At 46.1% G+C, this 72089-nt stretch overlaps 1 long non-coding RNA gene and 2 pseudogenes across 1 annotated transcript; 2 read left to right on the top strand and 1 right to left on the bottom strand.

Moving 5' to 3' along the window:
• Positions 1 to 16126: 16126 nt before the first annotated feature.
• On the top strand, positions 16127 to 61538 carry LOC135902154 (uncharacterized). Its single transcript, XR_010564426.1, has 4 exons — positions 16127 to 16365; positions 35414 to 35508; positions 50327 to 50405; positions 61344 to 61538. It is a non-coding gene; the product is annotated as an uncharacterized lncRNA (long non-coding RNA).
• On the bottom strand, positions 37038 to 38685 carry LOC139060042 (uncharacterized; annotated as a pseudogene).
• On the top strand, positions 41416 to 41595 carry LOC135902160 (U2 spliceosomal RNA; annotated as a pseudogene).
• Positions 61539 to 72089: the final 10551 nt, after the last annotated feature.

Below are 72089 nucleotides of genomic sequence, written 5' to 3'. Positions count from 1 at the left end.
AAAGAAGCATCCTCGACGTCAGAACGACTGAACAATCAGTTCAGCTACACCCGAATTTAGGGCAACACACACGCTTTTAATTTTTCAACTTTGCCCCGTGCGGTCCGTTTATGGAACGCACTACCAGATACCATTGCATGCCAATCTAAACACACTGCATTTCGTAATCTGCTAAACAATCAATATGTCGTTTCAACCGTCTAAACACGTCAAGTCTTTTGTAATTTTCTTGCATTCTTTCTACAAGTTAAAGAATTTCAGCGCTCCCAATGTTTTTACAATACTTACTGCTGTATAACATGTAAAAACGTTTACAATGTTATGCTATTATGTTGTTGTTTACCATTTATTGTTATTGCTCTACATATTGTAGTTGTTAATGCATTAATTTTCCGTGTTTTGTGTGCACTCCTTTCATTATGCTGATGTTTATTTCTTTCCCGATTCCATACTAATATGTTACCGTATTTCCCCCTTACACTATCCCTTCTAGAAGGCCTGTGAGGTACATGTAAATAAATAAATAAATATTTAGAATGTTTGCAGATGACTGTATAGTATATAGGGTCATCAACAGGGAATCTGACCAACAAGCACTACAACATGACTTGGATTTGATTGCCACATTGTGTGAAAAATGGAAAGTGTCACTGAATGAGAAAAAGAGTGTCCACGTCACCTTTACCGGGAAGCGCTCATACGACAGCAGTCGTAACACTATAAATAATGCTACTCTTGAACAAGTGTCAGAATATAAATACTTAGGTGTATTTTTTTCTGCTGATCTAAGGTGGAACAGACACGTTACTCATGTTAGGAACAAGGCTGTCGGAGTATTAGGCTTCTTGAAACGTAACTTTAGTAGCTTGGCACAGAAACTTACGGAGCAACTGTATTTCACACACCCCCGCCGTGGTTGCTCAGTGGCTATGGTGTTGGGCTGCTGAGCACGGGGTCGCGGGATCGAATCCCGGCCATGGCGGCCGCATTTCGATGGGGGCGAAATGCGAAAACACCCGTGTGCTTGGATTTAGGTGCACGTTAAAGAACCCCAGGTGGTCAAAATTTCCAGAGTCTTCCACTACAGCGTGCCTCATAATCAGAAAGTGGTTTTGGCAAGTAAAACCCCAAATAATATTATTATTATTTCACACATGTGCGCAGTACAGTGGAGTATGCGTGTGTTTGGTGGGATCTATGTACTACAGAACTTGTAGATAAACTAGAAAAAAGTGCATAACAGGGCAGTTCGGTTTGTTCTTGGCAATTATGACAGGATGCTCAGCATGACAGAAAGAAGAAAAATCATTAAATTGGCATCTTCTTGAACACCATAGCCGAAATCTCAGATTAAAATTTCTTCATAACATATACCATTCTAATACGGGGATAGCCAGGTAATTGGATTTTCAGCCGCCCACATATGTTTCTAAAAGGCGAGATCACAAATTAAAAATATGTGAGATTCCTTTTGACCCTCTTTTGCATGCATTATAAAAAGTCATTTTTTCAGCTTTCATTATTGATTGAATGAACAAACATGACTATTATAATAAAAATAAAGCTTTGTGCCAAATATGGCACACCATGAACATGGCTGCGCGCTCTTGCTGCCATGGGCGGAAAACAAAGCTTCACGGACGGTGGTCTTTATAGTGCGATGTGGGAAATGAAATGAAACAGTTCTTTGCTGCGTTCAGGTACAGATGAATGTTTCACTACCACTATCTTACCATTATCTTACGTACTATCTTACCAACGACTTTATTGTGCAAGGTGGCCGCTTACATGTCTGTTTCTTCTCGTCAAATTCTGGCCAGTGGCCGACTTGGTCAGATCGGTCGTCTTTGGGTGGCATTGCGGCCGCTGGTCCCTTTGCTTTTTTGACTTGAACCTGGAATTCGATGTCCTGACTAGAAGTCCTTCCTGGTCGCTAGTTGGGTAGGCACTTGTTATGCGAGGTAAGGCATTCTGCAATTTCTGCTTTGAAATGAGCCAGCGATAGTACTTGTCTCCTCCTAAGCTGCTCCTGCACCCTCCTGTACAATACCCATGCTGTTACTACCAATAAGTCTAGCACAGGTGTAAAAATGCGAAAGTGCCATTTCTTCGACCTCTGATATGTATGCAGTAAAGTCCAAACAGTGAGTGCAGCAGGTCAACACCACCCATGGGCCTGTTATGGACCTTTACTACGCTGGGGCAATCAATTTCGCAAAACACCTTGGCGAAAGTAAACCAGCGCTTAGTCTTTTGGACTGAATCTCTCCCAACAAAGCTCGACAAAAATGTCACGGCGGGGTTATCGTATCAACGCACACACAATAACTCCACGTCATCTATCGCGCTTGTGAGTGCCTCTGAAGCACCACGTCCTTTACATTTCAGTTCCTTTTCGCTTTTCAGGCGGCTGTTTGGTAGACAATTCTCCCTCACCGTACCGATCGCAAAATTTCATCTTGTGATAGAGTGACCTGCAGCTTCGGGCTATTGAACAGATGGCAGCACGTACCATATTTTGTATTTCAAGTTCATACTGTGCCAAATATGGCACACATCGATTTCGTTTTCTCTGCTGTAGTTGCAGGCAAAATTGAGAAAACTAGTAACTGCCTTGAATTGGCGAGACCAAAAAATATGCCAAAATAATTTTTCTATGTTTCTGGGGTCAAAATTTTCAGAGAAAAAAAAAACCAATTGCTCGTGTTTGCCCCATCCGAGTTTCACGTCGCATCCCAAAATCTACTTCACCTCGGTTTTGCGTATCGCTCGAGAGATGGCAGCACTTGCCCATAATAAGTGCACATAACTATGAGATTTACTCTGACGGTATCACATTCTCAACTGGGAATTTCACACACGCGAAAAAAATGGTAACCGGTATGTGCCAAATATGGGACGCCATGCAATAGAGGGTTAAAAGTGGCGCTTTCCGGTACTCTTTCTATGTTCGTACTATAAGAGATTGAAATACTCTACCACCTGACACTGTCTGTATTTGTTCAAATGATGATTTCTTCCATGCTTTATGAATGTAATTTTGAGTCTTCATTTATATTAGTTGTACCCTCCCTGCTGTAATGCCTGAATGGCGAAGCAGGTACCCAATGAATAAAACAAATAAAGAAATGTTTCATTGTCATGATTTTGTTTATATTGTGTTATAGCGTAGTTGCACCTTGTTAAGCATCAATTACGAGCATTATGTGAAATCATGCGTGCAAGAAATGCAATGTTGAAGCAACTCTTGAGTTTAAACAAAGCAGTAGTAAGCATGAGTGTCTGCTATTTAAAGAAATCCTGCTCCGAAAAGTGCTTGGCATGTCTCGTTTGTTGCTATACGTTTCAATATGTGCTACACAGGTTGCTCTGAACGACATTTCAGTTGCTGTGACTCTCATGCTGTGCTTGCGTGTCACACATGAACAGACATCTTCAGCTTTGGAACAATGCATACTGCACAGTAAAATAGACATCGCAAAGCAATATTCAACAATGCAAGATTGGTTGCATTTCACCTTCGAAAGAACCTTCATTTAAAGAAAATTCCCTGGCGAGACAATATTCAAAAGCACAGTGAACAATGCAAACGAGTAACACAATGGCACATGGTTATTTGTCACTGCATGTGTACCTGTCATGCTCAACATAGACAAATCATGTGGTTTTCACTACTGCAGTATGCAGCATACTATGATTAGCCACATGTGAGCACACGCAATGTGTTATGTTGAAGTGCACGGCCTATTTACTTTCATGAAAAGAAAAATAGAACATGTTACACCAGCACATGTCTCCACCTCATTTGCCAGCGAATGCGCAGGCGCACACTTTGCAGGTAGGCAATGCGCAAATTTCTGGGCAGCCAAAACACATCAACTATGGATTCGCGCACTGCACGGCCTCTTTGAAACAAAGCTCGAGAAGGCTGTACAGGGTGCGCCTGCGGTGGCACCTGTACTTGAAGCGGCACTTGTGCCTGGGCTGGCCCCTGTGCGCTGTCGTCATGTGCACCGTCGTCATCTGGGCCGTCTGGCAAAGGCACGCCTGCTGCAAGGCAGAGGTTATGCAGCGCTGCACAAGCTGCAAAAATAGTGGCTGCTTTCTGAGGCGAGAAGTGGAGCACCCGATACCTCTGCAGGCATCGGAAGCGGCTCTTGACGACTTCTATGCACCGCTCAATGGCTTTTCGCATTGATGCGTGTGCCTCAATATAGCGCCCCTCTGCCGTGAGGCGATTTGGGTGACCAGGCACAGGAGTCATGATCCATGGCTCTAGCGGGTACCCAGAGCCCCCTGTAAAGTATTGCATGTCAGTGAACGAACTGGATACATTAAGGCACAATGCAAGAACACAGTCTACGCTACGGCCCTTCTAGAACAGGAGCAGGTCTTGGATTTATTCTTGCAATATCTATCAAACATTGACCGTCCCGGAAAGTTGTAAAGAAAGTTCGACTCATTTTAAAGAAAAGCCCAATTTCACCTGTTGTCTTGGCTGCAAATCTCATTCTCAGGTTAAGTTGGACATGTAATATTTATTTCATACTCGTGGTTTTCTGCTCCATTCATCCCATTTGCCCCTCCCTAAATGTACATCCTCCACTAAAACTTATTAGCTCTTCTCTCTTCAGAAGTGTTATTTTATAAAGCACTTCTACGGTCTACTCTCGAATATGCTGCCAGTATCTGGGATCCTTGCTCTACCTTTCGTACCTCTTCTCATGAAGGTACCCAAAATCGAGCTACCCGTTTGATCCTTTCTAATCACTCCAGCACCACATGTCGCTGCAACAAAAACAATCGCACACATAGCGACACAAAGAAAAATAGCGCAACTTGCACCATTCTACAATATATACTACACCGATCACTAACCTCGATGCCGAAAGTTTCACGCACACGCTTATTTTTTTGTTCCAAGGACAGTGACCAGGGACCAGCTCCCCGAGTCCATTGTCACCAACCCTTTTCCACCATACTTGAAGACTGCCATTTCAACGTGTTCTGTAGAATTCCACCCCTGCCTGTAGCGCTCCACGTGGCATTCAGTGTATTGAAATGAATAAATAAACAGCAAAACATGTCAGCTGCTGTATACATGCTGGTACAAATATCTCCCTTTTAAGAGAGACTTGTTTCTCTCGATAGTCGCTGCAGGTTCATTAGGTACTGCTGCATTCACAACACATTTCTAGCAAATCACGCTTTCTTACAGCTTGCTAGGATGCAAAACTCTTTGACTGTATATGTTTTACATGTGAAAGAAGCACTGCTACTTTAGGTGCACTTACCAAGCAAGACTTCTCCATGAAGTAACAGGCCACGAGTGAGGCGGCGGCGAAATGCTGAATGCCTCCAAACAAAAGAATCGTGGCACGATCCCGGAAACCGTGGGTCAATTGCCAGGATATTTAGCTTCGCGTCGCACACCTCATAAGGGAAAGCAAAGAGAAGGTGTCAATGCCACTGCAACAAATATCTGGCACAACCTTTTGCTTACAACATTACTTGCCAATCAGTTACTGTTCAGTCAGCGAACACAATTGCAGAAAAGGAGATATCAACATACGCAGTAGGCAGTTGAACTAAGGATCAGCATGATAACAATGTCACCTTAACCTACAAATGCAATGTTGCCATGTGTACACATGCTCACGTATGGCGTGCTGTCACAACACAGTGTGCAAAATAATTCCTTTGGATTCTTCCGTCCATATTGTATTATGTTCTGCTAGAGAGTGCCACCTGTGTTTTTTATGCGAAGCATATTAACGTAGGTTTCGGGCCTTCGCACGACGCCCGGCGGTGGCCACCATTGACCCTGAAGTGGGGCCACGTGACATGACGTCACGTGATGACGTCACACAGGCTGCATATGGGGCCTCATATCGCGCCGTCGGTCGCCTCCCGGCGGTGGCCACCATTGACCTTCAAGTGACCTTCAAGTAGGTCACGTGACATGACGTCACGTGATGACGTCACACCGGCTGCAGATGGGGCCTCATATCGCGCCGTCGGTCGCCTCCCGGCGGTGGCCACCATTGACCCTGAAGTGAGATCACATGATGTGACGTCACGTGATGACGTCACACCGGCAGCAGATGGGGCCTCATATCGCGCCGTCGGACGTCGCCCGACGGAGGCCTCCACGCTTCGGTTCGCGCCGTCGCACGCGACGCGGCGGCGGCGCCATCATCGCTGCATCACGTGATATGTGACGTCACACCAGGGATGAAGCGGCGCGCGCCCGCCGTCGCGTCAGTCTCTCTGCCCGCAACCGCGCCAGTGTCTTTGCGCCGGGCGTGTATGCGGTCAAGATGCCTCCAAACGCTAAGGATACGCTAAGGTTAAGCCCAGTGGATGCGAAGCATCCACTGGGCTTAACCTTGATAAGCCTCCAATTTTTTTTTTCAGACAACGTGCCTATTACAAGCGAAAGAACGCGGAAACTGCATGTGCCGTAGTAACAGCTACAGCAAATGGGTGTCCACATATTCTCATTCTCCCTCACACTATTTTCATCGATGGGATGCTCCTTTTCACGTTTACAGTCTGTTGGCCATAATGCTTTAGTTTTACGTCGAATAAGAATCACAAGGGCTCGTCTTCTGTTAGGATCGCTCGCAGACGAAGACTCCCTTCACTGCTACGGCGTCTATTCCGGCTTAAGTCGCGCGTAATGTGTTTACATTGTAGCATCGAAAAGGCTATTCAACTGTGATTTGAGAGCACTGAAAAAGTGCGGCCGTGTTCTATTGCAAAGATCAAAGTCGTCATCACACAGGCAACCCAAACGCTACTTTCTCGAATACGAACGCAAGTATTACCGGAAATGGATGAAATATAACCAAACCAAGTTTTTTACAACGTGCACTCGTGCAAACACATATCGAAAATATTTGTCAATGAACAATACTCACGACCAAGAAGTTGAGGGCGTAATACCCTTTACGGCTCCAGTACGATTCCGTTTCGCCAGGGCCGAGCTTCTTAGGGCGAACGATGGCTATTAGACTCCCGTCCACCCATCCTACAATTCCTGGAATTTTTCCATGGCTAAGAAAGCCTTCCTTGACGGCGGCTTTCTGTTGCGCCGTGGATGGGAATCTCATCATCATCAGCCTGGTTGCGCCCACTGCAGGGCAAAGGCCTCTCCCATGCTTCTCCAACAACCCCGGTCATGTACTAATTGTGGCCATGCCGTGCCTGCAAACTTCTTAATCTCATCCGCCCACCTAACTTTCTGCCGCCCCTGCTACGCTTCCCTTCCCTTGGGATCCAGTCCGTAACCCTTAATGACCACCGGTTATCTTCCCTCCTCATTACATGTCCTGCCCATGCCCATTTCTTTTTCTTGATTTCAACTAAGATGTCATTAACTCGCGTTTGTTCCCTCACCCAATCTGCTCTTTTCTTATCCCTTAACGTTACACCTATCATTCTTCTTTCCATAGCTCGTTGTGTCGTCCTCAATTTGAGTAGAACCCTTTTCGTAAGCCTCCAGGTTTCAGCCCCGTAGGTGAGTAGTGGTAAGACACAGCTATTATATACTTTTCTCTTGAGGGATAATGGCAACCTGCTGTTCATGATTTGGAAATGCCTGCCAAACGCAGGCATTTAACCCATCAGGAATCTAACCCATCCTTTTTCTTTGCCCACAACCGTAATGGCCTTGGCGACAGCTGTAATGATCCGGCTGACCGAAGGCTGCGACAGTGCAATTGCTTCTTCATTCCCGACGCACTGTTGGAAGCTTCCGGTGGCAAAAAACCGCAGCGCGCACAGCACTTTCATCGTAGTATTGACACCAAGAAATCTTTGAGGTCCGAGATGTCCTTCCAGCTCATCGCAAGGACATCGCACTATGTCTTTGGAGAGCCTAAAATGCCTTCAAAACTCTTCCTCGGCCATGCCGAACGCGTCGCGTCGTTGCATCTCGTCGCGTCGTTGATTTTCGGCGCTCGCCAGCAGCACAACCAAAGCAGCCGCCATTGCCGTCTCTGTCTCGTCTCGTCTAGGTGCCGGCTCGTCAGCTGGCGTGAGACTAGCCGGCAGCCACGCTTGCCCCAGCAACCCTCGACATCATCTCGCCACCGCGCGCGACCCTCGAGCGAACCACTTCTCCGTGGTTCCTCTCCTATCAGGGAACAGCCCAAAGGAACCGGTTCCAAAGCGAACCGCAACAGAATACGGCCCCAGCATCCATGAATCTGGCTCAATCTAAGGCATCTTTGTACCATGTCGGTGGACAAAAGTCTCTTTCATTGTCGCTCTATAATTTTGTCGTTGATGGGAAGTCTTCGAATGTTCCTTTAGATCAATTTGCTTCCCTAAGCCTAATTCATGGCCCACTGGCCCCAGTGAGCTTGTTCCAAATGCAGAAAAATGTGGGCTACATCGTAGGCCTGCTATGCATGATCTGCTGCGATGTGCAAGAGAGGCTTGCAAAGCGCATTTCCAGCCGCCTTTGAATTCCGGGTGTAATCGTATGTACAGGCTCGTCCACTCTTAGGGTGAACACGGCTCACCGTGGCCGTGCTGCGCGGAGCGCCAGTGCGTCCGGTGCGGCGGCGCATAGAAGCGAAGCGGCGCAGGCGCACACGAACCCAGGGGAGGTGCCTCGCGTCGTCTGCTACAGCGCCGGAGCGCACCGCCGCTTGCTTTGCTGTACACTTCGCTAGACCCAGGTGACTGAGTGCCCGAGGCGGCATTGCAGGAAGGCGCACTTCACTAACTTTAGCATTTTCCAGCTGGTTCCATCTACAGCTTGTCAACAGCCTGCTTAATCATTATACATAAACAGAAGCAAGCTTCTCATCACATATGTCACTTAGCGTGTTTTTCATATGTGATGAGGGTAAAAATACGGTCTTTTTTTCGCGTTCTTAATTAGGCTGGGGCCTAGAGGCGACGCTTGATAGTCATGTCAGGGACGTCACCCAGCCTGAGGCTGTTCTTAATTTCTCGAATGCTGGAGGTCGGGTTTGCTGAAGCCGCCTCAACAATGGTCACCGTTTGCCGGGCTTTACGGGGAGCATCCGCAATTCTTCCATCCTTCTTGTAATAGCCTGGATGATTCTATTTACACTTTTCAGTGGCCTTTTTGTCATCTCCGATATAACGCGTTGAAAATAGTTTTGTAGGCACACATCTACAATGCGTCGTCGTTCTTTTTCCAGTACCCGCGACATGGCTAGTTTCCAAAGCACACCGGGGAAATGAAATTATCCTGATCGTTTACAGCGTTTTTATCGTCGAAGTGCCATGGCAACCAGCAACCGAACAAAATGCAATTCATCATGCAAGTCGACGGAAATGCGTTTAATGGAAACACCTCTGGTGTCTTTCGATTTGGTGAGTCATCCCAGAATCTGTAACTCCTGAGTGGCCAGTCACCCAGTTGAGTAGTCGTTGGCTGCACCGCATCATCATATTAAGCTAGGATGGGGTAGCATGACCTACGCAAACAAAGGGGGGGGGGGGACTCAGCGGTTGATCGGGCTGACGCCCATGGTCAGTTAAAAGGTAGACGCCTTAACAGAGCAATCTGGCTTGGTCCGGGCTTAGCGTTTACAAACGGCGAGTCCATTTGCCGACCACCGGCATGCTGTGGGCAGATGACACCATGCCGGCCTCATGACCGTCGGTTTAAATGTCGTGGCCGCCTTCGTCCAACACACGGACCGGCCACTTCCCCACGACGGCAACAACATCGCTTGTCCGCGGCAAGGGTTCCTGTGCCGTATTCATATTGGGTTTTACGCACTCAGTCCAGCCCCCCCCCTCCCCGCCTACCCCCTCCCCCCCCAAAGAAAAAGAAATAAATTCCTCCTAATCTCCAAATTTATCCGATGCCCAGCTCTATGGCGTAACTCCATGCGTCGCTTCGGGACGTATACCGCACAATTAACAAATTATTATATGCTAGTGAGAATATGCATATGGCCCATTCTGAGGAAGTACTGAAATAAACTAGAAGCAAATAACGACCTAATTGCCCGGCAAGGCGTAATTTAAACTAGAAAACAGACATGTATATTATAGATTTTCCACTTTAATTACCTATTCGAAACGGACAGAAACAGCATTCGCATGCGGCGTGCATTGATTCAAAGGAGAAAAAAAACAACAAAAAAAGAAACGTTGGCGCCATATGTTTTAGTTCACCTAATCAATGTAATCAAATAATTGACCGACGATTCCTCAAAATGAGAATGCCACATCTCACATCAGGGAGCCGTCAGAGGACCGGCACCGCTTCGGTGATTTTACACAAGCTGTGACAGCAAAAATAAATTTAGTTTTTTTTAAAGGATGCAGAAAGATGAAAAGGGGGAGTAAAATCGCCGCCATATCAGTTACTATGCCGGGGAGAGCACTTTCCTACATCGCGTAAAGCGCTCCATGCTCTCCTACCAGCGACATTAACGTGTCAATAAGAGAGTGCGAAGCAGCGGATATCACTTCTTAGTTGTTGTCGAAGTAATAGTATTGCCCTCTTTAATGGTAAAATCCATGGCAAACATGATGATGCGTGATTGAACAATCGCTCTCTAACTTTCTTCGAAATTTATAGCGGCTTTCGGTCGTTTTCTTAAGTCAATTAAGCTCATTCGTTCTAGCATCAAGACATGCGCGAAACGGCGCGCTACGCTCATCCCATGATGACTCCAACCAGGAGCGCGCCTAATGGGTTTCTCGGTATGCACTACACCAAGTGCTGTGAGAGTAAAATAAGAGGGCCCCAGCTTAATAAAGAGCGCGAAAAAATGATTATTAATTTTTACCCTCATTACATATGAAAAACACGCTAAGTGACATATGTGATGAGAAGCTTGCTTCTGTTTATGTATAATGATTAAGCAGGCTGTTGACAAGCTGTAGACGGAACCAGCTGGAAAATGCTAAAGTTAGTGAAGTGCGCCTTCCTGCAATGCTGCCTCGGGCACTCAGTCACCTGGGTCTAGCGAAGTGTACAGCAAAGCAAGCGGCGGTGCGCTCCAGCGCTGCAGCAGACGACGCGAGGCACCTCCACTGGGTCCGTGTGCGCCGGCACCGCTTCGCTTCGATGCGCCGCCGCGCCGGATGCACTGGCGCCCCGCGGAGCGCGGCCACGGTGAGCCGTGTTCACCCTAAGAGTGGACGAGCCTGTACATCTCGAAGTCTCTTATCACTCGCTCGGCAAGAGAATTCGCTTCCGGATGGTAACGTGCTGGGAAGGGAAGGGCGATATTTCTTTTCGTAGCCCAAAATCGCAGTTTTTCGCTTTTGAAGGCTGGGCCATTATCTGCGACGATTACTCTGACGTTCTTGAAGAGTTCTCGTTCCAGTCATGATACCACGCAGTTCGCGTCCTCTTTTCCAACTGTGGCGAATACAAAACATGTGCATTCGTCAAGGTTTCAAGGAATGTTTCAGTCCTCCGAACTCTCTTCCTCTTCTTTTTCATTTCAGTGAAATCAAGATGCATAACCTTGAAGGGAATATCTCAATGCCCGGGCAACACCGTCCTGTTGCCTCTAGGTTTGTACTTGGCGTTAACAAGTGACAGCGATGACAAGCTTTCACATAATTTGTGATGTCTTTTTTCATGTTTTTCCAATCGAAGCGTTGGGCTATTTTACGGTATGCTTTCCAGAATCCGTCATATCTTCCTGACTTTGGACTAGTGTGTTGAGGCTTCAGGACTGTTGGCACTTTGGTCTTTGTGAGGTAAATTTTGCCATTCTTCACTTCCATTTCCTGCGTGCCTTCGCAAAACTGTAACAGGTTTATATTTCTAGTTGGGGCTTCATGCGCCACGTGGAGTTGAGATAGGGCATCGGCACCTTGATGTTTCTGTCCCGGGCGGTGTATGACGCCCAAGCTGAATTGTACTTCGCTAACCCATCGAGATATTCTACCCTTCGGCAGCGATAGCTTTAACAGGCACGTCAACGCCTGGATCTCTGTGAACAGCGTGAACTAGGAGCCTTCCCTGTAGCTTCTGAAATATCACACGGCTAACACCACCGCCAGGGCGTTCTCCTCCTTTGATGCATAATTTTCTTGCGTCTCCTCAAAAGTAGAAGAGTGGTAACAGAGTACCCTCAGCTCCTTTCCTTGGTACTTTGTAGCAGCACAACTGTAGAATACGGCACCTACTCCATAGCAACATGAGTCGGCATAGAGCTGAAAGGGCAGCTTGAAGTCGGGCAGTGTTAGTTCATGGCCCAATGAAATGATGCAGACAAGCTCAGTGTAGATATTCTCGCACTCTTCTGACCACCTAAATAGCCCCCTCTTTTTGGGTCAATGCGGTGAGGCATTTGGTTTTGCTGGAAAAGTAGCTTATGTATGCGCAGCAAGGGCCCGCCAGTCCCCAAACCACTCGGAGTGAGTGAACATCATACGATTTCACCATTTTCTTGACACGTTGAACACTCTCTTCCTTGGTGCCTTTCATTTCACCATCAAACGCCGTTCCAAGGAAAACTACCTTACTGAAAAAAAAAACACACACTTTTCTTCTTGTTAACTTTAATTCGGGCGTTGCTAGGGGCCTCAAGTACTTTACACAAGTATTCCTCGTGATTTTCCCTTGTACCGGAGAAGACAATGATATCATCCCCATATACATTGCAAACTTTTCCAATGAGTTTGCTCTGCGTTTCATTCATCATTTTTTGGACCAAGGACCCAAAAATCTTACAGCCAAATTGTAACCAATTATACTTGTGGATGTCGAATGGTGTGAAAAATGCTGTAAATTACTTAGTCTCTTTTTTCAGTGGTACTTGCCAGTATCCGTTAATAGGTCTGTACGTGAAAACCATTCGCATCCTCCAGTCTCGTCAATGTCATCTATCCTAGGCATCGGATGTGTAAAAAACTCGGTCGCGTTGTTTATCATTCGGTAATCAGTGCACAGTTGGAATGATCCACCTTCTTTGGTACAATAGTAATAGGGGAAGCAAGACAGGATGTCGATAGCCTAATGATCCCTGCTTCTAAGATGCCTTGAAGTTCTTGTCTTAGCCATACATTCTTTTCATGGCCGAGACTATACGGCTTTTTTCTGACGACTGTGCCGTCGCGCAGAAAGAACGGCACCTCAATCGTGGTTGTGGCTTTGGTATATGGCCCAACGCAGATTAATACGGGGAACTGTAGTGGCATGTCGTCTGCGCATGATGGCTTTTGTTCGTCGCGTTTTTCAATTAAACACATAGCTTGCTCAGGTTTTTCAATAGTCACCTCGTAATTCAATACTATGTTTATCTTGGTAGTCCTTATGTCAGGCCGTGATAAAGAAAGGCGAAGTTCACCGCTGATACGACGAGCGCTTGCTCCTTGAACTTCTTACCTTCAAAACCAAGAGCTGCCGTTGCCCATTTACCGTAATCCCGAGATGAACCATCGCAGCTACACACACGAATACACTTTCCGGATGTGATGCCGGTTGACTCCACCATTTCTTTCAATAATTAGTTACACAGAGGCACGAATGACAACCAATGGCGAAGTGTTTCGGCTGTTTAAAGCATCGGCACTGTCAGAACGCCTGATTAAAAAAGCAACTGCGTTTCTTGAGCATATGTCTATTATTCTGTAGTGCCTGGACATTTGGAGGATTGGCTGCTTGTAAAACACTGAGCCTCGCGTGGATTTGTCACTCAGTCGAGTTGCGACTTTTGTCTGTTTTGATGGCACATTAAAATCTCTCGTCACGACGTATGTCAGTGACTGAAGCAGTTCGTCCATTGTGCTCGGCGACCAAGCTGGAACTTGTTTCTGGCACTCTCTTGTCATACCGCGTATAAAGAGGGCGATACCTGACGATTCAGGAAGTTTCGCCTCGGCTGCACAAATAAAATGCCACTTTTCCAACTCATACTCTCTATTGTTCATTCCTTACTGTTTGTAGAATATGGTGTTATTCCAAAGTTCGACGGGAATATCTTTGAATGCCCTTATGAACATAAGTGCCCGCATGTTCTGTATGCGGTACGCATCACTGAACCATTGGTTCGTGGAGCAAGCCTACTCATAAAGATGAAGCAAGTATGTACACCAGACCAATTGCCATCAAAGTATTCTGGCTTTTGGAAAGGCGGTTCTCTCTTGTTTCCAGATTTTTGCAGCGTAACAAGATCTACCAGCTGCTGATGTTGCTTGATCTGGCATTTCTGAAGGTCAAGCAGTGTCTCGAAAAGATTTGTACCTCTGTCTCGCGGCGTTACTGCTAGCTGTGTATCATGAGTTAAGATGGGTGCTTTGAAAGAAGTTTCAGGGCTCGTCTTGTTCATTGGAGGCAGGAACGGTAACTTTTGGTAACGGTGTCGTCAGCCGTAAACACGGAGGCACATGGAATGTTCCATTGAACATCAGGTGTGGTGACATCCTCCAGTGGCCCGGCCTGTTGTTCGTCACTTGCTGTGTAGCCTTCCATGGTAGTTCGTCGTTCGTTGAACGCGACGTTCATCTTGTTCTCCACAGGTTCCTGTTTTCGACTGCGCCAATGTAAAGATTTCACTGGGGTATTGCCGTTAGAGCCTATTTACTGCTGCATTCCTCCGGCTGACCTTGTCGTCTTATTATCTTCTTCCTTCCTGCGCTGGTGATGTTGATCGCCGCATTTTCTGTCGTATCAGTAAAATATGCGCACTTCGATGCACCTTTATCACAGGGTTATATGCTTTTTAAGTTTGGCTCTGCGCAAACACGAGCACCAGCTCCCTTCGATGACAACCCATGCCTACGCGATTCATTGCTCACTTTTCTAAGAGAATTGCGCAGTGTCTGTTTGATTTGAGTATGGTATAGAATAAAGGTTAGGGCAGAATGTACATAAAGACAAGATATCGTTCATTAAAAGATTCCGATTAAGAAAACATATGCGGCAGAAAGCTGAACAATTTAGAGTCAGCGATTACTATTACGAGTAGGGAAAGTATCGGTCGTCGGCTGTATTTTTTTTTTTGTTAATGTTGGGGTAGAATCTCGTGTTTCTGCCCTTGGTATTTGTAACGGAAAGGAATTCACACTTTTTTGTGATCGTGTTTCTTTTTTCGTATGCGGTTCACGTGAGGTGGCTAAAGCCATCTCAAGTTTTGTATCTGACAAAAGGCAAGACGGGAGGAACCAGTGCGTCATTATTGCTGCCGTATATAGTGACGCACGCATTGGGGAGTTTAGTCAACGGTTTCGGTTTCTTGCGCCGTTTTCGCATAAGTCATCAATCAGGTGCCGAAACAGCTTCATAAACGTAGTTCTATGCCTAAGCCGACAGAGCATTAGATGTCGTAGTAAAAAGGTCATGAGGGTACGTTGCGTGCTGTAAATTGCCCATATCAGATTTGAGATATCAGATCAGATTACAATTTATTCCCCAACTTTTGGAAATCAAACTAGTGCTAGATGCAACAACATACCTGTCACCCTTAACCCGCAGGCCCACCCGACACCACAATGAAAATGCTCTAACGCCATATTTTGCTCGCACGGACCTATTTAAGTTTTGTTATGTCCCGAGAACCATTAGTAAATGGAACTGACTTATCAAAGCAAGTGATCAAACTGTGAAGTAACCTTCCTGACCCGGTATCTTTGTAGCTTTTTTTTGTTGCTCTTTCTTGTGTACTTGTAACGACCAGCCTGATTTGACCATGAGTCCGCAGTATTGTATAAATAAATAAAGCCACCAAAAAATGAAACAATGAAAAAAAAATCTGTTCCCACGGTGAATCGAACCATAGAATGCAGCGTGACAGGCAAAGACATTACCTCAATCTGACCGCTTATACTACTTTGCTATAGCAGCTGTCATATAAACCGCCACCTGAAAACTGTGAAGGAATTTGTCGTATTATTTTGGCCAATTTCAGCCTTTTGGGGGCCTATTCTTGGGTTCTTCATCGACATTCTTCTTAAACTTCTTGTCCAATAACGTATTTAGCACCTAGCACCTCCTTTAAACTCCTCTTCTGCTAGAATAGCTAGCCCTCCTGCACGTTAGCGCAGATTGACGCTGGAACGCCACCTACTCCTCCCATGTGTTTGTAAAGCTTCCTGCTCTTACACGTCATAACGGGAAAGCATGAGTGTATGATAAGCAGTTCTGTACGTATTTTAAAATTTTAAAGGGCCCCTGAACCACCCAGAAAAAAATTTTGGTTGTAGTGTTGCTGATGTGCTCGAGTTTCGAACGAACACGTAGCTGCGATAATTTCTTCGGAATGGTGCCGTAATACTGGAGTTACACGCGCTCAGTGATCGAAGCGCGGCCCTCGCTCGTTTCGCTCATTCCTTCGCTACGCTCCGTCGGCTGGACTCTCCTCCTCGCCGTCTGCTCCTGCATATGTCACGTGACATACGCCCATGGTAAGGTGCTTTTCTAAACGTGGTCTACCTCCTGTTACTGCGATTCCACCTTTCTCGGCCACCTGCTGCTGCTACCGGGTTGCTAGTGGGAAGCGTGCCGCTATGTACCCTGCCTTGCGCGCACCCGTCTAGCACGCCAGGCATTGTGCGGGGCGTCGTCATGATACGGCCGGTATCGTGTCGTTTCTTTTCCCCAGTCGGCACTCTTGCATCCAAGCATCGCACACGGATGCCTTCTAGCCATTGCAAATCACCGTCGGACTCCGTTCGCGCAGCTAATCAGACTGCTAAGCACGAGCGTGATGGAACACCAGTGATTTGGCACTTCCATTGCCAGCCGTAGTTACCGATTCGCAAGTGCGCACAAGCCAGCAATATGACGAAGAAGAACAGGGAAAACGAGCAGCTGCTTGCAAACTATCCGGAAGTGGTAGGTTTTTGTTCGACCAACGGATGGCGTCTGCTCCGGGTGACACCACTAGGTGAACCCTGGTGATGGACGACGAGTACTTGGGAAACCGGAAAGGCCCGAAACCAGCCCGAGATTCTTTTCTATGGCGTGGCGCGCCCGCAGTGAATAGCGTTACTGCGTTCTGCATTGTTGATGGTGAAGGCATTCTGAGTCCGAAGTAGGCATTTACTTGAAATGTTTAAAAAATGTTGGAGCTGGTATAGCGGCTTTTTATCACTCTATTCTGAAGGTAATGGCGAAAGAGCGTTCTCCCTGTTTATGCATGCGACATTTCGCTGTATCGTCAACCTGACACACCGGCTTGGGGACGTATTCTGAAACGTTCGCCGCGGCGAAGTTTCGCACTGGCCACGCCTCCGCCGTTGCGGCGCGCGCTGAATGGCTGCTTTGACAAAACCGGAAATGCACTTGCGCCACCTGAATTTCCGGTTTTGTCAAAGCAGCCATTCAGAGCGCGCCGTTACGGCGGAGGCGTGGCCAGTGCGAAAAGTTCGCCGCGGCGAACGTTTCAGAATACGTCCCCTGTTTGCGCGTACGTCAGAAGTAGCTTTATAACCTTCGTATGTTTATATTTAATTCTTCGGAGGTCAAGTCACTGCAGGAAAATATAGAAAGAGAGGGTATGACAAAGGGTATTCGCATGTTGAACTTTTTGAAAGGTCGAAGGCAAATGGACGAAAACATTAAGGTATTGGCCTCGCGGTTTATCATGAGCTGCAGCTGCACTCGCGGCATTTGCTCCCAAAAGAACGCGGCTTGCAAGTTAAAGCAGGATATGAGTTGACGAGTGCTTATTTTTACTGAGTACAATACATTGCATTGAAATTTAAAAAAAAAAATGGCTGTGGCTTAGGTAAGGTTAAGCCCAGGATGCGAAGCATACTAGCCTTTATTTTAGTTGTTGAACCACTGTTTAGCCTGGTGAACTGCTGTTGCTTGGCTATATTTGGTTCGGCTAGACGAAGAAACAACTCATGCATTACTTCTTCGCCTTCAAGAGTGGAACGCGACAGCGTTCCCGTCGACCCGCCAAGGGGTGTAAGACAATGGGCTACAGGGCAGCGACTACGCGCCCCGCATTGGACGCGGTGAGCGTCGAGCAAAGCAGCGTTCGGCGCGGCAACGAAATGTGCGCCTGTGCAAGAGACGCACGCCTTAGAAACAGCGCGTTTCTAAGGCAACACCGCATTCACTAGAGGCGCTTTTGTACCGCTTTGAAGCGTTGTACTCGTGGCTCAGTGGTAGCGTCTCCGTCCCACACTCCGGAGACCCTGGTTCGATTCCCACCCAGCCCGTCTTGCAAGAGTTGAGCCAAAGCCACTTCTCCTCTGTCGTGACGTCACGGTGTCACGTGATTTCATGGTCACCGCCGCGCCTGAGGAGCTGGGTTGAGCCCTCGTAATATGCTTCGCATAATATATGTATTTAACCTAGTGGGCACAGGAACTACTAAAGTTATGGGTAGTGTCTATTGGAGTTGAGCAGTCAGGTAGTCTTCAGAAAGGTGCTCCGAAGAGGACGGCCACTCTTTATTTCTTAGTGAACAAGTGCCAAAAAAAAAACATTTGGAGATCGTTCTCGAGAAAACTTGCAACGTTGTGGTTTGCGAAGAGAAGCATACGAGTATTGCTTTTCTTTAACAATTGGTCCATTACGTATTTAGAAGTTATCCACATAACTTCACCTACGTATGAACCGCTGATATCTTTCTAGTACTTCACTCTACTTGCCATAGCTAATCAAGACGGCAGCTTTCACCCTTCGCAAAGGAGTACAAGGGTATCTGCACTTTGTTGGGTCAGTTTGCGCTGCATCCGGGCACACAACGATTACGTACCTAGCAGCTCTTCCCGTTTAGCAAAGCAGTAGCACAGTCACCCAGTAGCTCAAATGCGGACAGCACGCACGCAAAACGTGGACGATCACCAAGAGACGTATTCCTCCGCGCCGGTGCCTCGTCGCCAAATATCGGACTACGATAAGTACCGCGCGTGAGGTCGCTCGGCAAGTGAGCAGGGCATTCGTTTTTCGTGCATTCGTGCTTTCTCTCCAGCATTCATTTCGGCGGTGCTGTTTCGTGTGCTACTTCTGTGGCTGTGTGCTTCGTGTTGTGCGATGCGTGGCAGTTTCTGCGGGCAAAAGTTTCTCGCACAAGCGTTTCTGCATGTCATAACAGCAGAATGTTTCCTATGTGGTCCTGCTTTGCATTCGATGGAACCTCTAGCCACGGGTTATCATCAACTTTGGTTATCATCATTTTCCCTCCTACATCGCGTTGGAGAACTTTAGAAATAGCACGCATGCTATGTCCAAAGAAAACACGCCTCACAGATAAAACCACATTGTGCGAATTTCACCAATAGAATGTCTATTCTGAAGTAATACTCGCATGCTATTCTTCATATTGACATATGGCCAAACATGCAGATGCTTAAATGAGCGATTGAAAGATCATTTTTATAATGTTTATACCGTCGTGCAAGTACATCTTGACATTCAGTGCAGAGACTGCCATTGTGATCCTGAATTTTAAAACTGTCTGACAATTTCCAAACACCGATGGCAGTTTATACGTGAAATAAAAGAGGCTGACAAGATACAGCATCTGGGCAACCTTTGCATCAGCATGGCGTCTATTGTCCTGACGAAAAACAAAATCAACTTTGTGGCTGTGATGCGATAAGGGTTCCCGTGAGAGTTAGGGACGAAATGTTTTTTTTATTATTTTTGCTCATGTATGTAGATCTGGCGATTGCGCAAATATCAGTTGAAGTCAGCGCCTCTGTTGTGTTCTTCCTTCAGTCCTCGTCTTTTGCGCTTTGCAAACTTGTCGATAATCCTTCTCGGTCGTCCAATCGTAATCATGCTGTTGTCATTTTTTATTTTAATTTCATTTAGTTACACCGAGTATACATTTCCTATTGTTCAATATGAGACATATTGTAGACAGAAATACACATTCCATAAGTGGTTTCTTTACCAGCAAATACGAGGCAAAATGCAGACACCTGACGCTGCCTCGCCACTGAAGAGAACACATATCACTGCAGACAGTTCACAATTCACAATCATGCGATATAATACATTGCTACCGCAAATTGTAGTGGAAGCATTGTAAAAGAAATTACAACCAATCTACAGGGAATAAACCCAAACAATAACATGGAAAACTACAAAATACTTGAAGGAGAAAAGAAGCATATCAAAAAAAGATTCGAAACGCACCTTCAGGTATTTACTATTTCACTCTCTCAGGGAAGGCATCAAACCGGCCTGTTAACAAGAACTTAAATTTTAATGTTATATCGACTATGGGTGAGTAAGTGTATTTATATGATCAGATATCAGGTAATTACCCGGCTGCCACCTATTAGATCTAACTATACTTCTAACGGATCCGTCAGCTCTTAATGCACACACAGGGTGTCGACGGCGAAATGTTGCAAGTTAGGCGGTTCTATTTAACATTTAACAGTGCCTGTAACATTTGCAAGATTTTCGAAGTTCACAATCTAGCACAATGTGCGCTCTCACGTAGAGAGGGCTCAAATAAATCGTATCTCTTTTTACGCCGGCAGCCTGTCATCCTTGTTTGTGGCGCCCCAAGCTAGAATGTAATAGAGTAATAAAGAGAAGAACATTGCGATGTACGATTGATGTTTGAGCCAGTAGGGCATAATGTATCATATTATTTAGCGTTCTCCGCGCCTGATAATTCTGAACACAAACGTAATATATGAATGTGAATGAATCGTGTTACGCCACCAACGTCATGCCTTCGTGATCATGCAATCGTGTGTCATTTCAGCCTCGTTCTTTGACTCTCGTGATGGCGTTGTCGCCACGCAATTGTCGTCAAACAGGCTTCAGGATGCAGTATTCTTCAGGCAATATTCGTCATGCACGCGTTGTCATAACATTTTAATGCCGTAATTGCCATGCCAATGTCCTTGTTGCATCGTCATCATGCAGTCGCTGTCACTGATTCCTTGTAACTGTCACCTTGGTGCCACCGCGCTCGTGCTACCACCGTCCATTTAACTTAGAGATGCGAGTCTGCTCATGCCGTTCTCGTCAGATATCGTCGTCACAAAGCAGTCGTTTAGTATACCGTCACGCCGTCGTTGTAAAGCCGCTATCGTCGTCAAAATGACTTGCCTGGTTTATTGAGTATTTCCTTCTATGTCATTTTATCCTAAACACGCTGTTGTCATTCAATCGTGGTTATGTAGCTGTTGTAATGCTTTCGCCGCCATTGGGTCATCTTCAGATAGTCGCTATTAGGCATACGTTGTCATACCGTCCTGATGACGTCGCAGTCGTGGTATCGTCATTTCAGCTTCGTCATCCGGCTGTCATCACAACGGTTTTGGGAAGCCATCGTCGTATCTTGCTAATGTCATCGTCGTCAAGGTGTCCTCGTTTTACTCCTGTCACCATTTATACTTGTCATCTTATAGCCCTGAAACATTGTCATCATACAAACGTCACGAGGAAAAGGCTTGGTTCTGAAGCTTTGACAGGCGGGCCACAAAGGGCCAGGTACCCCTTGCTCTGTCGGCTACGTACGAATGTAATTAAATATTAGAACCGGGGGTTGTTCTCAGGAGAGAAGGTTATTTTCCCCGTTAGTCAACAGGCTTTGTGATAATTGAAAATTATCGTGTGTCTGTGCTTAAGCTTCACTAATATTCTGACTTCTGTAGACCATACCGACAACGTTCGTTATTGAATGTCTTGAAGATTCTGTTTGTAGCCGTGGAGGTTTTATTCCTGGACAAAAATTTCAATTGCATTATGTTCATATTAATTTGTACCTTTCAGCTAATATACTTCCTTTTGCGATCCAACACCTGAATGCCACCTCGAACCAAGTAGTAACTGTAAACCCACGTAAGTAGGCAAAGAAAGCTTCGTTTTGAATGTATCTGCCAAGATAGCAACCAACCCAACACCAACCTAGCAGCCAGTCTGCCACACGAAATCACGAAAATTACGATACAATGTTGTGTTCAAGGCCTGAGGAGAGAATAATGGGTGAAATAACCAATTTACCAGGGTACTTGGGCAAAGCGAACCAATGGCGCGGTAACCCGTCAGTGTAGCGTCGAGAAATCGCAGTGGAGTTCTGTTTTCATTGTGCGAAGTATTATGAAGCCGATTCATGCCGGTTGGAGCCCTCAATAAGAGAGCGTTGGCGATTGCTGTGCTTGACAACATAAAGCAGCCTTAAGTGTTCGCCGCCACAGTGAGGATGGGCCCAGGCACTGTTACCAGATATGTATTCTGAATAACCGCTTTTGCCCAACAACTGTACTAATAATAATGTTCTCGTATTTATATCAATTATAACCTTGGCTGCACAACACCATGAAGTACCTGCTATTGACGATCAGGTTCAGTTCATTCGCTCATGATAATTTAGCTTGAATTTAAAATATCAAGTGTCGGAGTTCTGATTCATCACAGTGCCTACGTCAAAGAAACGCCGATATTACTTGAATAAAGTTTGAAAGAACAAAGCGCGATGAGTATGGAAGACTCTCCCGGTCGGCAGCTGCGCAAGCAAGCAGAAATGTCATAGAAAGGTCTATTTAAACATTGAGGGCCAATGAGAGTAAGGGGACGGCTCGCGGTTGATTTGCTAATCTGCCAGTAAGGCGAAAGTGTTCGCTATCGGTAGTCTCGATGTGCTGAATGGAAATCTATATAAACAGACAGTGTTGAATGCATAAATGAGACAGCTATATAGCAGAACGATTTAGGAGCGTTTGCTATCTATTTGTGGTGCGAGTTATCTTGTGTGGGTTACTGTAATTGTGGCCGAGTCAGAACTTCTAAACTGCACTGCTGGTTGAGCAGTTCTTGAGTAAGTTTTTTATCCATCGTGTTTTATTCTTACAAAATGCCATAGTGGTTTTTCACACGTCATGATGACAACATTGGTCACATTTGACGTAATGCTAGCCAAATATTTTCTCGCACCTCAACATTCGCCATGTTGCAACAATGACTGTCAATGTTAATGAGATTAGGATACGGCGAATTTCTCAAGTGACGTTTATGCAGGGTGTCCCAGCTAATTATGTCCAGAGTTTAAAAATATACCTGTGCGCTCGAAGAAGACGTGACGAAATGCACGATGCTGAATATTGTATGTAGTAACACTATTATTTGTATTTTTGCTTAAGTTCATGATAGCCAAGTATATTTAACCACATTCTGAAAAACAAAGTTGGGCAAAAGCTCCAATTTATGAAGTTAGAGAATGGTTTGCAAAACATCCAGTTAGACAGTTTCTAACTGTATGTATTGGGTAGTAGTTTTTTTCCCGCTTACTGCAGCGTAAATGCAAGGTTGCAGGCCCGCTTGCCCACTTGCGCCCGCTTTACAGTGCTCCCGAACGTATCGATCATCAGCGGACACAGAATTTGGCTGGTTCTGGTCCGCCTTTAATAGTGGAACGCGATAGCATTTAAATATCCATGGCTGGTTCTCACACATACTGGAAACTGCAGCCAGTGTTACCGTATTGTTTGTAGGGAAATGCTGGCGGCGAACGCTATGCGTGAAGGCGAGTCTCCTGGTAAAAGCGCGGCCTCTTGCGTGGACCTCGATGGATGGATGGATGGATTAAAACTTCTTTCTGGGCGAGTTGGTGCATACTTGACATAAAAACGTTTACAGCGCAAACACAAGCAACCACAAAGTAAGGGACAGGACACAGGCGCTGACTGTCAACTAACGTTTGTTAACGGAAGACGGGTGCCTTATATAAGGGGAAAGGCATAAGCGAAAGGGGAAGGGAGTGATACAATCGGGGAAAATGATGATGCGCATCGATAAACGAACGTGCCAGCCGTCAACGCATTCAGGCGCGAAGAAACAAGAAAACGATAAAACATCGTTTATCGTTTATCGTTTTATCGTTTTCTTGTTTCTTCGCGCCTGAATGCGTTGACGGCTGGCACGTTCGTTTATCGATGCGCATCATCATTTTCCCCGATTGTATCACTCCCTTCCCCTTTCGCTTATGCCTTTCCCCTTATATAAGGCACCCGTCTTCCGTTAATAAACGTTAGTTGACAGTCAGCGCTTGTGTCCTGTCCCTTACTTTGTGGTTGCTTGTGTTTGCGCTGTAAACGTTTTTAGGATGGATGGATGGATGGATGGATGGATGTAATGATCGTCCCTATTGGAACGGGGCGGTGGGTTGCGCCACCAAGCTCTTGCTACTATACTGCCTATTATCCTACCTAGGGTAAACAATGAAAAAAGAAAAAAAAACACACACTATGAACTACCACGCCCAAATTTTCAGTTCCCCTATTGCGAACTGTGCTTTTGTACGTCTCCATCTTTTGTCGTTTCCCTACTTTACTTCCATCAGTCCTCCAGTCGCCTCTTACTAATGTCTATTGCGGACATGTTTGCTTTACCACTGCTCCCTCTGAACCCAAGGGCTTCAAGGAGGCCAGTGGTGCCTAAATCGACCGCTGGGTAGACGTCTTCACATTTTAATAAAACATTCTCCGTAGCTTCCGTAGCTTTACCACAGCAAGCACATGCTTCTTCTTCCTTCCTATATCTCGCTTTATAGGTGCGTGTTCTAAGGCATCCCGATCGCGCTTCGAAAAGTAATGAGCTTCCCTTTGAGTTATCATAAATGGTTTCTTTCCTGATTTCGTTTTTTCCTCTTAAGTAGTTACTCATGGCAGGTTTCTTTTCCATTTCCGCCACCCATGAGATTGATTCAGCCTCTCTGACTTTCCGCTTGACCTTCTTTGTTGCTGTGTTGTCCACCCTACAGGCCGCATACTTGCTGGTAAGCTTCCTAGTTCTTTTCCTCCACTGTGAATCAATGCTTTTCCTGTACAGATACCTGAACACTCTTCCAGCCCATTTACTTTCTTCCATATACCTCAGCCGTTCTTCATACTCAATTTTACTGCGAGTTTCCCTCACTTCAAAACTAGTCCAGCCCATATCACCCTGCACCGCTTCATTTGTAGTCTTCCCGTGAGCGCCCAATGCGAGGCGACCCACTGACCCTTGGTTCCCGTCGAGTCCTAATTGTACCCCTGATTTATAGCAAACAACCGCATTTCCAAAAGTAAGTCCTGGAACCATTACACCGTTCCACATACCTCGGAGGACCTCGTACCTATTGTATCGCCATAGCGCTCTGTGCTTCATAATGGCTGCATTTCTCTTCCCCTCTACTGTTATGGTTTTTTCCTGTGTTTCTATGTACCCATTGCCTTCGTTTATCCATATACCAAGGTATTTATATTCTGTTACCCGAGGTATTTCTTGGCCATGTACCTCCACTGTCTGTTCACTGTTTTCATTGAATACCATAACACCTCATTTTCCATCACTAAATTTCAAACCTAAATCGTTGCCTTCCTGTCCACAGATATTAGCCCGACGTTGCAAATCACTTTGCTTGTTAGCTAGCAACACAATGTCGTCCGCATAAAATAAACCTGGGAGTTGCTGCTCTATTACTGTACCCGTCTGCTTGTATGAGAGATTAAACCCGATATTACTTCCTTCTAGCGCCCTCTCCATCCTCATCATGTACATCATAAACAAGAGCGGGGATAAGGCGCACTCCTGCCTCAGCCCCTTGTTGATATGAACTTTCTCCTCGCTCCTCATGCCTTCCCATTCAACGCAAACGGTATGTTCTAGGTAAATCTCCCTCAAAAGCTGTGTACAATCGTTACCTAAGCCTTCCCCTTTCAGAATATAACACAAAATGTTGCGGTCCACTTTGTCGTAGGCTCCTGTAATGTCTAAAAAGGCCACATACAATGGTCTGCTTTCTGCTTTTGATATTTCAATACACTGAGTAAGAACAAACAAGTTATCATCCAAACGCCTACCTATTCCGAAGCCATTCTGAAGCTCTCCCAAAATGCCATTATTCTCTGTCCATGCTTGAAGCTTTAATTTGATTGCCTGCATTGCTAGCCTGTATATTACCGATGTAATGGTCAACGGTCTATACGAGTGAATTCTGTCTTCCTCCACCTTACCTTTATAAATTAAATTCATTCTACTTTGTCGCCAACTGTCTGGTATTCGTCTATCTTTTAATGTTTTTTCCACTGCTTTCACCAGAGCTTCCATACTTTTTGGTCCTAGTTCATTTATAAGCCTAACAGGAACCTCGTCTAGCCCTGTGGCTGTGCGCGTAGGAATTTTCCTTCCGCTTTCTTCCAGTTTAAATTTGTCAGCACCAGCTGCTTTTACCCTTGGGTCGCTTTCATACTCTCTTTTTCATCAAGTATAACCTCGTCATTACCTTGAAAAGATTCGGCTGTTGCTTTTCGGATGTAATTTATTGCGGCTTCTCCTTCCAGTCTTTTTTCATCTTCGTCTAGGATGTGTTGTATTGTTGTTGACTTCCGTCCTAATGATTTTATGTGGTTCCAAATTATTCTAGGTGCTGCCTTCTTTTTCTGACGTATTTCTGACAACCAACGTTAACTTTCACCTTTTAATTTTGCTTGCACCAGTATTTGAACCATAGACTTTTTCTCCCGGCATATTTCCCCTTTACTAGTTACTTCATCCCGTGGCAACTGCGCCTTCTTTGCCTGCCTGTGCTCTCGAGATGCTTTCTGTCGTTCGCCGATCGCTTCTCGTATCCGCTTGTTCCACCAGCTTTTCGGTTTCTTTTTTCCTTTCCAACGAACATGTTGTTTCACTCTCCGTATTTCTGTCGTTATTACACTTGGAAGCTCACCATATTCCCACTCTTTACTTGGCCATTTGCCAAGTTCTTAATCAGCTCTAGTGACTGTATTTGCTATTTGTTCAGCTTTCAAATTTGGACTGGCCATTTTGCTCTCCTTGCTCTCTTTCCCAACTACATATCCCATTTTCAATATGATGCGTTTATGGTCACTCCCTATGCTGTTAAACCCTACCTAATCGATATCGATGACCATTTCTCTCAACTTATCATGAATTCCTTCTGTCATCAGACAGTAATCAGTGGTCGATTGCCGGTTTCCCACTTCCCACGTGATCTGTCCTTCACACTTAGGCGCTGTATTCACGATTACGAGGTTATGTTGCTCACGAAGGTCCAGCATTGACTTCCCGTTATTGTCGGCATAGCCACCTAAATCCTGTATGTGGGCATTCATGTCACCTAATAGGACGATTTCAGCACCACTCCCGAAACCCTAAATATCAGCGCTTATGCATTCCACTAACTCTTTATTCTTCTCTGTGCAATTTTTTCCGGTCCACAAATACGTAACGCCCAGCCAAGTTTCTTTCCCACTCATTGTACCTGCTAACCAAAGATGCTCTTGACACTGTGGATTTTTCTGTTTTCCATTTGGCTCCCTGATGGATGAGCGTTCCGACTCCCCCTCCCTTTCTTTCCGACTTCGTTCTGTTGCACCCTTCCCAAACATAATTCTCAATACCTGGTGGCTCTTCTGAGTCTCTAAGGTGCGTTTCTGTAATCGCATACACCCCTATTTGTTCTCTGTGTAACTGCTCCTCAATCTCTGCCCACTTCTCCTTTCTTCTGCCGCCCTGCATGTTTATGTAGCCTATTGCATGGCGAGCTCTTTTCCTTGTTTTCCTCCTTTTTCTATTATCGACGGCGATGCTCTTCTGATGTTCCCCTAGGGGACCTTCTTCATTACCATCTACTCTGACCTCCTGAGCGCCCGCGGGCCCCCTAAAAAAGCAACAGCGCGGCCACCAAGTCGCCAGCCCACTTCTCGTGCTAACCTGTAATTGAAGTGGATCCCGTCTCGTTTAAAACCACCACAACTTCTCACTTCCCTTTTAGCGCACGAAAAGGGACGAAGACAGTGGCAAGATGCGGACACAGCACTTCAACCTTTATTTAGTGGCAGGGTTCCTTCTTCCAGGAACCCTCTGGTTTGGATCACCCTCCGGGCCTGGGTGACGAGTTCGTGCTAGTCGACCAGGTCTGGCCTAGAGATGGAAAACCGTTTTTTTAAAAAAAAAAATGTAAGAGTTTGTTTTATAGTGTTTTGTTACCTGCTAAGCAATTAGGAAAAGTTTTCTAGATGCGTTTGCAAACGATATCTACACATTATACTGAGCGGTAGTCATTTTCAGAGGCCTGGCATTGGGTCACCTGACTACACTGCTGTGGCACGAATATGTGCGTGTACATTGTGCTGCAGCGCGCGTGCGGTGTGGTGCTCCTCTTTCGCATGTAAGCCTGCAAGCGACTGCACGGCAGCGTTCACCGCGGCTAGTACAGCAGCTGAAGAGGATATCAGCATCGCAATTTGGCTCTAAATGGGCCTGCCAACGGCTCTCTTTCTCGATACCTCCAACCATTCAGTGCGCCGTCTGGACAACACACGCGTAAACAGCGTGGAAACAAGGCACAGTTGGCTTCTAAATATAATTTCTTCTTCCCTTTTCTCTTAGGGCCACTCACAAGAGTGACGTACGCTCCACCGGCAGCAATAGAAAAAAAAAACGGCGGAAGAGCTAGTAGCACGCTGTCGGTCGATGGTAATGAGAATAGCAATCTAGCAATATACAGCCACAGACCGAATTCCTTAAGTCGCGTTCATTTAACTGGTGTAGTTTTCACCCTGTCTTATTCTGAGACTCATAGCTTTGGGTATATGCCACAAACCTCAATGTCTTCCCACTTTGCTTTGGCACTACCTTGCAAAGCGAGCCCATGATCATGGAGGCACGACGAAGATTGTACAATGGCGACTCAGTGACAATGAAGTCACAAAGCTCAGTGACAATGAAGTCACAAAGAAATAACATTGACGGAACAGCAAAGGCGTATGGGTTCAAGTTCAAGTTCAGTTCACTTCAAGATCAACAGCGACAGACTGTGATGCTGCAAAAAGCGGACAAAAAGCCTAGAGATAGAGCTTGGCAGCGTTTACTTGCTGTCTACTTGGCCGCAGTGCAAACAAAGATTGCATACAAAAGTGTCAAATGGAAGAATACACGAGATGATAAAGATGAACACTAAGAATAAGACCAATCGCATGACAACAATGAGATGTCAATCCTCAAATTATGACGATCCAGTAACGCCAACAATGTTAAAACCAAGACTGGAGGGTTATTGGATGGCGACGCTGGTGTGACGAAAACGCTATGAAAACCAGATTTACGAGGGGGAATGACCACGATGCAACTACCAAGACAGCATGGCTGTGACGGCACTACAAAGAATGCATCATAACTTATATGCGACGACGATGAAATGATGTCGATTACAAAGGCCGCGTAATAACGATTGAATGACTACCGCATGACAACGATAGAATGACGAATAAGGAATGAAGTCGGTGGTTAGACAGACCTGCCACGACGACTACGCCCTGCCGACAATGGTATGACAATACTGAACTGGCGAAACGACAGTGTGACTACGCTGGCATGGAGATAACGGTACTACGATGTCGTGACCATAGGAGGATGTCGAAATTATAATGACGACCATGGAACAACCGCAACATCTCAACGACGTTATGAAAACAAATGCATGACGAGGATGTAGTAGTGGCGGCGATGACATGACAACGGCATTACGAATATAGGATGACAACGAGTGTATGATGACAATGACATAATGCCTGTATCACGAAAAGTGTCCGAAGACGATGGGGCGTCGCCGACTGCATGACGAGAGTCGAATCGCAAGTTGAAGTGATCATCATAGTACGATCACGATCCTATGAAAACAACCGTATAATAAAGCTCGAATGGCGGTTATTTCACGACCAAGTCTGCTTGACAACGACTGTACTACAAAGGACGCACGATAACGTCTATGCGACAATGACGCAATGAAGACGATCGCGTGACAAGGGGGGGGGGGGGGGATCATCATGATTGAATGAGGACAACATATTTGCAATATAACGAAGAGTAACAATTCATATCGCTGGATCCACCAATGTGTTATGGCGACAACGGCATGAGGACAATAGAGTGACGATACTAAAGTGGTCACAATGAAGAAGCGGTAGCATGATGGCGATGGTATGGCGAAAACATTATGACGACCGTGCATAACCAGTTGCAGGATGATGGAACGACCGCGAAGCTATACCATAGCAACGCTTGCCATATGGCCCAACCTATTAGGCAACTCGGACCATTCGGTCGAGGTAGAAGGCGTCACGACAAAGGCATGAGGGGGATTTCATATTACAAAGCTGGAATGGTGACAATGAAATGACCACGAAGGCATCATTACTAGGACCGCATTCCTGGTGACCCAACTAGATATAGAACTTGAGACACTGTGTTGGCGTAGGAGGATAAATAGATAGATAAACAGATTTCCGGAGTAGCAGCACCTTGTACACAGCGTAATTGTCCATCTACGAATTTGCAGTTGTTGAACAGCCGTGCGGTTGCACTCAAGTCGGGAATCTTGTTGCTGCCTCTGGATAGCGACGAAAACACCACTTCCTACATTACCGCCTACTTGTTAAAGCTACTTCTAGGCTATCGTAAGGTGGCGGTGGTTTGGCTTCTCTTTTTTTAGACGGCTTCCTGGAAAAAGACATTCAACAAGAGCTGACGCTCTCATAGAGCCTGGCGGCTGAATTGTACAACAATATTTTATTGTAAGAAATTGTATTTTTTATACGGAATTGTTTTATTTAGTAGACATGATTGCGAACAATCTTTGCAAGCCTCCATCGAATATGTGCCACGTGCAATTTTATAAAGCAGTCGTAAAACGCCTTGGTAATGAAGAAATGTTTTTTTTCCTCTATTTAAATGCTCGTTCTGGGCTTTTCGTGCTTTGATCCAACGTTGTGGCACCAGGTAAGCAGCAGTAGTCCTCGTACGAATCTCCACCGGACAGCATCTGATGAAAACATTAAAAGCATGTGTCATTTCGGGGCTTAGACCGTTTAGAAATATTGCGTGTAGGAGCGTAGTGTGCCAAAGTCGTGAATAGGCGGCATTGCAAACCAAATCAACTGGCCTTTACATACACAAGGCGTAGAAAACATGCGATTTATCTCAAACAATGCCATAAAAATATGAAATGATTTGATTGGCAAGCACTCCTCATTTCCGGTTAATATTTCCAGCAGTTTAAGAGCACAAACACAGGCGCGACAGCATGTGTATTTTTAGCCGGGGCAATTGTAAGCTACATACACAGAAGTGGCCACAACAGGCTCTCAGTCAGGCGATGCTAGACGCTGGCAGAATTCATTCTTCTCGCACTAAGGACAAATGCGTGGGTGCAATGACTATTTCATTCATTCAAAAGACCGAATTGTCATGTTCTTGGTTTTGGTGCAGCTCGGCGTTATCTTTGGCGCGTTTTAACAGCGCAAGCTATACATTGTAGTGTTATTACTCCTGGCCATCGCTCGTCGTATTTTTCGCGAGTGTGGATACCGAAAGAAGGTACACGTTGTTGCGCTGCCACAGAAAGCGTCACAAATATGCCCCACTGACATTCAGTGAACGCCAAACTGACTTTCTCACCACCAGCAAGCTCCTTTTTCCGAACCGCGTCACAACGCAGGCGAAGCGAGCGTGCCTCAAGAGCATGCCAAACAGTAGGTAACGAAATTACTATAATCCCGGGGGCAACAAAAGGAGTCACGAACTTGTCCCAGCAAGATTCAGTGCACGGGAAACTAAATGCGTCACATGGCCGAGCTGCTTTTCTCTAACTGCGTCGCAATGCCGTAAGCAGCCACTGTGCATCAAGGGTACCCCCAAAAATAATACCTTAAGTAACAGTAAGGTTGCGGGTCAGAGAAAGCGTCAGAATTTGTCCCAGAAATATTCAGTACCCCATAACTAACAGCGTCACCAAGTCGGCTGCGGCGAGCATGCCTAAAAGCTACCGAAAACAGTAAAAATACAGGGGCTCCCAGAAGGCGTCGCAAACATCTCACAGTACCAGTCATTAACTCAAAATAATTACGCCAGGACGGCCGAGCTGCTTTTCATTAACTGCGTCACAAGTCTTGGTTTCACGTCGTAAAAACCTAATTTGATTGAAATGCGTCGCAGACTGTCAAACAAAATATGTCACTTTGTTAATAGTACAGTCCGATAGTCCATTAGTCCAACAGTCCAGTGGCGCCATGTCGAAATACAGAAGCAATGCTAGAATAGGTAGGCAACCCAGCAAACACTCCATCCAAAAGAGACCGTCGGCGAGTAAGCGAATTTCACATGTGCAGCCGGCCTCGCTGCCTTCGGTGGCTTGACTGGCTCGTGAAGCGTGCATATGGCGCATCTGACGTGCGCTAGCTGGTTGCCACGTAACGCAAGCAAAATAAGTCGATAAGTATAAGTTCATATTGTATAGCTTTATTGCGAAAAAAAAAGAAAACATTGTCTCAGTTCATATCACAGTTTTTTCCGACACTCATGGCACCTGACGGATGGGATTGGCACTAGGCGTGGCGCGTTTCCTGTTGCCAGTTTTTGCCGAGTCTCCCCTCCTGTTAAATTTCTTTGTGATGGCGTCTCCAGGCAAGGAAATATGTTTTAAACCTCCTTGTCTCCAACCAATCTGCTTTGCCATTTCATGTTGACATTTACTCTCGATTACGGGAAAGCTATCTTTTTTTTTACGGTGAATCTGTTTATGGCTTGGTTCTGATGGATCCCATTTCCGTGGACATAGACCAACAATTTTTCATATCTGGCCAAATCCCGAACATAGTGCCATGCAGGGCCAGCCCGCGGCGTTAAGCAGGCGTTAAGCCATCCCCATATGTGGGCCGATCCCGAAAATATTGCAATATCAGGGCGATCCGCGGTGGTGGTGAAGCAGGCGTTAGAGCACTCCCCATACGTGGGCCGATCCTGAAGATAATACATACTGGACCAACCCGCACCGGAAGTGCATTTCGCCTTTAGGGCCCCACATTCACAGCTTCGCAGGCTATCCTTCGTTAAAGATTGGAAGGGCACTGTTTTTTATAAATGCAAAGCATTTGTTGTCAAACTGTGCCATTTTGGCAGTATCTGTCGTTTCGGCCACGTACGTCGTTTTGTATGGTCATTTTGTTAACTTGTATGTAACAAGAATTCGCATAATACGACTAGAGTGCGCAACGGACATAAATGACGGGTAATAACGTGAATGTCAGGCCATTAGTGTCATCTAGCTCATAAAACAGCCACCTACGTCTTGCTGCTATCATGTTCGTTTCATAGCTTTGTGACGCCGACGAGCGATGGGGACGGTCTTCATGTAGCACATGCACAGACAACAGCCGATTGTCCAGTCATCACAACGCGATATATAATGTTTGTCTTTCTGACTTTTCTCTTCCTTCAGGACGACTCGCCACTGTGAACGTCTTTGACTCGCTCAGGCCCTCCACCTCGGTGCGCGAACTCACCTCGTCTTTCCTCCCCCTCCCCTCCCTCCCTCTATCTAGTCTTTCTATTCCCTCTTTCCCGTCCCCCGGTGTAAGGTAGCCAACCACACGCATTTCTGGCTACGATCCTTGCCTTCTTTCTTTATTTCTTAGTCCGTCCCCATGGTGGTTTAGTTAACTTGGTAGGCTCTCCGCACACTGCTTAGCATAACGTGAACCCCCGCCAGGCGCGGGATCTGCCGACTTAATTCATTTGGTGTTTGCACAATGTTTGCGGACGTTCGATGCCGGTTTCGGTGCCTACGCGCTTTGAAGCAGCGCACAGAGTTCTTTCCCCGCGTCAGTTTATTTCCGAGTATTGGAAACAAGATCCACCCAAACAGTGAAAACGGAAAAAACAAACAAAAAAAAAACCTCGTGACTGCTGAGAATGCTAATAATGTATTAACGCTCACCACATGGCTGCGTTTTTAGACCTTTCGACGAAAAAACAGACCAGTGACTAGCAGTTGGGTTATGAACAAAAAATTGCGCGTTTTTTATCTTTCCTGTTTTTCCTGTAAACGGAAACTAAGTTTTAGAAGAAGTTTTCTAGCTATAAAATTATAAATATATGTACAGAAAACTCAGTTGGCATACACGATGTGCATTTCCACGCACTCATCAAATTTTATCAATATTTTTCACATGCGTTCTTTATCAATTCAAAATGAAGACGTGGTCTATGACTGTATTTTATAATGTGTAACCCTGTAATACACAATGCATCTTGAATTCTGCGTATTTCGGTACCTGGAAATACTGATTGAAGCAAAAGTCACCAAGCGCATAGGTTCGAGTAACACGTTTAACATGCAGAAACGACTTTCCCAGTGGTAAATAGTTCAGCGAACCAATTACGAATAGATTATTTACTTTACAAACTACTGTATCTATTCCAATGTAATGTCAAGGTGGACTTTTTAGTCGACCAAAGAAAGCAATAATTAAACTGCGAATCTAACGCGATATGAACGGAAAAGTAATGGTACCCTAATGCAAGGAATCAATTCAGGAAATAGTTCTCTTGACTAATTATCAGCGTTCTAGAAGGAGACGGAGCTTCTGTTGGGCGATATTCTCGGGCGACCACGTTAAGAGGAGGCTTCACATCGGCGAATGTTCGCGTTACCCTTCACCGAAAGCACCCCTAACGAACGTTTCTGGCACAGCACCAAGCTCGTTATAAATGTCAAGAGCGCTGTCCGCCGAATACTTGGAGGGGCTCGGTGCCGAAACGTGTCAAGTCTCGCGAATGCGAAACTATCTCCCAGTGATAGGCGCAGATTCAAGTGCCCTGTGCTGTCGAGTTCATTTTAGATAAAGTGCTTCATAAAAGACCGCACAACCATTGCCGTCGGGCACAGCCGCAGGCCACTACGAGGCCCTTCGAAGTCTAGGACCCGTATTTTGAGATTCGTCAGCTGATTGACGTCTAGCCGCGGAGCCGCGGCAAAGTTTCCCAGCCAGTCGGCCATCAAAATTACGCGTAGCTCGATTTCGCCCGTCATAGCGAACGTTCGCAGTCGACATAACGTTGCAACTTCGGTCGACTTGTCTATGAATTGAATATATACTTAAAGGTGCAGGTTCCAAACGTAAATTTAAACACAATGGAATTTCGAATATTTCTTTCAAAATCCTAAATTTTGGCGTTATGTGAATGTATCGCGATGGTGGAGTTGAAGCAACGGAAACCATTAAAAAAAACCCCGCTTTACAATCAAGTAATTATGGCAGATAATAAATCAATATTTTATGGTTGTTTTAACATGCGAATTCATTCCTCCTCACAAAAAAAAACGTTAAAATCCGTGCTATTGTTAGCTTATGGGGAGCTGTGTTTCCGCGCTATACGCCTAATGATTGCGACCTGCAAAGGAAAATTACAGTTCACGATGGTAGTATTGTGAATTTTGTTACATGGGCTTTGATGTTTTTGATTTGGAAAGGCCTGCTGTTCTTTACAATTTATTATAAAAAAGCTTGTTTATTCGACTCAAATTGGCGGGCATTCACGAGCAGCGCTGGTTGCCTACTGTCCAGGAAACCACTACGTGTGCTAATTCTTGCCGATAGATGCCATTCAGATCTCTCTCTCTCGGATCTGCCACAGGTTTCAGTTGACTCATCCTGTCGCCCGATCTTGCTTATATATCTTTTCTAGAAAGCCAAGACCTGTGGAAGTCAAGCATCTGAAATGTGTCGTTTGTATAGCGCCCTGCTACCCATGCTGCTGTATCTTTTCCTCTTCTCCTTGAGGTAAGTACATAAAATATGCGATATGTGTATCTCAGTAGCCAAAGGAAGAACGATGCCATGGCTGGAGAAAGCTGAATTTCAAAAAAGCTTCTTTTTTTTTCGTTTCCTTGCAATTTCTTCTTTAAAGCGAAACTTTCTTGCGAACCATCCATGGTTTTGTCAGGGTCACTCCGTCTGTCTATTGCTGTGTTGCTCGGCCGGTCGGTCATCCACGTTATCGCCGAGAACATTCCTTCTCAGCTTCAGAAAAATACAGGAGCCTGTCCACAGACTGCATTCAAACCTTAACCCCCAGCGCTGCAGTCCGATATTTTAACAATTAGGCCACAATCGCGAATCAGCCCACCCCGATCGAGCACAAACATTTTCCGTGCTATGGAACATATCCAATACGGGGTTCGGCCAAGGAGCACCAGGAGCTTCCTGCACATCTCCCTTCTCTTCAGGCCAACATCTACTGCTTTCTCTTCATTAATACCCACTCCTCGTACTCCCTATCTCATAGCAGGGTAAGCCCTGCCTCTCTATATAACAGCATGACTTGCCCCCCCCCCCCCCCCCATTCCGCATTTCCAGTATATGAACGGACACTGCCATTGAGAGTAGTCTCTCAGCGTAGTTATCGCATTTAGGCTCGTCTCACACCCACGTGCTCGGACTAAAGTACTTTCTTTTACCCCGGAAATTTAGCTCTGCATCCAAGCTCCGTTCATCCCGCTAACCTGTGTTCGCATCGCCTATCGCATCCTGGGTCGGCCTCCCAGATTGTTACACGAAGTTGCGTAGCCGCTTGGTGTTTGTGCGTACCAAAACGACAACGTCCTCGATCAGGTATCTCACGTGATCGTGGGACCTACCCATTAGCACTACCCTCAAAGTACGGGAACAAAGTCTAATGATGATCTCCTCTCGGGATAAAAATTAGGTGACACTGTTCTAGATGTATGATTAGAGATCGTGACGAGGACAATATAATTATTATAACTGGCTGTCGCTGCGGAACACGTAGAGAAGCTGTTCGCAGCGATTTCATCAGTGACGTGATTGACATGGCCGCTGCATAAAAAACAGCCATACTTAACTGCAGCTTATATCTGCGGATAGCGAAGCATTCTTGGTGTGAGTGGCTCAAGGAATGTCACCAACTTTTTCAATTTTTCAATAGAGAGGAGGAATTGTAAACTTTTTGGCACAGAGTCACGCAACTAACCATACTGTGCAACCAACTTGGACCTTTGCCATCCAATAATTGGGAATCAAGTTATAGCAAAAATACAAAGGAAAACAAAAAATCTTCATTTTGCCTGCATTTCTTGACACACAACTTGATTACGTCCAAACTTACCATTCGGTTTCATTCATCCTCGTTCATTGCACATGCTAGTAACGAAGGAACGAGCGTGAAAAATTTATTGAAAAATATTTATTCGTTTCGAAGTTATAACTATTTGCGCGACAAGAAAGTTCAAGAAATCATGTTTTCAGAAAAACAAGAATGAAGTTTTTTAATCCTTGTAGAAACAAGATGATCATGCCCTAGGAAGGTAAAATCCACCACGATCATAGCTAGGGTCCTCCTTAGCTGCCACAGGCTCTCTTTTGACTTATGTTGCTGCCCGTAATTTCTTGCGGAGATGTTTTACCTCCCGTTGATTGACGTTGGGCCTTCTCCACACGGTACTGGTCACTGGTCCAACATGCTACGAAAGTGTGGTGCTCAGGTTGGATGCCTGCTTCCCTCAAAATATCTGCTGTACTTCTGTTGCCATCGTTGAGGTGGCACACAGCATCACATAAGCCAAAAATTAGGATGGGCAGGCTCACGTGGACGTCTATGGGAACCCGTCGCCAAACCATACTGTTGAAACTCTCGTTGGCATTTTGGGGTTTTCCATGCAGGCACTTCTTTAAGAGCTCATCCGTACTAAGGTCAGTATACGCTGGCTTCACTTTGTTGAGTACCTGATCGGAAAGGCCTCCCTTGTGCTTGTAGCATCCATCACCTAGAGCTCTCCGTCGGTTAAACCCGCACCACATCTCAGTGCGAAGAGGGCACAGACCATGCCTTGGTGTTTCATCTGTTGAACTGCAGTGAAACAGGCTCGCCAATGCAGCTTGCTTTATGGCTTTCAGGTATCCCACATTCACTCTGATGGCAATACCATAATAGTTCTGCAGCCAGTCGATGAAGACATACATTAACTTTCCTTTGCCTCTAAGCCCACGAACACTTTTTTTTTCAACTTTCGTAGTCGGCATGAACACGCATCTGTACATGCCCAATGCACTCCAGTTTGCGCACGCTATTTGCGCCATATGTGTCCTTTATAGCCGCGTGGCTCTTGGAGTTGCCTTCTCCATAGAAGTCTACATATGTTGAACCACTACTTCTTTCCGCACGCTCAAACATACGACAGAGCCCAACTGCCTCCATGCCATCAGCACTACCGGTGTACTTCACTTGGCACTGGGTATGATTTGCGTTCCCCTCCAGAAATCCAGTGCTTGAGGGGTTCAACTTACTTTTCGAATTGCATGCCCTACATTTACTTGACATGCCTTCTACGTCAATAACTTTCCCAGTATCAATGGATATCAAGGACACACAGCCGTTCAATGAAGAATGCCCAAGCCTTTGTCATATGCCATGACCTGATACAACACACTAAGTACTTTGCACAACACAATGCACTTCAGCAGCGGAATTCATCATTGACTTAGACGCAACAGTCTCTGCAGCTTTATAGAGTTTTGCAGATATCTTTTGTTAGGCAGAATGCCAAGGCGGTGGTGGCATGTTCATTACTTTCATCACTGTTACAGCTCAAGAATACCCCTTGCCCAGCTGACGCATTACGTAGACAAGACGCAGGCTATTGTCAATAGCACTTCCAGCCTTTTTCGACGATGGAAATGAATGTGCATATGCGCACGCATCGCATAGAACAGCATATGCACACGATATTGCAAGCTACGAACATTCTTCCAGCCTGGGCGACGTCTTCATGCATTCCGGGCAGGCCAGCTTTGAAAAACATATGATAGGATCTCCATATCTATAATCCTATTACCTTGCAGTTGTTGCAGTGGCACTTTACAATTGTTCTCCAAGTTCCCAAGCTTTGCAGCACTTGTCGATTCATTCACGTCCGCATGATCTTCGGTCGGATCATTCATCATGTGGCGATTGCCACAAACTTTCGTTTCAATCGCATTTTAACCGTGAACCTTGGCCATGCCTTTTTATAAAAATGTCCAGCGTATGTTATTACTGTTGTTACCAAAAATAGTACCCATAACAAGGCCGAATCCGGTAGCGTTCAAGCGGTAGCATAAATCACACGCAAAGTGAACAATTGAGACGCTTGTAGCGTCATGCATGCCCCTCGCGGAGATTTAAAGCAATGTTTAGAAAAAGGAAGCCTTAAAAATTGCCTTTGATTAATGTTTTATATATCAGACTAAGACATATCAGAAAATTTTCAATATGCGCCGTTGATTATCGATGGGTTATGAGATTCTGTTACCGGACCACATCAGTTTCGGTTTCGGAACTCTTCGCCACCTGTTGGAAAGTTGGCTATATCTTTTGAACTAAATAAAATACAAACATGATTCTTGCTGCAAAACATTTTTGAATGTTTGGGTATTCTCGAAATTTAAAAAAGAAAGAAATGACATTTTTAACGAAAAAAACGACTTTTCAAAGGTGGTGACATACCTCAGAACTATGCGTGTTTGTATATGAAGTGTGGATTTCGATGAATAAAATTAGTAATAAGGAACGGCATGGTTTACGAGGAAATATTTTTAGTCCAACATAGGTAGGCTGGATAACATATACAACTATTTACGTGCAGTACATCAAAGATATACAATTTATACAGTTGCTAAAATTTTCAGCAGTTATCCATAGTGTTGCGTGGCACTCTCCATGTTTCTCATGGGATGGTTTAGTCTAGAGCAACAGCGGGCACAAAAGCGGCAAGTGGCTGAAAGAGCTGGCATGGCCGCGAGCTGGTCGCCGCATGCGTTTGTGTCGTGATGATATTCTAGCAGCTATCTTCATCTTCATCGGCCGCCTTCTATATATGGCACGCTTCAGCGCGTGTATCTTGTACTTCAGGCCGCGAGCGGTGACGCTATAAAAAAACCATGAGCCACTTCACTCTCCTAAGCTGGATGACCAGCGAAGCTGTTTCATGACAGAGAGGTGACACAGAAACAAATGTACGAAGTCATTTACCGTGATATGTGTGTAGGAAAGCTCCTGGAGCACATCATTCTCAACCGGCTACAACTATTCCTGGAGGATTCGGGAAAACTTCCAACAACGATGATAGGATTCCGTCCACACCTCTCAACTCAAGCCATCCTACTTCAGCTGAAAGAGGAGGTGATTGTGCCAACGACACGCAACTCCCCCACGGCTATCCTCGCCTTAGATCTTAAAGGGGCGCTCGATAACGTCAAGCACACAGCAATCTTACAGAGGCTAAACACGCTGGGCTGCGGGGCCAGGACGTACCCCTATATCAGAGATTTCTTCTCAGATAGAAAAGCCATCCTAAAGGTCGGGGACAAAGCCACAAACCCCTTCCTACTGGGCGGGCGCGGCACACCACCGGGCGCAGTGTTATCCCCTCTCCTTTTCAATATCGCCCTAATAGGCCTACCGCCGCTCCTCAATAACATCCCAGGGATCCGGCATGGCCTATATGCCGCCGACATTACCATCTGGTCATCCACAGGGTCCATCGGGGAAATAGAGAACCGCTTGCAGGAAGCTGCAGACGTGGTGAGCGACTATGCTAAGTCATGCGGGCTCAGCTTCGCCCCCCAAAAGTCAGACATACTCCTGGTCTCACCGCGAAAGAAGCACACATCCGACTCGCCCACTATCAACATACAATTGGAGGGACACACCATCGTTCCGTCTCAGAGCGTAAAGATATTGGGAATGATTTTCCAGGAGGATCGCACCAATACAATAGTAATTCAAAGGCTTAAGAATACAACAGCCCAAGTTACGCACAGGATCCGGCGAATAACAACAAAGACAAGAGGCATGGGGGAGGCGGACACGCTTCGGCTTGTCCAAGCCATCGTCGTGTCTCGAATAACTTACGCTATTCCATACGCACTACTCAACGAGACGGAACTGAAGAAAATCAACACAATTATCAGAAAGGCATATAAGCAGGCGATGGGCCTGCCAACCAGAACGTCCACAGAACGCCTACTACGACTAAGTTTGCACAACACGGCCGAGGAGCTTATCGAGGCACATTTATCCAGTCAGCGAACAAGGCTGGCGGTTACGGAAGCAGGGAGGTCCATTCTCTTACGCCAGGGGCTCTCTGCCCCTCTGAGCCATCCGCCACCTCAGACTGTGAGCTTACCCCATGCCATCAGGAGAAACATCACTGTACGTCCTTTACCTCGCAATATGCACCCAGTGCACCGCGCAGAGCGAAGGGACGCCCGCGCCCTGGCCATACACAAGCGATACGGGACTTCACCCTCTACAGCCTACACGGACGCATAGCCTACACATAGTAGGGGGTTGCAGAGGGGCACCATTAAATCCTCCGAACCCTTACCCCACTAACGAGCTTTGGGAGAGAGCCTTGGCCAGCTCCGACCTCGAGGATAAGCAACGGCTGATTGCGAGGGCCCAGGACGCGGCCCGAGCTCAAGGCATTCTGGAATGATGACGCCTCTCCAAAGCTTCATTCACCGAATAAAAATGTTTATTCTCTCTCTCTTCTCGCAACATTCGGGAGGAGCCGGTGGAAACTAGGCAGGTGTAACATTTCGAGGCACAGCCGCCAAAGGAGAGCTGGAGGAAAGGAAATTAGATGCCCAAGCGCTTGCAACGCTGACAGAGGGTGTGGTGCGAACTTGAACGTGGCCGACGAGGGTCAAAGCTTACTATCAGTTCTTGTCAGCTTAATATCTGATTCAGGTTCTATTGGGATCCAAAATACCGAACCTATTTTTGCAAGTCGACGGAGTGTTTGAAGCCTGCTTTACCTCCGCTGTGGGTCAGCCCGTTATTGCGCTACTGGGATCAGCCTACATGTGTGCGTGTACGTTCCTTCTTCGTCCATGAATGTTTTAGCGCCTTCATTTCAAATCTCACTTTTCCTGCACACGCAAAAGAAAAATCTGTGAATCCGTAGCCATAAACACCTTTGCTGTGAAACAAAGGCAAGAAGAATAAAAAAGACCTTCTGCTCCTGCCATGAGTCGCAACGGTTGTGAGGGCTTTCGCTCGCTGATTCATACCCGTGTCACACGGGCCACTCGGATCTCCTTCAAACTTCCTTCCCTTGAAAGACCGCAAGGGAGTTTCATCTCAAAGGAGTTAGCTCCGTGTCACACGGCCTATAAGCGAACTTTTGAAAGCTGCCGCTGGAGGCCCATTAGGCGCTGCTCACCTCGTACGCAGTCATGAAAGAAACACGTTATATATTGCTCAAAAGTTTTGGTTACTTGTCTTTTCTTACACAATCGCGTTGACCAAACCAGCAAAATATGGCGCAGTCAGTGCGAACGCAGCAGCCATTCCGAGAACGCCCAGTTAGAAGGTCGAATGTAGCTGCTCAACTCAAATATATTTGTCAGTACTCAAATGCTATATTATATGAGATAAGAACAGTTTTAATTGCAGATAAAAGCGAAATTATTAAAAATGAGGCTGATATCCTGACTCGAAATTCAAGCACGCTAGGAACAATAGTACTCCCTTCAGTCTGCAAGGGAGATCTTCCATCCCCTTTCGCTAGGAAGTTCCTTGAGCTTCCTTTGCTAAAGGACTGTCGTGTGACATGGCGCGCATCTCCCTCGGGATAATGACGTCCTTGGTTGAAGGGAGTTAAAAGGACTTTAGCCGCATTCGTGTGGCAGGGGTACCACTCAATGTTGTAATGGACCTTACCTCGGTCCCTATAACGTTGTGACCTGGAGGTGATTGTACGGCGAGCTCGACGTCATGCCCAACGCCATGATGAGACCGACGACGAGAGCAGAGGGCCTCGCCACTCTACATATTCAGATGCCGTCATTTTGGCCATGATATCCTGCAGCCTGGTTTAATAAGTGTAGGCTAACCTCGACCTTCGCCGCATTACCTCGCAGCGCACGAGGTGATTAAAGAGTTCCACGACGTTGTGTCCAAAGCCATCGCCCTCTCCCCCCCTATGACGCCTTGCCGTCGCAAGGACAGAATTTGAGCACCTGCTGTAACTGGCTATCAGTCGTCCTTCGTTTAGCAACTGATTTTCAGCTTGCCACATCGTACAAATGCGTGACCCAGGCGATTTTCGCCTGCGCAGTGACTACCATGCGCTCCATGCGCGCACCGTCCTTGATCGCTTTCCACTCCCTCACATTCATGACCTCGCAGTCAACCAAGTTGAAATGCGCTTAATGTCACCCGTAATGTGATATTTTAATAGACATTATTCACACTATCAATAAGGTGATAGGGATATATGCGGAATATAACCAACCCTTATATATAGCTTTCATTGATTACGAGAAAGCGTTTGACTCAGTCGAAACCTCAGAAGTCTCGGATGCATAACGGAATCAGGGTGTAGATGAGCCGTATATAAATGCACTGAAATATACCTATAGCGCCTCCACAGACGCTGTAGTCCTCCATAAAGAAAGCAACAAAATCCCAATATAGACAGGCGTCATGCAGAGAGATGCGATATCTCCAATGCTATTCATAGCGTGTTAAAGGAGGTATTCAGGGACATGTATTGGGAAGAATTGGGGATAGAAGGTAGGGGAGAATACCTTAGTAACTTGTGATTCGCTGATGATATTGCCTTGCTTAGTAACTCCGGGGGCCAACTGCAATGCATGCTCACTGACCTGGAGGGGCAAAGCCGAAGGGTGGGTCTAAAAATTAATCTGCAGAAAACTAGAGTAATGTTTAACAGTCTCGGAAGAGAACAGCAGTTTACGGTAGGTAGCGAGGCTCTGGAACTGCTAAGGGAATACATCTATTTAGGACAAGTAGTGATCGCAGATCCGGATCATGAGACTGAAATAATGAGAAGAATAAGAATAGGCTGGGGTGCGTTTGGCAGGCATTCTCAGGTCAGGAACAGCAGGTTGCCATTATCCCTCAAGAGAAAACTGTATAATAGCTGTGTATTACCAGTACTCACCTACGCGGAGAAACCTGGGGGCTTACGAAAAGGGAAACGAGCTATGGAAAGAAGAATGATAGGTGTAACGTTAAGAGATAAGAAAAGAGCAGATTGGGTGAGGGAACAAACGCGAGTTAATGACATCTTAGTTGAAATCAAGAAAAAGAAATGGGCATGGGCAGAACACGTAATGAGGACGGAAGATCATGGTCATTAAGGGTTACAGACTGGATTCCAAGGGAAGGGAAGCGTAGCAGGGGACGCAGATAGTTAGATGGGCGGATGAGATTAAGATGTTTGCTAGGACAACATGGTTACAATTAGTACATGACCGGGGTAGTTGGAGAATATGGGAGAGGCATTTACCCTGCAGTGGGCGCAACCAGGCTGATGTTGATGGTGATGATGATGATGAATGTATTAGTCAGCAAGGTGGATTTATTGGAATGCTACCATCAAATCACTGCTGAGCCAGCGTATATCCAAAACCCTGCAACTGCGGTAGCATTCGTGCTTTTTGAGTATGGGCGTATGCCATTCGGGAGGAGAAACGCTTCTGAAGTGTTCCATAGCTTTATTAACGCAGTCAACCGGGGACTCCTCTCTTCCATGCATGCCTCCATGACATCCTGGTGATAGCATTTACTGCCAGCCGAAGCACAAGAACTTGCGCCTTGTATTTTGACGGCTCCATAAACATGGCTTTCTCGGCAAGCCGGCAAATTGGTCCTCTGATAGGGACGTCATTGAGTTCCTCGTATACGGCGTGACTTACTAAGGAATTGGACCATTGGGATATAAATTTGAAGCCTCGCGCGAGTTCCCTTCCCTAACGTCACTGCGAAAGCACCGTGAGTTCTTTGGACTGCTGGACATTACAACCGTTTTGTTCTCAATATCGCCCGACTTATGATACCACTGACCAAGCTTCTAAAGACCACCAAAGCGCCATCAGCTTCACTGTCCTGGACGTCCGGTACCGTCGCAAGAGATTACGGGCTCTCCTGGGCGGTTGCGTCAAGGACGTCGCAGATTTTCTCTTGCATGACATTAGCTTGTTTCATGGCGCCCCACGAGAGCTGCTTACTGATCGTGGCAGTAAGTTTTTGTCGAAAGTTATCGCTGGCATCGTGTATACCTGCTGCGCTCAACACTAGCTGTCTACCTCACTAACCTCAAACAAATGGACTAAAGGAGTCGTTGAACTGTACCCTCACAGACACACTATTCATGTGCGTTTCGAAGGACCACCATGACTGAGACGTTGCTCTTCCTTACGTTTCATTTGCCTATAATCCTTCTCATCACAACACATCCCCATTTCCCAATTTCATCATTTACAATGACCTTGCCCGTTGATACTGCATTTCCTCATGCGACCTCAACAGGCGAGGATGCGCGTTACGCCATCGTCCTGGCGGACCATGCACGCCAGCTTACCCGTGCTCAACTGGGGCGCGATCTTGTACGCGTTCCAAAATAGAACGGAGGCGGTCCGTTCCACCGAGCCGCATACGGTTGGTCAGTTTGAACGGTGAAGAACGCCATGACGTCAATTGTGAAGTGATATCTGCTGTCAATCATTCCGTGTTGTCTGCTATCGGACGAACGCAACGGAACGGACCGCCAATTTCGCGACGGAAAGAACGGACCGCCTCCGTTCGAGTTTGGAACGCGTACAAGATCGCACCCCTGATGGCATCGCAAACCACTCAGCAGTGTCTGTACAACGCCCGCTGCCATGGCGCACAGTTTTAGCCTGGTGCGCTCGTGCTCCTGTGATCAGCGTATTTTTATGTTGGACTTTCAGGGAAGCTTCTTTCCCGGTCCACGGTGCACTATCACGTGATCCGCCTAGCGATGCCAGTAACCTACGATCCGACAGTTGTACTGATGCGAGTACGTAACTTTGTCAGTCCATGTTTTTGATAGGCGCTTCAAATATATCTTGCGACGACAAGCTGTCTATTGACAAGTGTAAACGATTTGCCGTTTCTGAAGGATTAAGTGGTACACTAGTTTCCTTGCTCACATTGAAGTGGAAGCTGCGCAAAGAAAAGGGGGGAGGTACTCTTTCATGAAATGCATTTCTATGTGTAACTTTTGTTCTTGCATGTGTTTCGTTTACAAATAAAGTACGGGTTTCATTGTTATGTTTGCGCTTAACAGCCAACGGCACCAATCAGTCAAAATGGCGTAGGGCCAGTTTCACTGCATGCAGAGAAGCAAGCGTCATTGCGAAACAACGAGAATAGTTTATATGTTCCGCGTTGGCAGCGAACGTTTCTACATAACGTTCGCGTTATCAAGGCGAATATGACACGCCCCTTGCATTCGGCAATCGTGGTACTAAGATGATGAAATTATGAAGCTCCGCAAGCTCGACAAACGGCAGTCGATGGAGTACACGCAAGTACCCACGTACGCCATTATGACTGATAGCTTACCGAACAGCGCGAACACATCGAGTTGTTGAATCAGCAGCTAAACACTATGCGCACATGCAAACCCGTCACCTTTCGCGTGCACTGTAGGAAACTTGGCTTCATCGCAGCCCTTTCCCGAAGGGGATTCGTCTTTAGAAAACCAGATAAAGAATCTGACCAATCCAATAAAAATAACTCGTGAAGCGGCTTTATCTGTGCAAGCCGCGAAAGTATTTTTTCCTGCAGGTACACTGGTCATCAACGACACAACATTGAAATAAAGCGCGGGCACGTATAGAAGTTTTGTGTTTTTTTTAGCAGCATCAAATTTTTTAAAGATTGTCTTTTGCAAATAGCACAATTCTAACCCTTGATCTGAATTACTCGATGAGGCGGCCATTGCTTCAACGAGAAATCAAAATGTTCGATTAAATATTTGGCGTAATTACGCTTATTTACTTTTCACTTAACTTCTTTAGGCCACATATTTCCATGTACGAATTACAGCCGATGAGTTCGTACGGCATATCCACTTGAAACGAATTTAATGGACAGTCAATGTTCCGAGATAGTAATTTTCAAATTAGCCGTCAAAATGCATTGTTGTTCCACGTACATGAATGCACAAAACAGCAGCTTCTTTAAGAAGTTGCTGGAACGCCAACGAATTTTGTTAGAGACATTGAAAATGATTACCTTGGAACTGGTGCTATCAAAAGAATCCGTTGCAAGTGAATACGCCGTGCGAACTCACCGGGTAAAATTCATAGATTGGAATATATGGTGTAAAGTACATATTCAAAGGTTAAGTAGCGTAACTACTGTAATTATTCAATTGAACATTTTGATTTCTTGTAGAAGTAATGACCACCTCATCGAATAAGTTACATCAAGGGTTATAATTGTGCTACCTGCCATAGGTAATCTTTAAAAATTTTGGAGCAGCTAAAAAACGCACCCTGTATAAACGCTGTGTACATTACGCATACATTATCGCCAATATAACCATCGCTGACTTTTGTGCTAGAAATTTGCAAAAAAGGAATTTGCCTACTAAACTAGCCTCAAAAGACTTCTAACTAGAAGCAGGCAGCCAAACTGAAGCGGCAGTACAAGTACGCAGTTACTGTGCCAATAAAGCCCAAGAATGATCTGCTCTGCCATTTACATAGCATTCCATCATCGCTCCTAGCACAGCAAAAAATAAGCATGCCTTGCATACAGTTAAAGTCCATGCCCGAACACCTGACGATAATTTTAATCGCCTAACTCTATGGGCGATGCTGGCGTGCCATGGAGCGAGCAACAAAACGGCGAGGGCGAGCGACGAGGAAAAGGAGAAGACAAGGAGAAGAATAGGAGGAGCGAGAGGAAATGCGCTACCTTTATATTACTCAGGGGGTTTACCGAAATGGCTTCCCTGAGTTCTGCCTTCCCCACTGCTCGGTCATTCAGTGATGTGGTAAACGTCAATAGGCTCAATGCCAACTACATTGCTTCCAACCCCGGCCTTAAGATGCACCGGGACGGCGCTTGTAAGGCCTGCGGTGGTGCTACGGGCAGTAGCTATGATGAAGAGATCAACGGTGAAAAGACAAGACGACGACGATTAGTGGCTAGCGCGGGGCTGTTGGCTTTTGGGGAAGTGCAGTGTATTCACTTGTAACTATGCCTGCATATAGCTCCTCGTTTGTTTCTTCCCACGTAGCAATATGTACAAAGGAGTTTTTGCGATAGGGCGCCATTAAAATTGCGCGCACGAGAATTGAGACGAATTTTGCTACGTTGTGCTGCGCTCTACAGTGCCATGTCCATTGTGTGGTATAGAGTCATGTTTTTTTCTCTCTCTCTCTTTCACTCCCAATTCCCCTTCCACCGTGTAGGGTAGCAAGCTGGACTCAGTCTGGTTAACCTCCCTGCCTTTCCTCCTTCCCTTCTCTCTTCCCTTCTCCTTCTTGTCTGTGGTATTTGTTTCCTTGTGTCCTCGTCTTTTTCGCGCTGTTTCCCCTCAGTTCTAAGTATGAACCAACTAGCCCTCATCAAGATCTTACTAATGATAAATAAAAAGAGTCGAAACATGCGTGCTTGAAACGAAATCACGCACTTCTTCGTGAGCAGGAAAAACTTGTAGTTCTCGATGTAACAATTATCAGTTGCATATTACTGGCATCTCCTTAAAGTACATTAGCTCTGTTTGTAGTATTTTTATTGCAGTAGCATTTCTTGGGTACTTCGCGGACTTTCCGGGGGCTGTCTTTCTATCCATGCATTTTTCTAGCTCACCGTTATCCGGGCTAATTCAATCACGGATAGTCAGTAGTTGAATGAACAGCGCATCGGGCTGCTGTGTTGAGAAAATGGGGTTTGAAAGCAACCGCAGGCACAACTTCGGTCACTGAGTATGTGTCAATCTGCACACAGGTGCCGCTCCTTAACGCATTTTTTAGCCAACATGGGTCTGTCGCTTTAGATGTGGGAGCGGGGTGGTGCCGCTGTTGAATGAAACTCTTTGACGCCGACTTGGACCATTGGGTATGTGCCACGCGGCCTTTGCTGGACTTTGAAGAACATCTTTTATGCCAACTTGGGTTACTGGGCATGTGCCAGTAAGTGTACGCCACTCTTCAATGAAAGTGTTTCACTTCAGCTTCAGTAAGTAGGTGTGCGCGACTGGAAATGTACCGCTCTGCCGTGCCAAAAAGACCCCTTAAATGTATCCACTGCCGAGCGATATCGAACCCACGTCACAAGGGTTCCTCTAGAACTTCAACCAAATGAATTGGTAGGCTGTGCCACAAGTGTACCGTGTATGTGCAGTTTTAATGATCGCCTTTCACGCCATAACTTTAACAAGCTGCACGGAGAACTTACAGAGCATGTGCCGCTCTTCAGTGAACCCCTCGCTAACTTGGGCTTCTGAGTATGCCACACTGAGTGCGCAGGGAGGGAGCAAACAATTTTGAGCGTTCGCAGGCACCAGCGCACTCCACTCCTCGTCTCGGATACCAAGCACGGAGTTCTCGACAATGCCACCAGTAGGCGCAGCGTGTCCAGAAAGAAGCGCGCGAGAGAATCCTCACTGCCATATTGCACCTTTCTCCGCTATATTGTCTCGCTATATTGATTCAATCCTAACGCATGTCAAGACGCGCATGCCCATACGTTATGTCATCTATGTATGTTCACACACGCGTGTTATTTATATCTTGATATATACTGCGTTGATGAAACCACTATGACGAAATCATGTCATTCATACCGATTATGTATGACATATATGCAATTACCAATATGCCATGCCATTTATGTCATGCTATGTGATTCATGTTATGTTTCCATGTATAAAATGACCCCCATGCCATTGATATCATGGTATGTCCTTCATGTTATGTTTGCATGTATAACATGTCTCCCCCCATGCGTACAGTTGAAGAAACGACCACGGTGGCATGACGTCGTAGGAGGATAGATAGATAGATAGATAGATAGATAGATAGATAGATAGATAGATAGATAGATAGATAGATAGATAGATAGATAGATAGATAGATAGATAGATAGATAGATAGATAGATAGATAGATAGATAGACAGACAGACAGACAGACAGACAGACAGACAGACAGACAGACAGACAGACAGACAGACAGACAGACAGACAGACAGACAGACAGACAGACAGACAGACAGACAGATAGATAGATAGATAGATAGATAGATAGATAGATAGATAGATAGATAGATAGATAGATAGATAGATAGATAGATAGATAGATAGATAGATAGATAGATAGATAGATAGATAGATAGATAGATAGATAGATAGATAGATAGATAGATAGATAGATAGATAGATAGATAGATAGACGGACACGCGGATTCAGTACGCGTGAAGCTTGCAAATGTTTCGCCTTAAAGTTTGATATAGAGCTGGAGACCGTAAACTCTGTGGGATATATTGCGAGAAATCTAGCAGTTTGGTATAGGGATTTACATGAGTCGCCTACGGCATGTGACATTTTACACATAGCGGTAGGCGGTGAGCCGTATCCTTATAATGTTCGCAATCCACATGAACTATTTTTAAGAATAAAATCGCATTGGGAGGTGGTATTATGTACAGTTTAGTTTTTAAAACTTGCCTTCAATTTACACTAATACATTTTTCTGTATATGTAGATACATACATGCAACCGTGAAATCTGGTGGTTTCATTTTTCAGTGCGGAATCCGGCTGCGCCGATAAAAAGAACCCACCAAGCGACATCAAGTATTGTCTCAACAAAAATCGACATCGCTTGGTATGGTATATTGCAATTTTACAGTCACTAATAGATCATGCATGTGCACCAGGATTCTTGCTCTCAAAATACCTCTATTTCAGTTTTTTTGTTGCGCATGCTTTGCCACGTAGCATAACGTCATAACGTAGCTAAGTATAAGCGCACAGGCCTGTTTCTCAGAGATACTGTAACAATGTCTCATAAAATGCGCTGTCCATAGTGCATATTTCATAGTCTTCAGCTTCATCACTATTCAAATTTACACTTTTCAGCACACTTTCTCGAATTGTCCATGTCTCAGGGCGCATACATAGCAGATGACGGACATCTGCTGCAGACGCAGGAGCGGAGCACCTAGGGAACTGGACAGCGTATACGTAGTTACTACATGCGTTTCGCAAAATGCATTGAAGTGAGGCCAGGGAAGCACTTCGCACTTCCAACAACTTAACTTGCACTACGCACGTATTTCCCGTTGCACACTGTGAAGATACTATTTACTGCCCTAGCGCACACATACCTTATCGCTATGCTAAAATGTAACCTTCGTAGCCTATGTGACTCCACCACAGAGCTCGGCCTCCATGCAGTCATACATAGAGCTCAAGGTAGGAGATCAACAGCAGGGAAAACGTTAAGCAAGACGTTTCTCTGGTCCTCCGCCCTGCTTGGGGCTTTGTCAGTTTCGGGCCACCTATGTCTAACTTGGAGCACTATGTAACTTTAACTGTAGCTGTACCTGTAACTAGTGGTGAGTAGATATAAATAAATCAAATGAATTTGCCTTCTTAGATCACAGCTTTCTTTAGTTCTCACCCATCCCCACTCCCCGCTTGGCATTCTTTTTCAATTTCGGGCCACTAACACTAACTTTAAACCCTATGTGTCACTAGTTGTCAACTGACCCAAATAAAGTAACTATATATGAACTGTGGTTTCTTTTTACCGCTTTCCCTAAGAGAAGCCGCTCCATGCTTTACAATTAGAAAACATATACATTCCGGATGAATTCTGCGGCAGCTTCAACCAGTCTTTTGCTGCACTAGTACCGTAACGGAGGGTGTTCTCATTCTAAAGGCCGACAATAAGTCCGGGAAGTTTTGAGTAACTAAACGCTACGTTTTATATTTAGTTTGAGGATAAGAAAAGCTGTTGTTGCTGCAGTGACAGACGTCATAGAAGAGAAAGCTTGAAGTCGGAGCGCTAATGTAGGCATCTTTTGTCTTTTCCACTAATTGGATATTGATTCGAGGTACGATAACGCTTCATAGAATGGCAACATTTATTATTATTTTCATCCAGTGTAGAGACTGACTCCAAAATGTAGCCATGCTGCCAAGAACCTCCTTTCAATACAGCACCTGAAACACTCCCTTAACCAAGTCCTTTGGGCACTGAAGCTTTATTTTGTGTTAATTTCAGACGAATACATTTCTTCTGTTTTTGACTGCAAATTTCGCTATACATCTGCCACAAGTATCGAAGAGAGAATGCACGATTCCTGAGGCATACAAAAAGTCTGCATAATGCAAACAATGCCTATCAAACATTAAGCGTCCCTTTAGTCAAAGAATATGGTTATTACCTATAGCAACATGCTGCGAATACATTTAGAGCCTTTTTATTCAAAAGAAACTGATGATATTCAAAAAACTAAAACATATGATAGAAATCTTACATATTCATATTTGACATGACAGCCGTATATTCAGTTTTCATTTCTCATACAGTGGCTTGGGCTACAGTTTGAGTTTATCTTTTCAAATGGACAAAGTAAGAACATATATCGAAGATGTCGTGATGGCGGCCGCGAGCCATGCCGTCATCCCTACATTTACCCGTATTTCGGCAGAAGGGCGAAGGCGACAAGCGCAGTGGCAGCTGCGGCGACCAGCGCAGCAGGTTTCCAAAGGTAGCAGAAAATAGCACCTCTTCCCCTTCACAGTTACATGCTGTATTGCGGCACCACGTACCTGAGCACATGAGGGTTGGACCCATCCGCGTGTAGCCGTGCACGGCTTAGCCATGTCCGGGGAAAAGTAGATCCTGGGGGTTGAGCCAATGCCGGGTGTTTGGACCTTTACGGCCCCTCGGCGGCCGCAACACACCTCTTTGGCCTCGGCTTCACGTAGACGGCACCTCCAGAATGACCCACCTGGCGGAAATCGGCAGGAGCCCTTTCCTGTCTCTCTCTCCTCAAATCTTCGTCTTTATTTCTCACTTTTGACCTTTCCTGTATTCTTCTCCCTTCCATTTACTTCCTTTCTCCACGGCGGCAAGGGTTAACCTTGTGTGGCTATCCTACCTTGGGTACACCATATTTGGTTATAGCGACGGCGCATGGCTGCCGTTGTACAGGCTTATACTGCCACGTCCCCTCGTTGGGCTCCGTGGTGCGCGGTCGGCGCTGTTGCCGAACATACACATTTTCTATGGTAGCACAAACCTCTGTCGTCTATGATCGGCGTCTGAAAAGATGCCGCACCGAAGTACAATTCCATTTCTCCTTTCGGAGCAACGCTCCATCCTTCCTCAAGTACTATGTAGTAAAAAGCGAAAGCAGAATGCCAGTAACAAAACTCTCTCCATTCTTTGAAGCCAAATGCCTGAAAGAAAACATCGGACCGACGTACAAAGCCTCCAAAATGTCTAGCGGGGACGTCCTCCTAGAGCTGAACGATAAAGACGAAGCAGTGAAGCTCACTGACCTTACCAGCATTGGCGACGCGACAGTGACAATGTCAGTCCATAGACCACTTAATACAAGCAGGGGAGCGATATCTGAGGAAGATTTTATTGGTTTGAGCGATAAGGAACTCCTTGAGGGTTTCCGACTACAAAATGTAACAAAGGTACAAAGAATATTAATCCGCAGAAACGACCAAGAGATCACCACGAAACATGTCATACTCACCTTCGAAACAAGCGAAATGCCTACCTCCCTGGATGCAGGGTATGTAAAAGTAAATGTGAGACCATATATCCCGAACCCAAGATGGTGTTTCAAGTGCCAAAGGTTCGGACATGCTTCACATACATGCCGAGGTAACAACCTGTGCTAAATGCAGCTTCAAAGATCATCAAACTAAAAAATGCACTTCTTCCCCATATTGTAAAAACTGCAAATGAGGCCATCGAGCCTACTCGCGGTCTTGCTGAAGCTGGAAAAAAGAAAAAAGATGTAGTAGCCCTCACTGTCAAAGAAAAAATTTCGTTCTTTGAAGCCAGAAATAACGAGGATGTTCTGGATGCCATTGGGGCACACCGTGTCATCCTGCACTTGCGTCGGCGCCAGGGCCGCCGCCATGGCCAGCGCCCGGGCGAGGTGTATCAAATCCGACTTCTTTAAGTCCAGCCCCCCTCGAGGTCGGACGATGATCTTGAATTGCTCCCTCGGTAATCTGGGGAGCCTCGAGGCGTCCACGATCCACACGAAGGAGGGGCCCTTCGACGTGGCAGCATACGTAGCGGCATCGGATGACACCTGCAAGGGAGTGGTGCGGGGGGTGGACCCCGAGATCAGCGACGCCGATCTAAAGGCGCTCATTGTCCACCACCGTAACCCCGAAGCATTAGAAGTACGAAGAATCAAGAAGACCCCCACGATCGTTGTGCTTTTTGAAGGACAACGGGTGCCGAATCACGTGGTCTGCGGGACGGTCATGTTGCCTTGCGCCCTGTATCGCAGGCAAGTAGACGTTTGCTACACACAAAAGGAAATGCCGCGGTTGTGCCTTGGTTTCCCCACCAGAAGATCATCAGTGCGACCCAAAGTGCGCCATCTGTGGAGGCGCGCACCCGACGGCCGACCGCAGGTGCAGCCAGCGCTTCCAGGTGCCGTACATCGTGCGTCGGAGGCGGCAGCGCCGGCGGCGCGCCCGGGAGGCGCAAGTGGCTGCAGGATCACGTGATGCCAGCGTGGCAGGCGCGGTCCCTTCCCGCGGCCTTTCGGCAACGAGAGGGCGCTCCCGATCCAGGGAGCACGCCGACAGCAGAGCGCGCTCCCGATCCAGCGGGCGTCCCGTCAGCAGAGCGCGCTCCCGTTCTAGGGGACGCTCGCGCTCCAGTGTTCGCATCCAGGAGGGGCCTACCTGGGTGGACAAGGTCACGGAGACGACGACTGGAAAGAAGGTAACGCACGGTACACTGCCAGAGCAGATGGAGGATCCGCGTGTTGTGGCTTTAAAGCAGGAAAACGCGCAGCTCAAGGCGGAAATGCGTAAGTTGAGGGCAGATCTCGAATGGATTCGTAAAGCACAGCACGGTCATGGCAGCACGTCGCCCGCACCAGCGCAAAAGCCAGTGCTGGGTCAGGCAAAGCGTAAGGCGCCCCCTCCCGAGTCGACCGAGGCTGCGGTGGAGCTGATGGAGGAGGCGTCCGTATCGGCTTCCATGCCCGCCGCGACCATCGCGAAAGGATGGCTTGCAGAACTCCTCGATCGATTAGCGGAGGCGATTAAGACACAGTCCGGAGCTATCGAGCAGCAATCCGAGACCATTAAGAAACAGTCTGAGGCCATTGCTACCCTCAACCGCAGAATGGGAATAATGGAGGCTAAGCTTGTTGACGTAAGCAGACTGAAGGTGGCCGGTAAAGTTAAGAAAGCACATCAGGATTCCGAGGCGTCGGGCAAGTGCACCGCGCTCAAGGGGATGCTAACTATATAGAGACACAATGGCGGACAACACAGGCAAATTATTTGTGTGGCAATGGAACTGTGCCAGCTTCAAGAGGCGCAAGGCCTCGCTACAACAGTTCGTGAAAGCACAAGCGGACAAACCGCATGTCCTGCTCCTACAGGAGACCCTTTGTGAGGAAGCGACCTTCTCGGGTTACCGCGTTGTCTCGACGAGAGGGGACGGTAGGAGAGGGGTGATCACTATGGTTAAGAAGGCAATTTCCTTTCAGGAGCACGATATCACAATAGGCAGAGCTGATGCTAGCACTAGATTGGAGGCGCAGCTGGTTGAGATAATCCCTAGTGGCAGGATCAAACAGAGCATATTCGTCCTCAATGTGTAAAGCCCTCCGACAGATCAGAGGCAGAGTTTTCGCGGACTCCTAGGCAGGGCAGTCGCCATAGCGGGTGACAGCCCTCTGATAGTGGCAGGGGACTTCAATGCCCCGCACATGGCCTGGGGTTATAATAGACAAACGGCGAAGGGAGTGAACTTAGTGAGCACGGCAGAAGACTGCGCGTTGACCCTAGTGGCGGACCCCCGCTTTCCCACGAGGATAGGCACCTCGGTCTCGAGGGACACGATGCCAGATCTGGCTTTTGTTAGAAACACTGACGCAGCCTGGACTAACTTGCAAGAAAATTTAGGGAGCGACCATCACATTGTGGCGTTATCAATCAGGATCAGAGCGGCCCCGATTAGGATATTTAAGTACGTTGATTGGGATCTCTTCCGAAAGATACGGGACGAAGATGAGTCGGAGTACGGTGCACTGGAGGATCTACTCGCGCAGGTCAAGATAGACGTTGAAAGGGCCACCAAGGAAATATCCACGGACCTTAAGACCCCCAGGATGGACGCGCGCCTGGCGCATCTCCTGGAGGCCAAGAGGTCTGTGCTGGATAGGTGGAAAACGCAAAGGCTAAATCGCAGGCTGAGAAAGAAGATCGCGGAGCTTAATCGCAGCATAGAGGCACACTGTCTGGAGCTCAACAGGCAACAATGGAACGAAGCCTGCTCTGCAGCAGACGGGCGAATGCGCACGGGTGGAAAATGGAACCTTCTTAAGCACCTGCTCGATGATAAACAGACCAAGGGTAATCAGAGACTCTCCGTAGATAGACTTGTGCATAAGCAAAAACAGGAAGGTCATTCCGATACGTCCCTTCTCCGAGACCTGGCAAGAAAGTATCTTCCGGTAGGAAAGGATGAACTACGGGAATGCCCTCAATACGTGGGGGAGAACGCCCCAAAGCTCGATGATCCGTTTTCTGAGGCAGATATCAGGGAGGTGCTCTACAATCTCAATGGTAGGTCGGCCCCTGGGCCGGATGGCTTAACCAACCGGGTTTTGAGGAACCTGGACGACCGGTCCATTAGCACCATTACAAAGGAAATCAACCAGGTATGGGAGGAAGGTAGTGTTCCGGACTCGTGGAAGCAGGCGACGGTGGTACTGATTCCTAGGCCTAGAAAGCCCCCAAGCCTGGACAACCTCCGGCCCATTTCGCTAACGTCATGTTTAGGTAAGGTTGCCGAACATGTTATACATAACAGGATTTCAAAACACATAGAGCGGGAGGGGTTGTTCTCGTACAATATGGTAGGGTTTAGACCATCTCTTTCCACGCAGGACGTCATGCTACTGCTAAAAAGACAGGTTATTGACAACAGGACTAGAGACGTCAGGGGCATTCTTACACTAGACTTGTCCAAAGCCTTCGACACCGTGTCGCACGACTTCATCTTAAATGAGATTTCAGCATTGAACTTGGGAGGTAGATTTTTCGCGTTTGTGGAGTCCTTCCTGAGGGGCAGGACGGCGGTCGTCAAGGTGGGGCAGAACAAATCAGAACCATTCCCGCTAGGAAACAGAGGCACGCCACAAGGGGCGGTGATCTCCCCCCTCCTATTTAACATTGCAATGCACGGACTCTCGAAGCGGCTGGCCGCCGTGCCAAACGTGGGACACGCGCTGTACGCCGATGACATTACGATCTGGTGTCCGGGAGGCTCGGAGGCGGCCGTGGAACAGGCACTCCAGGAGGCCTTGGACGTGACCCAGTCATTCCTGGAGGGCACGGGTCTCCAACTCTCCCCGACCAAGTCAGAGCTTATGTTATACAGAGCGGCAAGGCAGGGGGTTCGGGGGCTCGTGCCGCTCGAGCAAATCCCCATAGATGTATACACGCGGGACGGCCAGAAGATCCCCAGGGTGAATTCGATTAGAGTTCTAGGATTGTTGCTCGATGCCAGGGGCTGTAATGCCAAAACCATAGCGCACCTGACCGCCAAAACCGAGAATATTCTCAGATTAATCATGAGAGTCTCCAATAAGAAGGGGGGCCTAGGCGAGGACAACCTACTTAGGGTGCATCACGCTTTTCTTATGAGCCACATCAACTATGTGGTCTCGGCCCTGCAGTGGACAAAGACTGAAAGGGACAAGCTTGACACGTTGATGCGGAAAAGCGTCATGAAGGTACTGGGTATTCCGATCACGGCGAGCACGGACAGGCTAATGCAGCTCGGCGTTCATAACACGACCCTCGAACTCATAGAGGCGCAACGAGCGGCGCAGATCACGAGGCTTGCGGGCTCCAGCGCCGGTAGGCGCCTCTTGGAGGCTGTGGGCTTGCAGCCACGTTTCAATCACAGCGAGGTGGTTCAGCTGGACGAGAACTCCAGAGGGACCTACGTCGTCAGTCCGTTCCCTAGAAACGTTCACCCGCAACATATTGCGGGCAGGCGAGCAGCTCGTGCCAGGGCGATATTGAAGAAAACGGTCGGCATGGAAGCCTTCGTGGACGCAGCTCAATATGGGCGCTCCGGTAAATTCACGGTCACGGCGGTCAGCGAAAAGGGCGAGCTCCTATCTGCGGCCTCGGTAGGCGCTGTGACGGCTGACGTGGCAGAACAGGTGGCGGTGGCGCTGGCGATGCAGGATTCAAAAAGGCCGTATATCTACACTGACTCACGCGCGGCCGTCAGGGCTTTCGCTTCGGGAATGGTTGCGAGACAGGTGGAGGTGATTCTGAAAAACAAGTCCGGTACTAATTGTGACCCCGTGCATTATATTACATGGTTCCCAGCTCACATGGGCGAAAACGTGCTGCCAGGCCGTCCGAACCCCAATGAAATTGCTCACCGCCGTGCGCGAGAATTAACGTGCCGCGACGGCGATGGGGCTACATTGGATCCGGAGGAGCTCGGCCACAGCGACCCGTTATTAACATTTCACGAGACTGTCTCCCATTATAAAGAGGAACGCAGGCGCTTCCCGCCTCCACATCCAAATCTATGCAGATCACAATCGATCACGCTTAGGATGCTTCAGACGAGGTCATATCCCTCGCGAAGTTTCTTAAGCAGGATTTATCCAGAAATTGACCCACAGTGCCCGGATTGTGGGGAGGTTAGCACGCTACCTCATATGCTCTGGCAGTGTCCTGCGTTACGGGATACGTCCCTCACCAGCGAACAGGACTGGGACGAGGCCATATCTAGTACGCAACTCAAGTTCCAGTGCATGGCCGTCCAGAGGGCCCGTGAAAGAGCGGAGAGGCTTGACCTCCCGATTCCGACATGGGAGCAGCCAGCGGCGAGCCGGGGGCCCCAACGGGTCTCCACCGGCTAGTCCCTCAGGACCTCATTAAAGTTCATTGTCTGTCTGTCTGTCTGTTTGAAGCCAGAAAGCGGCTGTCATACATTCTGCGAAGAAGTCATGCCAATGTGACGCAGGCGGGGGTAGCGTCACGAAGGCCCCCGGAATCATGCGAGCCCACGCGCAGTGGTGCCGCAGTGACCCATTCCGCACCCGTGGTGGAAGCTGCCAGTGCTGCTCCACCCTCTTCCGAGGCCTTGCAGGCACCAGTCCCTCAGGGCCCTAAAATCAAGCGAACCCCAAGGCCCGAGGCACGTGTCTCGGCGCCCAACTCTCGGTCTTCCAGTGCTTCAGAGAGAGTGATGGAGATCGGAACAGAAACCCCGGTGTCATTGACCAAATGACACTGGAGTTGACCAAATGACAAAATTACCAAATGACCGGATTGACCAAATGACACCGGGCGATAACCTGAAGGTTATTGCTCCTTTGTATCACCCTTCTTGAGGTCTACATCACCTAACATCTTTCCTATCTCGTATTCGACTGTTAACGCCATTTTTTACCCTTCAATTCCATAATGGCTTTTATAATTCACTGGAATTGTAGAGGTCTTTTACATAACTTAGGTGACTATAAAGACCTGTTATTTAACTTCTCTCCTGTGGCCTTACGCTTACAGTAAACAAACCTAGGCAAAAATGCAAACATATTTTAAAAGGTTTCCCTGTTTTACGGCGCGACCGTACACAGATGAACCAGATTTCGGGTGGTGTAGCCATTGTTGTGCAGGGCGGGATTGCAGCTAGACAAGTTCTCATTACCAGTCGCATAGAAGCCGTTGCTGTCACCATTATAACTCACAAAACCATCAGCGTTTGCTCGCTCTATATCCCACGCCACACCCATTTTTCCATAAAGACTTAGAAAATATAACACGTCAATTACCGGAGCCATTTGGTTTAGTGGGGGATTTTAATGCTCACGGTACTCTTTGGGCAAGTATCAAAACTGACCAAAGAGGGCAAATTGTTGAAGGTCCTATTCTGTCAAATGATATCTGTCTTTTAAATTCAGGTGCACCGACATACTTTTCACTGACTTCCCGCAGTTTTAGTTGTTTAGATTTAGCTTTTTCTCACAATCTCTTTTTAATGATCCTAAGTGGGAAACCCTCGACAAGTCTAATGGCAGTGATCCCTTGCCCGCAATCATCAAATTTTTATCATCACCTCCAACCTTGGACACTAGGCCACGCCAGTGGAAATTACAGCTCGTTGACTGGCCGCTTTTTATGGAAAACGCGAAACTGGAAGTTGTCTTTGCACAAGAACAAAGCATTGACAAAATTAACAAAAAATCACTGAGGTCCCAATCTCTGCAGCAGAAGCGGCAGTACCCCAGTCATCCGGTATTGTACACAAAAGGCTAAATCCCAACTGGACTAACGAGTGTACCGAAGCTAAAAAGAAACAAAATAAGGCCTGGGCAATCTTACGTAGGCACCCCACTTATAGCAACATTTTAAATTTCAAACAGGCCAAAGCCAATGCATGATCTATTCGAAGACAGGCATAGAAATCGTCATGGCAAAATTATGTATCTTCTATTGATAATACGGTCACGTCAAAACGAATGTGGCTCCAGGTAAGGACATTTAAAGGAGAGTACACATCATACAGTGTACCACTACTCACATTTCCAGACACACAGACAACACAGACGACAGCTTCGGCGAGGACACGTTTCACTTTCGTATTTCTACCGATTCCTATGAAAGAGGGATCAACCTATCTTTTGCAAACTTGCCCAAAAGAAACATTTCTTGTTTCTGCTTCTTGGAATCATTTTCTCTTTGCAATACGTGAATTATCAAGATTTAATTTTTATAAATAATTCGACAATTCTGTGTTCGGTGGCTCGAAAGGCTTGTTATTTTCCTTTGTGGCCACCAACCTCTGAAAATGGTTTACGTCTCGCTCTGAGGGACCGTGGCTTGGTCGAAGGGGTCGCTGTAGAGTGGTGTCTCACACTAGCGGGGCCAGAACTTTGAGATTAAAGTACATGCAAAAGCGGTCAACGATGAAAACTATGCTGCAAATGGCCGGAGAGTATCGTTGAAACAAATTGACACAAACAGTAAATACACGCAAATGCAGTCAACTCACACTGTCAAGGAATTGGAAAAAAAGCATCGTATAGAGAGCAGAGGTCATGATCCAACACATGTCCAGCATAGACATCGCTTACATAAACATCATTGAAAATCTAGCATATATCTTTTCCGTAAGTACATTTTCAATTATCGCTATGTGGATGTTGAGCAATGAAGTCACCAGCAGTGATTAAAACCTAAGGCAGCTTCCTCATCAGTGTGATGTTCTCGGTATTATATTCAAGGAAACGTGTTAGCTATAACACTACTGTCTTCTATTATCAATTAAGCCCCAATACTTGTAGAATATTCATGATTATGTTTCGTCAGCCGAGTGGCCGAAAGTTGTCATGCAAAATGTGGGTGCTATGTTTGTTGCTGATCCATTACGTTTTTTCATGATTCAGTTGTGCAAATGAGTGAACTTTCTGCGCATGACTATTTACCTAGAACAATATCGTACGGAGAAACTGCATTGTCGCTCTGTATGAAACTGTGAGTGTCACTCTTCTTACAGGGCTGCAGGTCGGAAACTAGATGCCCATATCCCTGTGATTTTTGTTACGGATACCAACCAACCTGCACTGGAGCATGCGCCTACAACAAAACAGCCCGTAAGATACAAATAAAGCAAATGGTGCAAACAGCGCCACCATGCTTTCCGCGAAAATCATGTTAATGAATTGTTTCTCCAAATATCTCTTAAAATCTTGATAAATTACATCCTGTTTCAATTTTCAAATATTGTGAATACCGTGTGAATAAAGTGGTATTTTTTATTGCGTGAAGCATGCCGTGGCTGCAATTTGGGCTTCAGAGAAAATGAACAGCGATCTACAAATGAGATCGCATGTTAGAGCTTTATATACGAAAAGATGAAGCGTTTAGTGCTCTTATTCAACAGGCCTTCCTGAAATTTATTTCTCTATTAACACAGCTACTTCGCAATGACCAAGCATCACAAGGCACGCTAGAAGGCGACCTTTGTCGCCTTCTAAGAAAAGATGCATACTGAACATCAGCACATGGGCGAGCGTGACGCACGTTGTTTGTGGTGGTGCTGCTTGTGTACCGTCGTCTAACGTCAGCAACACCTTCGCTAAACATCAATTTTCATTGGCTAGAATGCAGGCGGATCATTTTCAGTTGTGCTACCCTTGACATATATATGGTGCCGAGCAGCTTACAATATTTTTTTTTTAGTGTTTCTCGGAGTAGACCGCTAGGTGCCAAAATACATTGCAACATTAACTTCTTAATGATATAGAAGCACAAACGCCTACATTTCTCAACTGAGTTTGTTTCAATGAAAATGTAACCAAACAGGCAGATATGTATTGCGTTCAGTCAATTCATTTACATGAATATCTAAGCCATAAATGTTCTGTGATGCGCAAAGCTAAGAAAGTTTAGCGGATTCTCGTCTGATTTTTCGGATGCTTATCACCGCCGCTACCTTACATGCGTAAATGAAATTGACCTAACTACGATTGAATTTTATTTACTCAGTGATGTTCTATTTTATATATTACTAACAATATTTCTTTATTTTTTACATTTGAACTTGCTTCAATGTATTGCTACAGTCCTATTTTAGAACCGGGCTCATTCTTTGTTTGCTAATTAGCGCGACAGTTTTGCGAGGCATGACTTTATGATTATTATGACTGCTATGGCACTGCGACTGATTCAAGAGCACAAAATTAGGGCGGAACGTTGATCAAAGGACTTTCTCTAGCATGTCAATTCTATAATAAATGCAAGGAATGTTGTTTTTATAAATAGTCACTGGAAACTGCTAAAGGCATTGTGTGAAAGTGATTGTGGAGTGATGGACTACATAATGTACATCACTAAAGGCGTCTCTTGGGGCATGTAAAGTGTTCCCCACTCTCCACAAAAAAGTAAATACCGCCGAGACGCTATCCAAATTAAACCATTATTCAACAATTATGTCAACGTGGTAGTTGGACGAAAAACAGAAATCAGCAGAAAAAAAGGTTACCGTCACTTTAGCATATGTTAAAGAGGATTCGAGTTCTTACCATAGGATGGTAAGAACTCGTATTAGCCTAGACTTGAGGAGGGAAGGGAAGAAACTGGTACATAAGAAGCCCATCAATGAGTTAGCGCTAAGAGGGAAAATAGAGGACTTCCGGATCAAGCTACAGAACTCGTATTCGGCTTTAACTCAGGAAAAGGACGATAGTGTTGAAACAATGAACGACAATCTTATAGGCATCATTAAGGAGTGTGCAATAGAAGTCGGTGGTAACTCCGTTACACAGGATACAAGTAAGCTATCGCAGGAGACTAAAGATCTGATCAAGAAACGCCAATGTATGAAAGCCTCTAACCCTACAGCTGGAATAGAACAAGCAGAACATTGCAAGTTAATCAACAAGCGTAAGACTGCTGACATAAGGAAGTATAATATGGATAGAATTGAACGTGCTCTCAGGAATGGAGGAAGCCTAAAAGCAGTGAAGAAGAAACTAGGAATTGGCAAGAATCAGATGTATGCGTTAAGAGACAAAGCCGGCAATATCATTACTAGTACGGATGAGATAGTTCAAGTGGCTGAGGAGTTCTATACATATTTATACAGTACCAGTGGCACCCACGACGATAATAGAAGAGACAATAGTCTAGAGGAACTTGAAATCCCACAAATAACGCCAGAAGAACTGAAGAAAGCCTTGCGACCTATGCAAAGGGGGAAGATAGCTAGGGAGGATCAGGCAACAGCAGACTTGTTGAAGGACGGTGGGCAGATTGTTCTTGAAAAACTGGCCACCCTGTATATGTAATGCCTCATTACCTCGAGCGTACCGGAATCTTGGAAGAACGCTAACATATTCCTAATCCCTATGAAAGGGGGTCCCAGAGACTTGAAAAATTATAGACCGGTCAGCTTATTGTCCGACGCCTACAAAGTATTTACTAGGGTAATCGCAAATAGAATCAAGAACACCTTAGACTTCTGTCAACCAAAAGACCAGGAGGATTCCCTAAAGGCTACTCAACAATAGACCACAGTCACACTGTCAATCAGGTGAGAGGAATGTGCGGAATATAACCAACCGTTATATATAACTTTCATTGATTACGAGAAAGCGTATGATTCAGTCGAACCCTCAGCAGTCGTGGAGGCATTACGAAATCAGGGTGTAGACGAGCCGTATGTAAAAGTACTGAAAGATATCTATAGCGGCTCTACAGCCACCGTAGTCCTTCATAAAGAAAGCAACAAAATCTCAATAAAGAAAGGCGTCAGCTAGGGAGATACGATCTCTCCAGGGCTCTTCACATCGTGTATACAGGAGGTATTCGGAGACCTGGATTGGAAAGAATTGGGAATAAGAGTTAATGGAGAATACCTTACTAACTTGCAATTCGCTGGTGATACTGCCTTGCTTAGTAACTCAGGGGACCATTTACAATGCATGCTCACTGACCTGGAGAGGCAAAGCAGAAGGACGCGTCGAAAAATTATTCTGCACAAAACTAATGTTTAAGAGCCTCGGATGGGAACAGCAGTTTGCGATAGGTAGCGAGGCACTGGAAGTGGTAAGAGAATATATCTACTTAGGGCAGGTAGTGACCACGGATCCGGATCATAAGACTGAAACAATCAGAAGAATAAGAATGGGCTTGGTTGCGTTTGGCAGGCATTCTTAAATCATGAGCAACAGGCTGCCATTATCCCTCAAAAGAAAAATGTATAACAGCTGTGTCTTACCAGTACTCACGTACAGCGCAGAAATCTGGAGGCTTACGAAGATGGTTCTATTTAAATTGAGGGCGACGCAACGAGCTTTGGAAAGAAGAATGATGGGTGTAATTTTAAGGGATAAGAAAAGAGCAGATTGGGTGAGGGAATAAACGAGAATAAATGACATCTTATTTGAAGAAAAGAGAAGATTGGGTGAGGGAACAAACGCGAGTTAATGACATCTGAGTTGATATCAAGAAAAAGAAATGGGCATGGGTAGGACATGTATTGAGGAGGGAAGATAACCGATGGTCATTAATGGTTACGGACTGGATTCCAAGGCAAGAAAAGCGTTGCAGGGGGCGGGAGAAAGTTAGGTGGGTGGATGAGATTAAGAAGCTTCCAGGGATGACATGGCCACAACTACATGACCGGGGTATTTGGAAAAGTATGGGAGAGGCCTTTTTTCTGCAGTGGGCGTTACCAGGCTGATGACGATGATGATGAGAGGATGAAGGGGAAACTCTTCTCAGTCACGATACATTCGTTACATTACTTTAGAATACACTATGGATTTACCATTTCATCGAAACGCAAGCGGGAGAGAAATCGGTGCAATTGAAACTCTGGCTAACCATGACAACATCATCAATAAACCAGCTGATAAGGGTAGTACAGTCGTAATTACGGATAAAGCTAGTTACCTACGTGAGACTCACAGAGAACAGAATGATCACTCATTCTACAGGCACCTGAGCTACGACCATGCCGAACAGTCCAAGACCACGATAGAGGAAACTATAGAAGACCTAATTGAATAAAAAAAAATGGGAAAATCAGCACTCAAATTATCACCCCCTAAGCACGGCAGCTAATAGATATTTTTCCACTTCCTGAAATTCCTAAAGAAAACAAGTCAGGCCACCCAGTGGTTTCAGAAATAGGTACCGTTACACAGAACTTTTGCCGCTCTATAGATAACTTGATGAGTTCAATCTTTCCTATGTTTTCTTCATATATCAAGGATACTAACCACTTCTCTGATATCGCTGATTTGCATGTTCGAAGCAATTGTGTTCTTTTCACACTTGGCGTGGCGTCGCGGCACACGAACATTCCCCATACAGATGTGATTCAATCTGTACCCTGTGCGTCTAACGGCTCTGTAGACGACAAGCCCACCAACGATTCAACCCGTGGCATAATTCTACCACTAGAATTTAGGTTAACATCGAAGTTAACAAGGTTGTATTCGACGGCGAACATTACGTTCAAACTAGAACACAATTATAGGTCACATTTGTGCTAATATTTCTCTGCGCATGCTATAAAATAACTTTGCGGCTACTAGTCAGCTGAAACCATTCTATTACGCAGGCTTTTTTGATCACATTTTCTTAATTTTACACCATGGTGAAGTTGCATTACTTTCCTTCATTACCGACTTTCACAACGCTGAACCATCTATTTCTTTTTCCCATCGTTATTCATCGCGCAGCATAAATTTCCTTGCCGCCTTGGTATCTCTGTGCAATGGTAACTGAACGACCACTCTTTACAAAAAGCCCACCGAAGGAACGATATCTGCAATTTGAAAGCAGCTAGGTCAAACATTCCAAAACGAGCATTCCCTAGAGCCACGCTCTTCGCTTCAAAATACTTTGTTCGGACGACAGTGAATTCACCCGCAACTGTTACCAGTTTCGGAACGCACTAACCGTACAGAAATTCCCTTCACAAATAATTGACGATGCCCTTAAACGGGCCGACTGCCTCGACCCGAACGATCTAATCTGCACGGACAAGGGATCGGAGCAAAATTCACGAACTAACCTTATCCTAACACACTCTGCATCTATTCCCAACGTGTTGCACATTCTCAGGAAGCATTAAAACTTACTGGGACCGAGCGACCGTGTGAGAAACGTTTTCACGGAATCGCCAAGAGTGGTCTACCGTCGCTCTAGGAATATGCGCACCCTAGTAACATCTTCCAAGACTACAGCTATTGCTTCTGTTGGCTATCATCCTTGCAGTAAACCCCGTTGTAACGTTTGTACGCAAATGACGACATGAAAGATTGCTAGAAGCACACCATCCAATTTTCCTGGTAAAATCAACGGCAACTAAGCTTTTGACAGTTGTCCCATCATCTACCTGCTTGAATGTTCAGTATACCAAATGCAGTATATCGGCTAGAGTGGAACATCTTTCGTATCCGATTTAACAACCACAAAACGCCCGCTAACAGCTTCCTGCACTTGCCATTATCTAAACATGTTCGACTGCCAGGTCATACGTTTGACAACATCAGTGTAACCGTAATACAATGAGGTTTGAAGTCACACTATAACGGAGAAATGCGAGAATCTTCACTCATTATTAATTTTAACACAGTTTCCTCGGGTATTATCGAGAGCGTAAAAAAAATGTCGAGCCTTTTTGTCATATCTTGATATATATGTTCTTGTACAGAATTTATAAAGCATGACAAATATCTTTGTCCCTAGTTTTGCCAGGTCGCAATCGATATCACTCTGTAACTTCACGTACAATCATCATCACACCATAATGATATTTCATTATGACATTTCGTTTTGACACTTTCTTCTTTTATTATTTTGCAAATGTACACACGCATGTACCGCTGACTATGCCCACGTGCGCATGCCCATAAAAGCTGCTGCGCGCCTGTGTCGGCGTTTATTCTGACGAAGGCCGTGCCACGGCCGACAATTCCAACCATTAAACTTGTATTTCGTAAGTCTGCCACTTTGTTTCCTGTACTAGCTATGCACTCAACGTGCAGACGCTTATATATATATATACCCAGTTGAAAAACACAACAGGAAATTTTACCAGTCTGTTGTATTTTGGGACGTTGTTTCTGTAGTTCTGTTGTCTGTAGTTCTGTTGCCTGTAGTTCTGTTGCCTGTAGTTCTGTTGCCTGTAGTTCTGTTGTCTGTAGTGTGACGTCCTGTAGTAGAAAGTTCTGTAGTTCTTGATCAATATTTAATTAAAAATTGACAGAGACGTCCGTAAGATTATGTAAATTTGTTAGCAAAAAAAAAACATAAAAGTAAAAAAAAAATTAAAAAAAAACGTCCTTGCCTAGGATTCGAACATGCGACCTCTCGATTCCTAGCCCGGCATCTTACCACTGCGCCACCCCTGACATGCTCTTCGAGTGTACGTTTTGGCCATGTGAATAGTACGACGTGCTGGTGCGCTGATGTTTACATTTGCATTTTGAGAGCCAAGATCCGCTATCACTCCACCGCATCAAGTGCCGCATCTCTAGAAGAGCAAGAGTGTTCGTACCATTGACAAGTACATCGTGCAGTGCTAGAACATCGATTTTGATGTACGATATCCATATTAAATAAGAAATTCGGAAATAGACAACGTTGACTTTTAGGGTTATTACTGCTAGTTTCGACAGTTGTCTCTCGTTCTTTACACTTTTGAGCGCGCATATAATTCGTGTGTTCAATGCAAAATAGCTACATAAACATTCGTGGATGAGAGTTCTTTCTGACAGCATACTGGCTTCTCACGGCAGCACTGTATCAGATTAATGAGACCCGAGCGAGACAGCTTTTCACGCAACTTTGTGGAACAACCGAAATCTTCTTTTCCGCTTCGCATAAGCTTGTGAAATATTCCTGGGAAATTAACTAATGTGTCACTGTAACAGCACATGTAAGTCCACAGGCCTGTGTGCCACATCTTACCAAAAAAAAAACGGATACGCAGCCATTCCCGCAGATGGTATGATTTTGATCAGCGGCCGATTTTGAGAAGGCCGGTAGGGCGTTGCTGGTGCCGCGTCGTCACGGCACAATTATAACTATTCGCCACGTCGACTTTAATACCGGTGTCGGTGCCATCGGTGTCAGCATTGCCGGCTTCAGAGAAGCGCGATTGAATACCGCGCAGGAGAAAGGTACAGTGTACACAACCGATGCAAAAACATACAATTTTAAAGGACCGCGACGGGAAGCGCTTCTGTTGTGACTACGGAACTCTTGGCCGTCGCGACCGAATGTTTCTGCTGCGACGTCAGAATTGGTGTCATAACGTCGGAGTCGCTGTCAGGATATAAAGCTGTTGTTCCGACTTCATAACTCTTGTTGTCGCGACAGAATGCTTCTGTTGCGAAATCAGAATTTCTGTCGTAACGTCAGAAATGTCTCCCAATTAAGAAATGTCAACAACTTCTGTCGTACAACAGAATTTCTGTAGTTGCGACAGGAATTCCTTTTGTCTTTTTCAACCGGGCACTACAGAAGCTTGTCGCATCACACAATTTCAGTGCACTTCTGTTGTCATCATTGGGTATATGTTGCGGCGATAGGTTTCCGTTGTGGAACAGTTCTCTGTAGTACAACAGAAGTTTGTCCATTACTTCAGGAACACTTCTGTTATGACAACTGGGGGCCTGTTGCAATGATAGGTTTCTGTCGTACAACAACATTTTTCTGTAGTACAACAGAAGTTGGTCGCATTACATCAGGAACACTTCTGTTGTGACAATTGGGGGCCTGTTGCCACAATAGGTTTCTGTAGTATTTCAACAGCTCTCTGTAGCACTACAGAAGTTTTTCGGGTTACTTCAGAAGTATTTCTGTGGGGCAACAGGGTGCCTGTAGTGATGACAAATTTTTCTGTAGTACTACAAAAATCTGTTGTAGAGCTTCAGCTTTCTGTTGTAACAACAGACATACGACAGACTGTACTTCTGTAGTAGCAACAACAAATGTCTGTTGTACATCAGAAAAGTCTGTCGCTCCATCAGGAATCTGTAGTTACTACAGAAAAATCCTGTTGTACAACAGAAATTTCTGTAGTTGCGACAGGAATTCCTGTTGTCTTTTTCAACTGGGTATATATATATATATATATATATATATATATATATATATATATATATATATATATATATATATATATGTGTGTGTGTGTGTGTGTGTGTGTGTGTGTGTGTGTGTGTGTGTGTGTGTGTGTGTGTGTGTGTCGTATCAGCGCTTTCCCACCATAGAGCGTGGCCGCTTCAAAGATCGCCTGTTTTATGCGCGGCACGGAGGCCCGCGTTGCCACTCTGAGGAGTAGCCTTTCGGGTGAAAGTCTCGGCCAATGCAGCCTCCTCTCATCCGACGCCTCAGCCTTGGGAGCCGCTTCAGTATCTGTTCCATCTCATTCGGAAAGATTTCCCGGATGCCCGAGGTAGGCAGCCGAGACCGTGAGCTGTTTAATATAGCTCCCTCCCTGCGGGACTAGTGAATTCCGGGTAGGCGCTGAAAGTTCTTTCTGCTTCTCATTTTCTTTTTTTCCACATTTCCTTTAGGTGCTGTTCAAATGTGCCTAAAATATATCGTGTATCTGGCCATGCTCATGGCTGCATGCGTATGGGAGACTACTAAACCACCATGTAAGAACCATCGAGTAATACTAAGCCGTGCCACCTACTGCGACCAGGACAACCCGTATCCCACGCATAATTCAAGCACGTTTTCAGGCATTGGAGATATAGGAAATTTACATAAACTGACTCTACTGATATTCCTCACGCTGACGTTTTAGTGAGAGCCCCCCCCCCCCCCCCACAGGCAATGGCAGACCTATTCAGTTTGGCACTTTCAAACAAATTTGCAGCCTCAGATCACAGAGATAAAGACGACGTATAAGTAATGAATGAAACCATAACTAGGCTGGCTCAGAAGCAGCATTTGAAGTGAGAGGCAAGGCCCCAAGGCAACCAGTAGGTAAGCTCTCCGAATTACCAAAGGACCTATCAAAGACACGACAAACAATGAATGTGCCCAACTCAAGAGATCAGATAGAATTCGCCGAACTGTGAAAACTAATCAAGACGGAGAAAATAAAGGAGTTTCGAAATTATAACTTAAGAAAGACTGAGGAAGCAGTAAGAAAGGGACGCAGCGTGAAAACAGCGAGATGAAAACTAGGCATCGGACAAACCAAAATGTATGTCCAGAAAGATGTACAGGGTTTTATGTTCAGCATTCTCGAAGGTATTGTTATGTGTAGAAAGATACAGACGGAAGAGGCTATTTACAAGTTATATACACTGGACTGGAGCCAGAGCACCAGGCCTACATTTTTCTCGCGCCAAGGCCCCAGACCGACTTCGTCGTTGTTCTCGCGGTGGCTCGTTGCTCGGGTACCTACCGATAATAGCGTAATATTACCCCCCGGCGGAAAAAGCGCCTTCACGGTATTGTTAATTATCCAAGGCACGTGGAGACTTGTAGGGCTTGAGTCGGGTGACGTGGAGAATATCACTGGTTGTCACACCGGAGGACGTAGTGGGCGTGGCTAGAACAATTTCATAGGTGACATCGGTCACTTGACGGAGCACGCGATATGGGCCGGTATAACAGGAAAGCAGTTTCTCACAAAGGCCACCTTTACGCGATGGTGACCAAAGCAACACGAGGGTGCCGGGTGCCAAATGGACGTCACGGTTACGGAGGTCGTAGCGTCGCTTCTGTTAGTCTTGAGAGACTTGTAGACGAGTGCGCGCAAGTTGACGAGCATGGTCAGCATGGGCGATAGCGTCACGGACATAAGCGCTAGTTGAAGCTCTGGTGGACGGAAGCACAGTGTCCAGTGGTAGCGTCGGTTCACGGCCATACAAGAGGTAAAACGGGTAAAAGCCAGCAGTTTCAAGACGGGTAGAGTTATACGTAAATGTAATGTAAGGTAGAGCCTGGTCCCAGTCACGGTGGTCGTCTGAAACGTATTTGGATAGCATATCTGTAAGGGTGCGGTTCAAACTCTCAGTGAGGCCGTTCGTTTGAGGGTGGTAGGAGGCCGTAAATTTATGCTGAATGGAGCAGGCCCGCATGATGTCGTCAATGACTTTCGCCGAAAACCCACGGCCACGGTCTCACAGCAACTGACGTGGAGCACCATGCATCAAAATGATATCACGTAGAAGGAAGTCTGCAACGTCAGTTGCGCAACCGGTCGGAAGAGCATGGGTTATTGCGTAGCGGGTCGCGCAGTCAGCTGCGACTGCAACCCACTGCAACCTAGGGCTCGGCAGGGATGTCGAGTGGCTCCAGGTAACCAGCGGGGGGCTGGGAAGGCTTTTTGCGTCGTTGGCAAAGTTCACAAGCGGCGACGTAACGTCGTACGGCATGGGCAAGGCCCGCCCAGAAAAAACGGCGACGTACACAGTCATAGGTTCGAGATACGCCAAGATGTCCTGCCGTTGGTGCGTCGTAGAGCCCTTCTAGAACGGTTGAGCAGAGGTGTTTAGGTATGACAAGAAGGAACTCAGAGCCGTCCGGATGAAGGTTACGACGGTACAGAGTACCGTCGCGGAGAACGAAGAGGCGTAGAGTGGCGCCGGCCGGAGAGTGTTCAAAACGGTCGATGAGTGCTTTGATGTTGGCGTCACGACGTTGCTCGTCGGCAAAATGAAGTAGCTGCGGCACAGAGAATACACAGGCAGCACCGGTAATATTGGAGGAATCCGGGTCGTCAACAGGGTAACGCGACAGGCTGTCAGCGTCTTGG

Source organism: Dermacentor albipictus, chromosome 5, assembly GCF_038994185.2.
Source record: "Dermacentor albipictus isolate Rhodes 1998 colony chromosome 5, USDA_Dalb.pri_finalv2, whole genome shotgun sequence".
Lineage (NCBI taxonomy): Eukaryota > Metazoa > Arthropoda > Arachnida > Ixodida > Ixodidae > Dermacentor > Dermacentor albipictus.
This window is presented reverse-complemented; position numbering and strand designations above follow the sequence as displayed.